Genomic DNA, 72,089 nt, shown 5'->3' on the forward strand with positions numbered 1-72,089 from the left:
TTTGACATCAGTGAAGCAAATGTTCTTCAATGTAGAAGTAATTATATTTTTGTTTATGTAAGACTTTCATCTTTGAATGTAATAAAGTTTTAAATAAGTTTGTCTTACAATTGGTACAATTGATAATAAAATCCAAAGGAAACTAATATATTGGACTACTTCCAATTGTCTATATATATAATATGTAACAAGTTTTATTATTAAAAAATCACAGTATAGTATTGTTACTCATTCACTGTGAATTCTTTCATTATATATTATGAAGACAGTAACGCATTTCTACTGCTTTTATTTATGTTTTAAGACTAGACTATATTAATTTCGAGAATCTAACGGATTTATATAATATTCTCCATACTGCAATAGTTACTTCTTTAGTTTTAATCTCATTGATACTCGTTTTTAAAGAAAAAAAAAATTAAATTTTACATAAAATTTAAGGAGAATTGGTGTAATTTATACCTCTATAAACTTTTATATACTATACTTATAAAAAATGCATTGTTTTTAAAATAATGGTTTTGTGAAAATTTGTAAATGTAATATTCGGAAATAGCATAAGTATTTTTATCAAACGTTTGTGAATAAGACACAAAATTATAGTCATGATCGCTTTTTCCTCAGTCATTCAATAAGTCCATAATATCTAAATTCAACTTCACTAGCCTACTATTAAAAAAAAAGGTACTGTTTGGCTATTATATGTTAGCTGGCACGCCACATAGTGCAAATGGGTGAGGAGATTTGTGGCTCCGTAGACAGTCGTTACGAAGTCACACAGTATGTAAGGAAACTCCAGTTGGACATTTTCAAATGTATAAATTTAAATTCGAATTCCAGTGGATAAGTTATGTAAATAAATCGGTTTAAAATGTTATGAATAACAGGACATGTCTAGAAACAAAGAGCCGGACAAGAGTTACTCCAGCAATCGTTAAAATTTTTGAATTAAAGTGAGCAATACCATTTTTTCATTTGCGTAAGAAGTACGATGATGTAATAATTTTTGGTTGCTGTCGCCGACAGTGTTTACATTACTCGTGTCGTACCGGCTTGTTTATATTTCCATATGTTATAGTTCCATATATCTCCCATAATGTGGAAGTGAATGAACACCCGCGTCCAAAGCCTGATTGGATTGCAGATTAGATTGATTCAATTGTTCAAATTGCAAAAATACAAAGACATGTCTTATGAGCTTACATCTTAACCACAAACTCTCATAAAAATACCATCACAAAACATCGATATACATAATACAGTAAAACCTCGTTAATACGAATTCCACATGACCGAAAATCGAAAAAATTCGAATTACGAAATATGAAATGTATGGGGGGAAAATTTTGAAGTTTTTTTTTTTTTGATTTTCATTTATTGCGTTTACGGTCATAGATGTGCCTACCAAAATTCCGATACAATTCTTTCTAATTAAAATCTGTGCAAATACCTTGAAGTTACCAAGTAATGTAGATAGGTATTTACCACCATGTGTTGAGCTTGAATTTGTTAACACAATTATTAGGCATTGGTTCTCTAGTAAAACTGTAAAAATCCAATAAAAAATCATCGATTCAATACCTACAGTCCTGAAACATGTGAGTTATTGTTGTGTTGATGGGTCATAAAATGTCAGGATTATTTTTATTACCTTATAAGATAAGCAATTTATGTTTTAAAAAAAGTCTGTCACAATTTTCAATGACTGGCTCATGAAATAGTGTACTTTATTTCGATTTATTGAAAATTTTCATATGCCAGGACTCTGAAATCATTTCGAATTATGAAATTCAAATTAAAGGTATGGTTTTATATGAAAATAATGTTCAAGGGACTTTTTTTTCGCGAAAATTTTGATTTACAGCAAATTTCGAATTATCAGTGTTATTATTAACGAGGTTTTACTGTATTGAAGGCAGAATAATGCATCACTCGGATATATAAAATGAAAAATACCTTTGGTATCTTTAACAATTATTACAGACACAATATGATAGGTTTATGGATCTTTTTGAATCTTATTTTTTATACGGTTGAAACAAAACATGAAACAGTTTAATGTAATAGGGATTGTGCGAGTTTAAGTCTATTTGTTATTTTTGCGTCATTCTTCACCGACGGCAACATTCTCCTTCAACTCCCAGCACTGCTCCCAGAACTGACTCAACCGCTGTTCCTGGTTTCCGCAGAACTGTTTGAAGTCACGCAGGAAACGCAGCTGGAACATTTCGTCTCCCGTAGCAGGAGTGTTTGACGATCTAAACTTCTTTGATACCATGTGATTCCATGACCAAAGGAATCCCATCTGTAAGCAGACAATGAAAATCATAGGAAAATGAAATATTATTTCACTGACTATAAATACTCACACAATTAAAAACCTTCTCTACTAGACAAAGCCTAAATATATTTATGAAAACAAAGTTGATAAAAACGGCTCGGGTCTACCGTTTAAATTAGCTGCAATTTACTTCATATTGCGGATTCATCTGCAGCAAACTTCACTATTTTTGCGTGTATAGTGCGAAATATATTATGGTGCATGTCGCAGACTATCACGTGACGTCAAAGCGAGCTGCCGCTACGGGAAAAAAAGTGTGTAATGTTGTTTTTCTTGGTGTTTAAAATGTTATCAGCCTGATGCTCCCATCCCGTAGCACATTTTGAACTTTTAAACGAACATTGTCATTAGGCAAAATCTGCCAAAATCACTAAAACAACAATGAAATCACCTCACGTTGAACCGCACTGCATCGACATCTGCATGAAATTTTGACATGCGGGTATAAACAAGCCACCATGTTTCAATTCCAATAAACAAAATATTAATTTTGCTTTACCAAAATAAAAACATTCGAGAAATGCCATCGAGTGTTTTAATAGTAAAATTTCATAATAATCCCTCTTATTATGGTCAAACTGTTTGGGTTTACGTACTATTTGCTTTACTGTAGCTATGTTTGTTAGATCATAAACAATGAATATTTTAAAATAATTAAGTAATTATGACACATGTCTTCATTTTTAAAGAATTAACAGGTTTGACAGTTACCCTTCGGCTAGTGTCGTAATCATCTTTGTTTTTCCCGCTATGTCGAGTTATGTATGCTTCGTGAGGGCTCGGTGCAACCTCTGAGTGTACTGGGTATCTACAACAGATAATAAATAAAAGTCAGAAAAGACACCATGTTTCAAGCTCAGATAACAAATATGTATAAATAGATGTTTCATTAGTCAGCTAGCTTTGGCCCCAGCTCGTTTTAACGTCTATATACACACGGCCTGTATTATGGAAATTTCTGCACAATTCTTAATTTGACCCTACAGACACAGTTTTTCAAACTGTCATCCTCCCTGCATATTTCTAATAAATTTCTCCTTTACATAATATATATAATTTTATTATGTGCATAATGTGTAATTTCAGTTTTTAATTTTTCAGGTATATATGGATTTTCCTTTTGTATTTCAATTTATGTCAGAAACAATAGCAAAAGACTTGCATTGATGCAATACGATTATGGATAGTGGTAAAGATTCTTTAGAGTTAAGATATGCTATAACACAATACAATTAGTTGTCACAGTCATCCAGCGAACACAACCTATCTATCCAATTTTAAATGTTAATAAAACTTTTACCATATTCAATTACCTCGTCGGGTTAATATGTTTGGTAACAGGGCCAACTCTCACGGTCCTCGGCGGTGGGGGAGTGGTGAGATGAGAATAAACATGTTGCCGGTGATGTGCACGTAGAGATGTTCACCTACTCCGCCTGTATGAGATGTGCTCTTCACGGTGTATTTTATAAAGCCGAACCGACCCACGATCGCTTCTTGGAACAGGAACACAGGAACAGCCTCTCAGGCCATGACTCTTCGGGGAAACCTGAAATGAAAATAAAATTTTCAGATTTACCAATTGTAACATTTTATGCAAGAAGGCCGTAGACGAAATGTATAATTATACAAATAACATGAAATGTCAGATTCAGCTTGAAATTAAATACAGTACTTTCTACACATTTGTCTGATGCAATGATTTCCCCATGACATCAGGTGGTTTGGAGTGGCAAATAACCATTTGTCACGAAATAAGTATTAACCAATAACTCTCTGCCAATACAGGACATGACGCAAATTCCTACACTATGACCGACTCGGGGATAAAAAAATCCGATTTATTTACGAGATTTTCAGTTTTTTGTCACCTTCAAAGAGCGCAGTCTTATTTCTGAGAAGAGGTTCTCATTTTGAGTGGAACGTAGACGGGTCCTCTCAGCGGATCCGACTTGAGGGTGAAAGGCAAAGCAAGCGGATCCGCGGGGATGGGGACCATGTGGAGACCGCACGCAAATGCTTTTCTCATCCATCCGTATATCTGGAAAGACAAATATTATTATGTTTTCATGAATTTTGACAAATATTAAAAAGTACATTTTATGTATTATTAATTATTTAATTTATTTAAAGCTACAGAGTTATTCAGAGAGTAATATTGCCTCAAAAGTCTGTAATTTAATATTAATAACATGTACTAAAATTTTGTTTATAACAGAGTGAAGATTGCAGTTGTTATATTTTGATGCAATATACATATCAAGAATATTAATTTATTTTATAATATGAATCTACTTCATTTTTATTGGCACTTAAATTACAGGCGCAGATAGAATTTTTTTTTACTGTCAGTTGAAAATTCAGAAGCTTCCAAACTTGTTTGATTGATGCATGCAATCTTGCCAACTGCAGGATAATACATGTTTACCCATACATTTTCTTACTGTCAACAGTAAATCCATGCACGTGTAAACGGGGTATAATGTAAGTAACCTTATTGTGTCTATTGTTAATAGCCATGTTGGATTGTACATAATAATTATTATGTAATCATTAGGTGCTTCTAAATACTGATAAAAATATTTCAAATAGTTTCATCTGATTTCAAATCGAAATCATTTAAAAACACAAAATTGGTAAAACAATTTTGTTTTGTGACATAGAGATGTGGGATAAAAATGTTACATTATTATAGATTATAAAATTTAGGCGGAATTAGCAATATTGTTCTCTGACATACCTACGATCAAATTCTACAACCATGTAATGTAATTATTAATCTACGATGTATGGTGCAGCCACCGCATAGCTATGAGGAAATGTCACGTTTATGCGAACCTATTATCACTCTGCCCACTGTTGGGGTCCAATCATCAATTTGCGCCAACGGTGGCCATGGAATGAAGACAAAACCAGAACAATATGTAAAAATATGAAATAATGGCCCACTAGCTTTATTACGGGCCAGATGCAAAGATATAACTAATATAAGAGGCGCCGTCACCAAAGAGTGGCAGACTCCAGAAACGCATGTGGCGTCTGACAAAACAGTCAAGCATATTGCAAACATAATTCAAGCAAATCATTGTAGTTCATTTATTCATGATTGAAACAAAATGAATCTGAATTTTGATTTAAATTCATAAAAAATAATACAACACTATATTTGCCTCGAAATCCGTACACAATACACCTGACTATTCTGACAGCTGTCATTTTGTTTTTCAATTCCGGCACTGATTAATGCATTAGCACTCACTGAATGGCGAATTTCGGCCACCTAACACTATGCAGCAATTAAGTATGACTAAGCATATGGCCCAATGTTTGTTTAGGTCTAGCATAATCTAACCCAGTGGTCGGAAAACTACTCATATATAAATAAGACTCTTTTTAACGAACAACGAATGTAAAAATACAACAAAAAACATGCCTCATTTTACTGTTGTATTTTGTGAAGTCAAAATACAAAAATCGAGGATCAATTACTGGATACAATCTTCTAATAATGTTAATATTATAATCTTTATCGTGAGTCAAGTAATCGTTAAACGATTCACAAAATAATGGTGACTACATAAAAAGGTTAACCTTTGCATTAGTTTTACGGAATGCTAGTTTGTTGTGTATAGTTAATTATCTGTAAAAATATATTGATGGCTCTCAAAAAAAACCAATTCGTCTGTCCCAAAAGTAGTTTGCCGACCCATTGGCATAGTATATTTTATCAGATGAATGAAATATGTCAGTTTGCCTACCTTATTAATTGAATCATAATTGAAGGTTATTTTTAACACTAGGTACATCACTGTAAAGGAGAAGTTTAGACCAATATACGTAACATCGTTGTCATAGTCATAGGCAATGAAAATTCAATAAATAAAACAATTTTCTTCATTCTTTATTCATGTCTGTTCCTCGCTTGCCAGACTTGTTGTATCTTCCTGGGTCTGTGTAAGTTATTATTGGCCTTCCAGGATGACAGAATCATTCACAAGTTCCGAGGCATTTGTAGCATATCGCTGAGCCAGCATCTTCACCTGCATGATTTGCTTTTTTACCTCCTCATTAATGACATGTAGTATCAGCCACAAACACCTGTTCTCGTATTTCAACATACGGTATCTCCGAGTCTTTAGCAAAGATGCTACAGCCGCTACATTTGGTTCTGACTGAGGCACACTCACATATCGTCGCTTAAGAAACAACACCGCGGAAGTCAATTAATTAAAATTTTCAGGGGCAAACAAAAACCGTCTCAAAAAATTGAAAATTGATACCTTTTAACTTATTTTTTTTTGTGTTTAGTTAAAAAAAAACATTTTTTTAACTAAACACAAAAAAAAAAAGTTAAAAGGTATCAATTTTCAATTTTTTGAGACGGTTTTTGTTTGCCCCTGAAAATTTTAATTAATTGACTTCCGCGGTGTTGTTTCAAGCGACGATATGATGCGTCTAATTCCAAAAAGTCCACATTTGGTCAATATCGAGAAAAAAATACGCACGTATTCTTTGTATAATTTTACACAATATGTATTGATCTATAAATTCCAAAACGCGACATAACCCTACGAAAAAAAATATATTAAGTCTCAATTTATTACAAAAAGCGCCAAATCTGTGTTTCATATTATTTAAAGCTTGGTTGATTTCGCGCGTGTTTAAGTCAACCAATAAGGGAACGTTTAATATTGAATAGGGCGTCTCCCATGCTGTAGCATCTGGTAAACTCATGACAGTACCACGGAAATATGTGCCGTATGCGGAGTAAATTAAAAAGTAAGGTACAAATAGCGCTACGTCCAATTTTATTTTGCCTATATTTATTACATTTAAGAGTTTATCGGCTGAAACAAATTGCCATTTGGTTCTAATTTTGACATAGAATACAACGAAAAATGTAATCTCACGTTAAAACAAATAATTGAAGCTTGAAACATAAAAACGTTGTTTCCCGAAAATATTCAATTGTGGCCTCATATACCTGAGTACCATAAGTATGTTTTATTTATCGAATTTTCATTGTCAGGTTCTAGTAGGTAACAACTATTTCAGTTAAAAAACAAGTTATTATAAGTAATTGCTTATAAAGATAAAGGCTAGCATGTATGTGTTGAATAGACATAGACTTAGGTCGGCTACACATGCTCATGTATACTTGAGCGATATACTTGTGCTTTTTTTTTTTTTTTGCACAAGTATACAAGAACGTATGTAGCTGGCTTTATATTCGATTAACTTGAAGTAATCGAGTCGAATACAATAAGATTTATGTTATGCACACGTCATATAACACATAATTTTATTAAATTTTGCTCAAGGTTACAATGCCAATGGGTTAAATAGTAATAATTTCTCAATAATATTTATATTAATCACATAATTCAGGGGACCAAAAGGTAATAGATCTAAATACCCATGTCTAGCTTTCAATGAAGGAATTATGATTCTTAATATGGGATAAAATAATGACATAATTCTTAACGACACTGAATTGAAATAGATGGATATCACTTAAAACCTATTTATATTTTAATATGTATTGTTATATTTGTAATAATCCATACAGTCATCCTCTAAACTCGGTCAATATGTTTGGCCAATGAGGGACAAACATTGTGTAACATTTTCTATAATGCATGTGTAATATATCCATTTTGTCGTCTTATCTTAATTAAATCACCTGACATGTTACAAAATGTTTTATTTAATTATAGAAACATTTATAATATCGTAGGGTTGGTGCCAAAGGTTGGTTGGTAAAGTCGACATTTTAGATATTTTGAGTTCATGATCAATTTATGTGTATTCAGCTAAATATTCATATCTTTTTGGATCTGATCCGGACCATGGGAACGTATATTTTCAAGTAGTCATATTATTGATAAAAGTTTTCAACTGCTGATTTTTCAATATGTGGTCAGGGAAAAGTTTGTAAGTCGAAATTTACCAATATATTCAGTCAATAAATCTTTAACGAATATTTGTACAGCAAAAGATTTGTAAGAACAATTACGGTATTCTTACATGAAGCTCGGTATCAAAATATAACATTCCGATTTAAAAATATTATGCCAAAGGTTTGTAACTATACTTATAAAGTGTTTTATGTAATAAATGCTATTTTTCAATGCAGTTTGCCTTCTCTGGAAGACATAAATTACTAATTTCACTATAGTGGATAAATTGAAGCATTATAACACGGTTGATGTAACTTTTCTGAATTAACTACACTGAAAACAATGATAAGACTTAGGACGATTTTCTTCCTTGATTCCAATAAGAATGCACAGTAAACTATACAAATATGTAAAACTTATCTGCCGAAGGTTGGTAAGTATGACCATTTTTTAATAAATAAATTTTTGTGTATAATTCTTAATTAATAATGTAGACTGTTTATCCAATGTATTAAAAAATCCTTACTTTAAATCAGACTTAGACTATGACTGATTTTATAAAAGATGTCTAACCTTTTTACTGCCGGTAGGTGTATTTATGGTGGTACCTTGAACGCCGCCAATTTTATTGCAAAAATAAAAAAATAAAATCAATTTACGTTCCATGTGGTAAAAACGAATTCTGTTTCAATTCTGAGTATTTGACGACATTCCCAATATAATATATTCACAACACACAACATGTGTGTTCAACATATTTGTATGTTTAAAATAATTGATTTACCCCCTGTTTCCCGTTTAAAGCGGGACGCCCAAAGACGTCATTTTTGTATGAGCGGTATTCCGTTCACGGAAAAGTTCGCATCTTAAGACGTCATTGGCAGCTACCCGGTTAACTTTAAAATGGCCATAACTCCATAACATGTTTTTGAGACTTACAAACTTTTGGCAGTAACCCCCACATTATGACATAGATTTACAACATTTTGTCAACCAAATTTACATGGACATATCAGATTTGTACTTTAAATGATAAGTGATAAAAATTAAAAAGTAAAGTATTTTTAATTATAATTCATATTCTGTTATATTCGGAGAATTAAATTTTGTTACGAAAAACATTTAAAAAATAGACACTCAATTTTGTTAATGGTAGGCAATGAATGGCGATTCAACGGCACATTTTTAAATTGTAATTATTTATTGTTAATTGTATTACATGTTAGTGAACAAAACGAACGCCCACAACAATCACAACTGATAAAAATACTCATTAATTGGTATGGTGTATGGTCGATTTTATTTTTATTTACACCTCAATATAGGTGCAGAATCCATATTATCATGATGATGGTTATTTGAACTACACTATGAATGAACAGGTCAATCAATCGAACAGGATATAATGCAGTCCTGGCTATATTTTAACGGCTGACCGCTAAGGGGAGATAGTGGCTCTGATGTAATGTGATGATTTGTGACAAAGGTACAGGGCAGGAGTTGTAGAAAATGTGACGTCACAAAACTAACGAAATATATTGGTACTATTCTAAATATTCTATGAAAACGTCATTATACTGAAATTGATCAGACATAATTTATACGAGGGGGGGTAAAAGATTTTTTTTAATGAAGTGTGATGACGGGACGTGGTCATTTAAGGATGACCGATGATGATAAGGAGGACACCAACTGCTGGTAAAACTTTGAGCTTGAATATGTAAAATCTTAACAGGAAAAAATATCGACCCATGTAACTTTACTATGGGGGTGTTCGAATTAAGTTGGTATTAATTGATTCAATTACATCGAAATTCCATCTAAATAATATATTATAATGCTATGAATTTATGAATCAAACAATGTTTTCATTATTATAACAGAAGATAACACACTTTAAAGTATTCATTTTCATGAAGAACTTGAATCGATATGTTTCCTGTGTAAATCTGTTGGCACATAATGCAGACCAATTAAGGACCTGGAGAGAAAAAAGACCCAAGTAAAATAGGAGCAATCTGCAGTGAGTGGTTTTAGAATTTACGATTTCTTCATTACCATGGCTCGAAAAATCATTTCAATCCAACATGGTGCTGCTAGTGATGAAAAACGCATTTTTCTTAAAACTATGGTTTAGCATTTACTCCTTTCTCCTTCCCAACTCCTCAATTATTATCAACGTCAATATACATGACAAATCGTTCTGTAATAATTATAGTGTTGCCTCCAGAGAAATCGTTATTAAATCGACAAAGAGAAAGCTTCATAACGATATTTTGACTATTAATACTATGTACGAGGGTGGGTCAATAATTCCTTAGAAAAAAGCATTAAAACAGGTTTTATTTTTGTATTTTTTTTTTATTTCTCAACATAATTTCCTTGGAGCTCAATACACTTGGTTAGACGTTTCTCAATTTTTTTTAAACCGTCAGAAAAATAAGTTTTCGGAAGGTCCTCAAAATAAGCATTTGTCCGATCGATGACTTCTTCATTTGAAAAAAAACGTTGTCCACTTAGCCATTTTTTTAAGTTTGGGAAAAGGAAAAAGTCACTGGGGGCTAAATCTGGCGAATACGGTGGGTGGTCGACCAATTCGAACTTCAATTCTTCAATTTTAGCCATTGATCGTAAACATGTGTGAACACGGGCATTGTCCTGATGAAAGAGGATTTTTTTCCTGTTTAAATGAGGCCGTTTTTCTTCAATTTTGTTTTTTAGCTGGTCCAATAAAGATGCATAATAATCCCCTGTTATTGTTTTTCCTTTTTCCAAATAGTCAACGAAAATAATTTCACGTGCATCCCAAAATACAGTAGCCATAACCTTACCAGCTGATTTTACGGTTTTCGCCTTCTTTGGACATGGTTTGCCTTCGCAATCCACTGCTTTGACTGTTCTTTCGTCTCGGGAGTATAGTGGTGTATCCATGTTTCATCTACAGTCACAAAGCGACGAAAAAATTCATCCGGATTGCGTTGCATGAGCGACAACAGGGCTTTAGAGGCCACCACCCTATTGCGTTTATTGTCGACTGTGAGCAAACGCGGCACCCATCTTGCAGAAATATTTTTCATGCCCAATTTGTCATGTAAAATAGAAATGACGCTACCTTTTGAGATCCCTGTAACCTCAATTATCTCACTCAACTTTAATCTTCGGTCACTTAACACCATATCGTGGATTTTATTGATCATTTCTGGTGTAGTCACCTCTACAGGACGTCCTGAGCGTGGTTCATCCTTTGTTGATGTACGACCACGTTTAAATTCATTTAACCAGTTATAAATAGTTGCAAGTGAAGGAGCAGATATGCCGTGAACTAAATCCAACTCATTTTTTATTTCCTTTGCTGTTAACCCTTTTATATTAAAATGTTTAATAACAACTCTAAACTCAATTTTCTCCATTTTCCATTTTTCCATTTTCCACAAGCGAATTTTTTTTTTAAATGTACGAGAAACACACAACAACCCGACCAATCTGATTGAAACTTCGCAGCATACTGAATCGGTAGTGCCGCTGCATGAAAACAAACCGCTTGCAGTACTAGTCGCGCCACCTGTCGGCTTTTCTAAGGACTTATTGACCCACCCTCGTAGTATGATAGACAGTTAATGACAATTAAATAAATAAAGTAGAATAAATGGGTCATGAGAAATAGATGAGCCAATATTTTATGACTTTAAAACATCGTAGTAAAACATGATTGAGCATATCAACAATATACATTCATGGGATAGTGCACAGACGTTGTATGTCCAGTTTTGAAAAAATCAATTTTCTAAAATTCGAATCTATTGAAATCCTCAAATACATATAATACAATTGTACGTACAATATTCTTACAGTACATAAAGGTGTGATGGAGACGAGAGTTTCTTGTTTGATAACTCGATTTATTTAGGGAATAAAACTGGACATACCTACTATTGATATCTGCACACTAACAAATCGACATAGTCACAACATTAAAATAATTTACATGATGAAAACGGAAATATTAGAAGTTGCTATAAACACAAGTTTGAATGAGTTTTATGGGATTTTGTCTCCATTTTGACCGAATGAATGAATGTAATAAAGCCGTTTTACCAATGCAGCTGTGTACCTAAAAAAATCTTTATCCTCCGAGGCTAATAAGATATATATAAAATATCCGCAACTATGCAATACAGCATTATTGGCCATCTGTCCAAGAGCAGGAGAATGGGTCAATTTTAGTTCATTGTACAATTATTGTGGTAGATATATACAAGATTAACATTAATATTTAATAAAAAAAGAAGAAATATGTCAACCATTCTTTAACAATGTAAGTACATACTGTTTATTTATGTTTATTCAAGCACCATTTAATCCTTTTGAATGCTAAATGCTATATTTATTTTTTTAGTCCGATGTCCGATCCTGATAAGATCATATGGGCCTCCACAGAGTGGACAGATTGACAGATTTTGTTTTTTTACAAGAAATGGATGTCAGCCACTTGCTCAACCTATTAGGTCCATACCCTGACACACACAAATTGAAAAACAATATGTGTACTTGCCAGACCCAGGATTTGAACCTGGGACCCACGGCTTTATAGTCCAACGCTTAAGCCGCTAATAATCAAATATTCTTTTTTTCAACGCAGTTCAAGATAATCATTTTTAACAATTTTGAAGACACAAGTTGGTCAACTGTTATTGTTAAATAAACTCAAATATTGCTCAACATAAAACTAAGATAATTAAAATTGTTCTTGTGACCATATATAATTATTCTTATTAACAAGTTAAAAAAAACTGTGTTGCCATGTATAACAATTAAATATATCGACCTGTTGTGAGAGCCGGGGTCCATTCTTGTTCGCCAGTCGCTCCCCATAGCAGAGCAATGTTGTTGTTATTGCCGAGACTTCCCACACCGTTGTTTTGAATAGGGTAAGCGGCAGTGGTGAAGGGTGGAGGTAGGTTGTTAAGATCCGCCATAAACAGTACACATTAAACTTTTTCAGACAGGCATATTTGTTTTCATTGAAATAAGACTACAATTTACAGATAGTGTTGGTCAGTTTTTAAAATTCAATTAAACCCTGAGAAACCAAGCCATAATAGATAATAGTCAAAAAATACATATCTATCCATAAAATATATAAAAATATGCAATTAAATCATACATTACTTTGAATATTTTATAATATAGTTTTATTTATTATAGCTTGGTTTAGCCAGGTCTTAATGAATTAATAAAAATAACCAACAATATGTGTAATATGTATTTTTAATCCAACGAAAACAAATAACTATGAATGAAAAAGTGTGCACAAATTTGTCGTATTGCCCAAATTAGACCAAAACTATTATGGTTTCGTTTAGGCAGGGTTTAATTGATTTTTAAAAACTAACCAACACTATCTGTAAATTGTAGTCTTAGTTCAATAAAAACAAATACATATGACTAAAAAAGTTTAGTGTGCACTATTTATAGCGAATCTTAACAGCCTACCTCCACCCTTCGCCACTGGTAAGCGGAGACGCTGGGTACTGGAGACGAAGACATCACGGGATGACTGGATCCCATCACTGATCTCTTTCGGGTTGCAGTAGTAGCTGGGAACAAAGTAATTTGTGAATATCAAGTATATGAGTCACGAAGTGATCCATTTGTGCAAACGTACAGACTGTAAAAATACACGATGTCATGTGATTTTTTGATTTTTCATCCACTAAATAGATTCATATTGTGGTTATTTTTAGACATAGTTGTAATAATTATTGTAGATGACATAAGTTGAGGTAACGTAATTTGTTTTAAAAGTTACTAATTATTATAAGCAGATACATACTTTCGGCCTGGAAAGAATGGTGCGCGGAAGGCGGTGTGTGCGGGAGGGGGAAAGGGGGGAATGCTGGCTCTGGTGAAGGTGTTGGTAGATGTGGCCATATCAGAGTCGTCTTCTCCGATGCTCCCGTTGCCTGACGGCCGCGCCTGGTAATGATGTTGCTGGATCAACACTCCAGTTGGACCTGCACGTTAATGTATTCTATTAATTCTTGGATATAAATCTAATTTTTTTTTTTTTTTTTGTATAATTTTGGCGGGTTTATAGAAGTTATTTTTTATTAAATATAATGTGAATTTTTTTTTTACTAAATTCTGAATTTGGCACATAATCATTTCCATTATTACCACCATAAATGCAAAAACAATAGGGCCTGTACACGTGCGTGGATTTACTGGCACCGATAGTGTGTAAATTAAACTTTGCGATAATAACTGTTTACACGTAATAGTGCTGACTATCACACCAATCTCATTCTTCAAGTGTAAGCGCGACGCGTTGTCATCGTATGGTGCTATTTGATAGGTTGTGAAAATTGATATAAGTCAAAAATGCTCTGCGCAGTGTAGTTGGTTTTTTTTTCTGGCAGGCTCGCCATGTCATTCTACAATACGTGTTTACACATACATTTTCATGTTATGGCCGCGATAATATGTATTATCAGCAGTAAATCCATGCATATGTAACGGGGTATTAAGCCGAGACGTTAAAAAATAATTTTTATATAGTTTTTTTTTGTAATGATATTACTGGTAATGGTTACCAAAGAAAATATTAAAAGAATACACGGAGGTAAATAAAGCACTGTATGTGTTGATCACCTTTGGGGAAAATATGGGTCCATCTCCGTCGGTTACTGGTGAGTTTGACGGTGACGTGCAAAGGATCGAAGGGATTGATGAGGGCTCGGCCTGCGCGTACCACAGCCGCGCTGCCACCACTGTCAGGACGCTCTCCGCCGGGGGACTGGGCTTCTGATGCACCTGTGGGGCTGCCGCCTTCACCACCTTCACCACGCGAACCCCGATGTTTCACTATAGTAAACAACAACAATTCAAGTGGACCATTAAATATACAAATAGAAATGATAAAACTATTTCAATTACCTGTCGAAATATAATATTATGTAATATGTTTTTCAACCACATGTTTATTGAACATACATAATTTGAAAACACCTCAGATATTTATATCTAAAATCTTTGAAAAAAAATATGATGCTCAGCGGAACTTGAATCCGCATTCACTGGATTTGCATCAATGTGCTTTGAACCATGTGCGTCCTTTCTATTTCTAATTATGATGAAATTAACTTAATATAGTATAGCGCTCAACAAACTGTATTAATTTTTGGCAATCGACTTTTGTGACCCAGTATTAAAATTCAGAATAAAGCCATATTTGGTGCTTTGGTTCAATTTTTATGTCATTTTAAATTTTATAGTAAAATATGTTTGGTAAACTTTTCATTAAAACTCTTTTATGGTTAATAATATATTTTATGTGATTATAAGATATTAATTTCTATGATGTGTAAAAAAGTGGATCATATCGGCATGTACATTAATTATTGTATAGTCTAAAAAACTTGTACATAGCTCGCAAAGATATCCCAAATTTTTAATTTCTGTCTTTCACCCTTTAATAAAGATTGATTATTGTACCAACCTCTTTCACATGATTATAAAAAAGAGAAGAACGAGAATACATCACAAATACAGCCTCGATGCAGATTGGATTTCTTTCTTTCAAGATCTTTCAATCATTCATGTAAGAAATGATTATATTCAAACCTGATCCCGATAGTTTATCTGGAATATTGTGGTGAATGTCCGGATCGGACATCATTCTTCTTCTGTTGATAGTGCACGGTGGACTCTTCTCACAGTGAATGCCTTCCAGTCCGGCCACCGATGTTTTTTTAGTGCGGCACACGCGCTGAACACTACAAAATATATATATATATAATACCGATATTTCAGATTAACTATTCAAATTTAGGCAATGGTAGTTTGAGATTAAGACTGAAAACAACAGCAGTTTCCAAAATACAACATGGCTACGCAGTTTGTACAATGTGTACAGAATTTTAAGACAAGGCATGCATACGGAGATTGACAACCAGTTGTACAACCAAATTGTACAATTGTCTGTTTAAGGCAGATTTTTATAGCCACCCACAAGGATAAGTATTCTTTTTAAATATATTATTATTTTTAACACTATAACAAGCTATGAGTTCCAATGCTCTGGGAAAACACCCAGGTTTTGAGGAAACCACATAATTATATTTGGACATTTATAAAATGTAATATTACTATCCGTATACATCGCAGCCAACTCATGTTATAAGACCGTCAGAAACCAGTTTCAGCCTAATTACAAGGTCAATTTAGAGGGTATTACTATCCATATGCGGCGCGGATTCTATAATAATTTCTTTCACTATTTACACTTCGCTGGAAGGTATTATTTTTTTGCTCGTATGAGCCATATGCCAATACTGATAAATATGAGATATTTTGAAAAGAGTGAACATGATTGATTCACAGCCGAGTGTTATTCCAATGTCAAGAGTTATTTTTAATTAACGTACATAGAGATGGACATTAGATAAAGAATAAACCAATTTTTATAAGTTTTTTTTTAATGAAAAGGGTACAAACCATGTCTCATGAGCTGGCGGTAATTGAAAGACTTGGGCATCATAAGCATCATAGTGGAATAGGGAATTGTGGATGTATTCATCTTCTTTGACTAGTTTCCATTTCTTATCTGATTCATATACCTGAAATGTCATCATTATAATAATGTATAAACATATTTTTACAATTAATGATGACCACTTGCACGGATTCGATCGAATAAAAAAAATATGAACTGCCAAAAATATGGATCTATGTTCATCAGAAGAAGTTTAAAATCAAGTTGATTGATCAGGTTAAAAGAAGATCTTGACACAATTTTGGTAATGAAATTGCAAAGATAGTTGACTAAATTTGAAAACATCCTCAGTTACGTCGGTATTAGAAATTACTATCCGCATGAAGGACACTTGCATCGGTAACTTAATGGTTAGATAATTCGCCTGACAATCGATGGATGTGATTTGGAATCCCCTTCGGTCCAAGATTTTTTCTAGGATTTGCCTAAAATGCGTGTATCTGATGCTTTTCCAGGGTTTGTTTAATGTACAAATGCACGAAACCATCAATTGCGCAATATATGCTTACAAGCAAACTAGTATATTTATATCGACTGTAAAAAGGAAAAGGGGCGTAAACCACACAAAACAAATTTTACAGGAGGAACAAAAAACATTTTTTCAATGATTTTCTGTCAAAATCAAAATAAACAAATATACATAGACTTCAAGTTCATAATGATTAATAATTTAGTGTATTATTTTCCCAATCTGACATTAATTATGTAAGTTATTAGAGAAAAACCGATAAAAATGATGGTAACATCCTTTTTCCTTACCAAAAATTATCAAATTCTTGAGAATTAGACAGCCTACACCCTTTTTCCTTACCAATTTCAAATGTCGCATTCATAAAATACATTGGACTTATGCAGCAAATAGTCTTTTTCCTCACTTATTTTAAATGGAATTCTTATGGATGTATTTTCTTTATAGTGTTTATTTATTATTTTTTCATGGTTTAATTATATTAAGATTAAAATGAGAACAATCATAATTTATTATTTTCAAAAAAAAATGACACATAATACATTAAATTTACAACATAAAAGGACACAATAATGAAGTATAAAATATATTTTTTTTAATTACCTATTATTAAGTATAGTGAAAGAGGCAAACATAATAATTTTACAAGACAACACATAATAATTAATACTACAAACATGAAATTTACAATATAGATACAACAAAAATACATTTTAATAATAATTTATAAGAACAATCAATTAGTTTTATTTTCAATAAAACAATGAATTAAATAAATGATGAAAGATGTTAAAATAAGAATATAGTGAGACTTCTTTATTACAAGATGTAGAGTATATTAAATATACGTTAATTAAAAACAAACTACAGTAAAGTTTCATCAAGCAAATGGGAAATATTAATAATCATTAAAATAGAGTAATAAAAAATAAAATACAATTGTTTAGAAACACATGTACAATTATTCTGTATCAGCTGTAGAAAGGCTGTATAAATTATCCTCCTCGTCTGTCTCCAACAAAACGTCCGGTACATCTTCCGACATACTCATGGCTTTGTATTCGGCATGGTACCTACTAGGAATCACAGAATTCCTGCACAATTCCATTAAATCCTTCGATTTTGCAGGATTTATTGAAAGTGATTTCAAATATAGGGCTTGGGACAGGGCATTGGCCTTGTCGGCAGTCTCGCCGAGTTTTGACTTCAAAATTATATTGCTCCTCTGTTTCAAGAAATGAATTACTAAATCTGATTACCCCCGACCCCTTTGAGAAAAAGACTCGACGGATGTCTCGAATCATATTTTTTTTCCCATTGCTTGATTTTGCATTTGCAGGAAACACATATTCCTGGGTGGGTCTCCAGTTTTTAAATGATTTATAATCTAAGACATTTACATGGAATGGCCCCGGATTATTTCTGGCATTTGTCAGAATGGTAGGCCATTCTGACGGTGCCCAAATAATCTTTTTGCGATAATTAGATTCAATGCATGCGTGCATAGAATCTACGGGCATATATGTATGACCTGGCAACAAAAAATTTAAGCTTAACTCTTTTACATTTTTACTTATATTTACAAAAAAGTATAGCATAGATATTACTTGTCTATTTTTGTTTTGACCTGGGCAGCTGTCACAATAAAGTGCCACAGTTGATTTACCGCCATTATTGTCTATTTCCTGTAAATAATCATAAACTATAGAACATACTTCATTTGATCCTCGGTTCCCATCAATTTACCCCATAAATTGCAATGTCCCTTACGTGTAACACTTTCGTAGAGGGTTAGGTTGTACATGGCATATTTTCTCGAATAATAGAGAAGCATGCTCTCACCATGTGGGGTGTTGAGGACTTTCTGAAGGTCAAAAGATGTACACACAAATGTTGTATCATCTTTTCCTCGAGCTTGATCTCTATCAAAAATATTTTTTGTCAGCTCTTTTTCTTTGAAGTGTTTTAAAAATTGTTGGTCATATTTTTCTGGTGCCAACTCCTTATATTTCTCACAAGTCATACATTTGTCTTTTTTTGGCGCATGAATTCCGATATTAAATTTGCTCAAAAAAATATTTTTAAACACCCTTTCCTTTACAATACTACGATTCTCAGTCTGTTCGTGGGCTTGGTATATTCGGTATATGTTCGATAAGTTCTTGCAATCAGACGTCAAATATTTTTTTTGTGTATTCGCACGGTTGTAATGGGACGGAACTGCCGGCAACATTTCGATAAATTGCATCACTCGCGATGTCTGACTAGTGGAAGTTTTGTTGACAGGGACTCTGTTGCCTCGTTTGTCTTTCCGAGGTGTATTAATGTCAGTTTTATTTAAAAATGTGTAGCGCAACAATTTTTGCGATATGTCAAACGTCTTTATAATAAATTGTTGACAGACTTGATGTATTGTACCATCATTTTTTGGCAAAGTATAAGCAAATGTTGAGTTTCTGTGCTTAACGTTAGGGCCAGTTTTTACATACCTGCGTTTAACTTCTTTTTGTGTAATGCAAGTAATTAAAAAAAAACGCTTCTGCGACTCGTCAAGCTTCCAGTATAGGTCGAACACTTCATGACGCTCTGCTTCGCTGAAATTGCTGCAACATTTGTTGACGCATCTCATGTTTTGACATGCCACCGGTTTCACTCCTTTATTTGGCACGATACTATTTTCATTGTTGTAATGTGTGTAACCCAGGCCTTTAGACTTCTTTTCTCTCCTGAGATTTTTAATATTTTCCTTCGGAGGTTTTCTCAAAGCATCCTTTCCAACGATATCCTCCGATATTGCTGCATTTGAATCTATAACAAATGAGACAATTCATAATTATAAATACTAAAATATCATGAGTTTACTAAATTATGTCAGCTATCTTTAGATCATTCTGACCATGAGTTCATGGCCCAAACAGCTGTCAATAACTCAAAAAAGAAGTTCATTTTAGATCACAAACAATTGTAAAGTATACCTTCGTTTGGTGGTGTTCCTGGTGCTGGTAATATGATAATGGACCGGCTGGTTGAAGGACCATCTGGATAAAAAGGCATAACGGAAATTGGACAGCCATCCGCATCAGTAAATTCCATGGTATTTATGTCTCCATCATGGATACTATGCAGGGGAATGGTGTCACACTGCATGTACGAGTAGTCATTTCGATCTGTGAAAAAGTACACACATTAAGACTAGTGCCAATGATTATAATAATAACTAGCATATATTATAGATTCAAGCTCATCTTAGTTCTTTACAATAATATAACAAATTACCAATATTTGCTGATGTATTTGGTTCTTGACAAGCATTTGTCATTTCCATCAGTGGCTCCCTGACACACGTGGCTTCGCCATCTATAAAAATGAAAACAAAATGCATTTTACTCGAGATTTATGTTATTACTATAAATAATACGGTGCATAGTTATAATATTTGTCCATTACAATGATTTTAATCGTAAATATAAGCGTACTTAGGACCAAGAAATGTGTTTGACACGTCAGATAATCTATAAACTGCATGGCGGTGTTTGCAGTACATATAGCAAATATTTTATTATATAATTATATAGATAGACATATAGATTCAAGCTCATCTTAGTTCTTTACAATAATATAACAAATTACCAATATTTGCTGATGTATTTGCTTCTTGACTATCACTTGTCATCTCCATCAGTGGCTCCCAGACACACGTAGCTTCGGCATCTATAAAAATGAAAAAAAAATGCATTTTACTCGGGATTTATGTTATCACTATAAATAATACGGTATATAGTTATAATATTTGTCCATTACAATGATTTTAATCATAAATATAAGCATATTTAGGACCAATTTCAGTTTAGAAATGTGTTTGACACATCACATAACCTATAAGCCGCAGTGCGGTGTTGCAAATATTTAAATAATTTTCTGGTCTAATACGAACAAGAGATCATTAACCAATGATTAAGACACAATATAAGTTGTAACAGAATGTTTTATAACAATATACAGAGAATTAATGATGACGCTTCACTTGTGCGGCGTAAATATTTCAAGGCGTAATTATAAGGACTTCCGTTATTCTTTGTGTTGTTTATTTCATCCACGTTGACACCACACATTTTAAGAATATATTTACTTCTTTCTGTTGCCATTTTCACTTAATTGATATATTTAAAATGAATTTTAACGGAGAGAGTGTCGAAATACGTGCTGGCTGTCAAACGAGCGGGCGAGAACTGTAGGTGGCTTAATCTTTATCTATGGTTCATACCTGAGTCGGCCGGCCGTCAGCGTTCAGTAAAACTTCCATTATTCTCATACATTTACGGATTAAGTTGCTTAACGCCCTTTTCCTTACCATAAAAGATTGCTTCAAAGACTTATAATGTCATTGATGTGGTTTGAGCCCCTTTTCCTGGACGTAAAATTCACAAGCCCTTCATTTCCAAAAATTAAAAACTAAATTTTGATAATAATTCGTCATTGGCAGCTTAAATCCTTTGGGCACACAATGTATTGAGTCGTATACTTTGCTATTAACAAATAAAACCTACTTTGCAAAAACTGAGGGTTGCGCCCCTTTTCCTTTCCAAAGTCGATATTAAGTAAAATATACACATATTATATTTTCATGTGCAAAGGAAAAAGGACATATTAATTTTAAATCACTACTTTTAAGAGCCAAAAAAGATTATGTTTTATTTTAGATCACATTGTATCTGAACTGTATGAAATTTACTAATTCAGAAGGGTTGATTTGACCCCTTCCTTTTGTCATACATGCATTATTTTTTTTAAAGCTCATTTTTCAGATTGTAAGTATTATCTCCCTTTTCCTTTACACATATTAAATTTATATAAATAGTATCTTACCTTTGCAATGGTTCCTGTGTTATTCTCGGAGGTAATTTAATCCTGGGTATAAAATTAGAATAGGCCACCTTCTTATTGGTCGAATAGAATGACAGATTAATCCAATGCGGCATGGAGTCATCGTCTACAGATCTGATAGTGGTGTATTTATTGTTAAACTTCAGCAACGGCACGGCGTGCAAGGGCTGTTCTCCGACGCATACCAGATCGCTACCCACACCGTTGTCGATGATCCGCTGTTTAGTGACGTTGGTGAGCTCTCTGTCCACTTCAAATACGCCTACTCCTGGTGTGATTACGACACTCAACTGTCCGGTTCTTTCAAAACTTCCGTCCAGATAATGCTTTTCGAATACTAAAAATACAGAAAATTTTATTACAAGACAATCCATGATGAACACTTGCATTAGATGGTAGCGAGTCATGACACCTTACAAAGACGATCTATGTACTAAGCTTTGAGAAAAGATGTTTGTAGTGGATGTTGGGTGTGCCTATGTTAAGGTATGGCTATGTTAGAAACAAAAGAATGGATCATGTAGCCTATGCTACATCTAAGTTGAAGACATTGAACTGGCACGGTCAAATCCTATGAATGTCTCAAGATAGTGTCAACCTGGCCTGCCTTTTCTTTAAAGCAAACAGAGATTGCCATGTCCTCGAAGACTGCTATATACCATCCACAGGGTGCATACAGCTGAGCTGTAGGATGCTCAATAACTTGGTGAGTGACAAGAATTCATAGAGGCTCTGTATAGTGACTTATTATATGCTCTACAATATAATAAGTCACTATACATCTACTATATTATGCTCTACCTAAGAAGAAATAAAATCAATATAACATACCATTCAAACTCATATTCAAAACTTCCAAGAAATTTCCTTGTGCAGCAGTAGAATTGGTGGCCGATGGAATATCGATGTTAGATCTCTCATGATATTGTAAAACTATTTTTTGATAGTCGGTGAAGAGTCTCCTTAGCTGCAGAAGAATATTCGACCAGTCTTTGTAACGCTCATTTTGGACGGCAACCCTAGACAAAAAAATAAACAAATATTATTCTGTTGACTTAATCGGTTCTCTAGGCATTGTTTCCGCAGTAACCTAGTGTACATAACTTTACAACAATTATTATGTAATTTATAATGAATTGATCTTGATTGGATTTGCGTTGTTACTTGTTAAAACCATTGTTGATTGTGAATCTCGCACGAAATGTAATCATATTTCACATTTTAATCAATGAGTGGGTTTGCATAGCTTCTATTCCAGTTTCTCAATTTTTAACGTGTGTCAAAAGATTTTCTTAAGTTGTTTACCTGTAAAAGTCTTCATAGAAACGTCCCCTGTAGTCCATTTGCAAACACTCCCTCATGTGCAGCGGGAATTCATCTAAGCTTTTTGCTTTGTAGAAGGTTCTAGAAAACAGCACAATCGTGACTTCATGATTACTGCCGTGTTTCTGGAAAATAATTAAATCTACAGTATCAGACAAAATTCAAATTACATAAAAATTTCACTGCTAATTTATTACTAATACAAAAAGTATCTGCATGTATGTTCCGTTATAACTCAAAAACCACTGAGCAATATTGATGAAACTAGAACAGTTTATGAATTACATTGTTAGTACTAATATTTTAATACAGTTTATTTCAATATCTCAAGTTCCGAAGTTAAAAGATAAAAACTTCTCGGAAAACAGCAGTGGAGAGGTGAGATAAGGTGTGGGTATAGAGTCGCACACCTACGTTCAACTGTTATCGAATAACACACTTGTGTCAGATAACAGTGGTGGAATAGATAGATGCAGGTAGAAGGGATCGCGCCTAGATCGAACCATTGTCCATCTCATTGATTTGAAACGAATGGAATTGAATCAGTTTTTTTCTTCATTCCGTATATCTACCAGTATTTCATGCAGACAAATTTGCAAGCTTTCGCTAGTTTAACGTAAAGAAATAGTTTTGATATTTTATAAACTCTATAAATTTAACCATTTACAAAACATAACTTTGAATTTAAGAGATTCATCGTTATGGTTAAATGGCTTGAGATAGATCTAGAGAGCTAGAGCTAGAGCGGCAGGGTCTGGCTACGGCTTTTGTACACATCCAAAAAATGTGATGAAGGTATTATTAAATTTGTAAAGGTCACAACTTGTACGGTCTTGCTATGACCGACATCAGCTCAATTTAGGATCATGGTATCCGCTGGACACACAAAACTACATACTCCAAACTTCACAGATACGGATTAGTCTGGTGTTTCAGTTAATTATCGGTTGAAATAAATAAATAACACCTCACCTTCCACTTGGCGAAAAGGTCTGCCAAAAAGCCGTTCACCACCTTCTCGAAGTAAAGACCTCCGTGGATATCGAAGTCCCACATCTCCGACGACATCTGAATGAAGAGGTACACCATGGAGGTGGATGATCGGAAGACCACTTTGGTATCGTCGTTGATGACTCCACACGCCACCCGGTCTCCCTGGGACCACATCTCATAAACCTGGCATGGGATTGATCCTCCACAGTACTCTATCTTCTTGTTCAGGTACACACAGGTATTGGTCTAAAAGAGATGTTATTTCAGCATCATTATTGGCCGATGCTTATGACAATAATTAACAACAGGCTATTACGATTGAACATTGCTATTTTTGTAATAATATCTTGGATGTGAATAATTGTCTGACTTGTCATCGATTTCTCATGCTTTAATGGTCCATTAAATTCAAGCAATCCTCATAAAAACTATGTGATAAAACAGCTCCTAGTAGCAAAAGTCCCTCGGTGAATGAATTACTCCATGGTATAATAATATTATACTCTATGGCAAATGTGTAAATTTATATAGTGTATGGTTCATATTTCAGTTGTCTATGCAAGTTTTAAAGCATTGTTAATAACTATGAAAATGTCTATCGCGTGTATCTGTGTAAATATAATATAACTGCACCAAAATTATGATAATTGCCAACACAGCATCGCCTTATGACAGGGGCCAGTTCACGCTACTACCGTTGCTGCTATGTAGATCGCACTCCAATGTGCAGACGATTGACGTCAAGGTGGTATGGAGTAATAAATATAGATGGGCGATAAATTCAATCCTAATTGAAAGATTTGTACTTTTCTATTTGAGTAATTTTTTTTATAACATGGGTTTCGTAGAAAACGTTAACCAATTATAATTTCAATTGAAATCTCGTCAAGTACCATTTATTTGATAGTAATAATTTAGTTAATTGTATTAAATTTCTAAATTCAATTCTGTTTATACCAGAGCTTCGCAACAAAATATATTTTATGCCATTAAACTTAATACCGGTCTGAAGCATACTTTCGTGTAAAGTGACCGCAGTCTACGGTAGCTTCAACAAAATTCAGAAATCAAAGTGGTTTTTCAACCGCCACATTTCTGAACGACCCAAGTACTGATCTTTGAAAGTGAACTCGATAGAGTCGAGAGCGACATCGCTGGGATTGACGATATTCACGTAGACTGAGCAGCTGAAAGAATGTCGCGATAGTTTGGTCTACGCTGGTCGTGTCTGCAAAAAGTTTTTCTGAATGTTTAATTATAATATATAATCAAAATCAACTAAGAAATAAATTTTAACTATCCCGAAAACAAAAATAATAAACATTATACATAGTGAACAGATGTCGCAATAATACCGCATACAGTAGATTTGTAAAGATAGCCAAAAAATTAGTTTCTATACATATTATCTCTCTTGTATAGGTAAATCGTTCTACAGTGTCACCATGGACAATTCGCAGGTGTATTGGTATCATTTACTATAATGCCTGTTTCAATGATAGCAATCAATACCGATATAATTGCGAATCACGTTTCTTGTTCCCACGGTGACACTGTATTTCAACAAATGGATATTCTTGTATCAAAATTCTGTTTAGCCAAATTTCAATATACATATTTCCAGTATAAAAACAGTATATTATATTACAATGTACTACACATCGACATTATTAAACAAATCTATAATTAGTGTCATGATATACGAAATAATTTATAAATGAAATCTATCTTAAAAGAGCTATGCATTATAATTATATTTTAATTAACATCCACTATGCAATGCATCCTAAAGTAGAGTCAACAAAATTGAAGAATGAAACCATGACATTATGTTTAATCGTTAGCAATACAAATCTGTGTGCCCGGGGTTACATTAAAGACTTGAATCAAAACTTCGGTATCAAGCCGATAAGAGTATCATGGTAGCATGCCATCCATGCACCCTTTGTTAATCGGTCGTATCGTTTTAAATCTAAGTTATGATTGTGAGATGTGCACCTCTGCTTGTGCCGTGCAAGTCTTCTTTGAACTTCTCTACTCTTCTTTGAAGTAGAAGGCGGGAGAATCCATTTTCCGGATGATATATCTCTACAACATCGCCAACTTTTATCCCTGGGTAGTCTTGAGGGTTTACAATCAGATCCTCGGCTGAAAGAAACAGAATAAGAAAGATCATAGTTATTTTATTGACGAATAAATCAGGGAGAAAATTAAATAGTTCTTAGCTGAATCTAAAAACTGAATCTTGGCCTGCTGTTGCAGCGGTGGAGATACGACAAAAATTCAACTCTAATTTGTTTAGTACAAATTGCAGATGGTGTTTAGTTTTTAAAATTTTGCCTAGACCAAACTATAAGATAAAAAACAATTATTTTATCTATAAAATGCCTAAAATTATGTATGATTTATGTACTTAGTAAGATAACAAAACATGATATTTTTGGTAAACTGAGTTATGTATACCTTCAGACTCGTCTCAGTGGGATCTACAAGATATCAATATATGGAATGTCTGGGTATTATAGGTTTGGAGAAATAAGCTGTCAATATGTGATAAAGCCCACCCATTGTTTGAATTTCTTTCCAAGCTTAAAATTTCTCTCCTGAACAATTTAGAAAAACAGACATACAGTACTCTCTCAGTAATCCGCCGCTCGATTATCCGACAACTACTATAATCCGCTGTTATTTTTACTAGTTAAATCATAAAATCAAGCTCTATAATTCGCCGGTATTCGTATGTTAAATTCACTAGTCCGCCGCGTGCCTATATCAGCTGTCCGCCGTCGACGAGGCATAGAACAACCTACCGGGACGAGCAATAGTTTAATCGTGAAAAAAGCTGTGTTCCTCTATGAAACAAGATGATAAAAACTGGGAACCGGAAGACTCAGTTCCATTAGAAGAATTGATTCAGAGCTAACACGAATTGTTTTAGAAGAATGGATAGCAGAAAGTTCTGAGGAGTATGCGCCACTTCCAATTGAAGACGAGCTCATCAATACATCAAGAGGCTTGGATTCTGAGGATGAAGACAATAATTGTCAACCGACCGCAGCTCATAGTCAAATCAGAAGATGCACCATCTGGGACTAACGCGTTACCATTAAATGGGCAGAGGAAAATAATGCTACCGTCAACGCATTCATGACACAATCTTCCAACAATATTCAGAAAAAAAACAAACGACACTGAACAAGTGATTTGATTAATGATAATTAATATGTACCTATAATTTAATACATTAATGATTTTGATCATAAAAAAAGTTGCTAGTACAAATTTCTCAATAAAAACTATTTTTAGGAAATATCTGTCTTAATTTTTACAATATTTTGTATTTATGCACTATAATCCGCCGTTTTCACTAATTGGACACTCGTCTGGTTTTGGTCTGGATTGTGTTTTGCCATCTTACTACAGAATTATATATATAATTTTAGTTAAGCAGAATTTTAAAAACTAAACAACACTATCCGCAATTTGTATTTTTAGTTCAAAGAAAGTTTAGCTTGCACTATTTTTGTCAGATCTCCAAAGCCTACTTCCACTCTTCGCCATTGGCCGAAGATATTATAAAGCACGCTTTATGTCATAATACCAGTAGATCGTCTCGCCACTCTATTATTTTATAATATATCAGTGCGTGGAGTGGCAGTAAAGACAATAGGCAAAAAAGTGTTTTCATTTACGTAAACTTTACGCTAGTATGCATACCTCTCACTTCTTTTGATAGCAACCAAATTTTGAAATAATCTGTTGGGTAAGTATATTTCAACCTGGCACGTAGTGCATTCGGGTGCCTGAATAGTATCTTCAAAGGTGACCATACATTGTGTCTTAACCGTAAAATGTTATGCTACTAATGTGTGCCACCAGTGCTCACATATACATGTGAACCATGGACGCTTAATGTAAGAACAATCCAAAAATGACGAGTAGCACAATCTGGCAAGGAAAGGTGCATGCTGTGCATAACCCAAATAGACCATAAAGAGAACAATGGATACGGAGGCAGACAATAGTGTGCAACGCTGAGCAGGTGAAATGGCAACGCGCTGGACATGTTGCTCGGTGAGTGGACAACCACCGGACAAATGCTGTCATATAGTGGTTGGTATTCAACAGGGCTAAAAAACCACAAAAAAGCCCTAAAACCCGCTAGATAGACAAACTCATAAATTTCGGTGGTAACCATCAATCTAGGCTGGTGAAACCTCAATAAGTATCTGCTAACATTGATGGGTTACAATTTGAATAACTATATGTATTGTATTATTAATAAACATGTGTATACTTACTGCTGAAGCTTTTATTGTGCACAATCAACTTGAAAGGCTTCATGCTGAATTATTGTGCACGATAACGTCGTTTGCCGTAAATAACAACACAATTTGTATTTGTGGTTTTATCGTCTTTCGCGATTAAATCGCACGATTTAATACTACAAGTTTTATAGAATCTATCAATGTCATCAATCATTTCTGACTATCTCCATGAGTGATGACTGATGAGTGATATAAAGCAAGCAAAACACAATATTTTTATGTGACAGAAAACACGCAGTGGAATAATTAAATTCAGCTGTCATGTTTTTGAAGGTCAAGATTGATGTGAAGCTGGATTCATATAAACAGTTTAACCAATCGCAATAATCAAAAACATTCAGTAATACTTAATTCATATCGACCATATATCGACCTTGGCAAGGAAAAAGGGTGTAGGGTGTAATCCACACAAATCATATTTCACAGGGGCACAAAAATATTTTTGTTATTGTTTTCGGTCAAAGTTAAAATAGGTACAAAATAGGCATAAACTTGAAGTGCATAATTATTAATTTGGTTTTTATATACCTAATATATTATTAATTATTCTTCTTCTTATTGTGCCATCCCCTAGCGGAGGTCGGCCAACATCGAGGCGATCTTATCTTTGTCGTCTGCTACCCGGAACAGTTCGGTGGAGTTGAACTCGTACCAATCACGGAGGTTCTTAAGCCACGAAATGCGGCGCCGTCCTCTGCTACGCTACCCATTGATCTATCCTTGAATGATGAGTTGGGGAATGCTGTATTTTTGTCCTCTCATAATGTGGCCGAGGTATTATAGTTTCCTGGTTTTATACTATGTACAACTTCTCGGTCCTTCCCCATTCGATTGAGAACTTCAACATTTGTCACCCGGTCAGTACAAGGAATTTTGAAGATGCGTCTATACAGCCACATCTCGAAAGCTTCAAGTCTCCGTGACATCTCTTGGTTTAGCGTCCATACTTCTATACCATAGAAAAGAATTGAGAGAACATAACAACGTACCATACGCAGTCTCAGACCTAGGTTAAGATCTCGATTGCTAAGGAGGCGTCTCATTTTGAGAAAGGCGCTCCTTGCGATCTCAATTCTAGTTTTTATTTCCTGAGACTGGTCCCATTTCTTATTGACCCATGTATCTAAATATTTATAATGGGTCACACGTTCGATTGGTTCGCTGTTAATGACAAAATTTGTGTTGGTGTCTGGTGTCGCTGTTTTTGATACTAGTAATGGTTTTGTTTTCTTGAGGTTCATTTTTATACCATAAGAATTGCTGACCTCATTAACCTTTTCTACCAGTTGATGTAAACTCTTTAAACTATCAGCAATCAGCACAGTATCATCGGCATATCGTATATTGTTAATATATTTGCCATTAACCATAATACCCACCGATTCACCTTGTAAGGCTTCCTTGAAAATAGCTTCCAAGTACATGTTAAATAGCAAAGGTGACAATATACACCCCTGTCTTACACCGCGACGAATTTTTACCTCTCCACTGATTTCGTTTTCAATCTTAATATTTGCCGTTTGATTCCAATATAAGTTAGCTATCAGTTGAATGTCTCTTGCATCAATGCTTTTCTCCTGTAAAAGTTCGAGAAGTTTAGGATGCCTAACAGTATCGAATGCTTTCTCGTAATCGATGAAATACATATAAACATCAACATTAACATCTAGGCATATTTGAACTAGAACATTCAAGCTGAAAAGTGCTTCGCGAGTGCTCAAACCACTTCTAAAGCCAAATTGTGTATCATCCATGTCTTCTTCGCATTTTCGAAAAATCCTATTATGGATGATTTTTAATAAAACTTTTAACATGTGGCTCATCAAACTTATTGTTCTAAACTCGCTGCACTCCTTTGCATTCGCCTTTTTTGGTAGAGTGATGAATGTCGATTTAAACCAATCATCGAGAATTATGCCCGTTTCGTAAAATTTATTAAACAAATCATCGAGAATTTCTAATTGATCTTCTTCTAATAATTTTATCATTTCATTGTAAATATGATCAAGGCCGACAGCTTTACCATTTTTAGAATTTCGTATTGCGTTTATTATTTCTGCCCTATTTATGCATGGGGCTTGTTCACATTCATTAAAAGTATAGCCAATAGGTCCCCTATCATCATCAAACAGATTTTCAATATATGTCTTCCAACGAGTCAGCTTCTTTTCTATATCTAATATAATACGCCCATCTTCGTCTTTCAAGATAGTTGATGAGGTTCCTTTCGTAATTCCCAATGTTTCCTTTATCTTTTTGTGCATATTAAAGGAATCGTATTTTCGTTGGAGATTTTCATTTTCTTTGCATTGGTCGGACATCCATTCTTCTTTAGCTGTACGAATTTTACTTTTTATGGTATTATAAATTCTTCTATATTGAGTTTCATTTTTATTTTTCCATTTTCCATTAAAGACAGAATCTCATCTGTCATCCATTTTTGCTTCTTAGCTGTTCTTTTATATTCTAATTGATTATTAGATATGGAGGAGAACACATCTTTTATCCTGTCCCACTTGTCCGTTATGTCATAGGACTGAGTGAATGAAGTTTTTATTTGTTCTATTTCTGTGTTCAGTGCACTTTTTACTTGTTGTTTGACTTCGGGATCCTTCAGTTTCAGTTAATGTCAACACGTTGGGTAGCTACAACAGGATTGTGGTCAGATGAGATTCAATTTCAATTTCAATTTTCAATTTATTTATTTTTACATATTGTGGACATTACAAATTATAAGTTTAAGACGTTCACAACATGACATAAAAAAGAGATAGATAATATGTTATTAAACAAATATGTACATACAAAAATATTAATTATATAGGTACATGGAAATACACCGGATGAGTTAAGCAGACCCTATTTTAAAAATTTATAAAATAACGTCCACCTATACTCATCCTCACGTAGGTGGAATATATCAACACCCGAAGCAATTTCGTTGAACATAGTTATCGCCCTCCCAATTGGCATTACCAGTGGCAGGTTGGTTCTGCACCTTGGGAGAATAAACAACTGATGTTCTCTATTTCTAAGATAGTTATCAGGGACACACAGGTCAACACTGCCCAGAATGGCAGAGTTCTCATTTATACCTCGTATAAGTCGAAAAAAATACATAGCTAAATAAAGATTTCTTCTAAATTGCAAACTGCAGTATGTAAGCATGCGTAAGAGAAAGTCAGTTGGATAAAGCCACGGATAGTATCCGTACAACCTCAAATAAAGGAGTCTCAAGAATTTCTTCTGAACCCTCTCCACCATAAGGCCATACTTCAACTGATGCGGTGCCCAAACAATAGACCCACTCTCAAGTCTGCTTCGAACTAAAGAATTAAATAAAAGTTTTAATACCGTAACATCCGAAAAGACCCGGGAAGTACGCATGACGAAGCCCAACATTTTAAGCGCCTTGTTACAAATGGTAACTATATGGCTAATAAATGTCAGTTTACTCTCAAACGTAATGCCAAGATCCCTTACAGATGATATTCGTGACAGAACTCTGCCATGCATCGAGTATTGGAAAAACAACACTTTTGAGGCTCTGGTAAACGACAAAAGATTGCATTTATCAATATTGAATTCTAGTTTGTTACGCCTGCCCCAATCTAATATATTATTATCTATATCAAGTTGGAGCTGACGACAATCGTCCAAGGTGACAACTTCCAAAAAGAGTTTCAAGTCATCAGCGAACAACAAAAACATAGCATTTTTTATTACCAATGCTATGTCATTTATAAAAATCGTGAACAGCAACGTCCCTAAGTTTGAGCCCTGAGGGACACCAGAAAAGAGATGTCAGTACCTGGATAAGTTTTAGTAGATGTTACGCTATTTCTGTAACGATTGCGAATTAATATATATAGTCTATTTGATTTCTTACAATGTTATTGCCATCATCTTGTGGGGATTTCCATGTATACAATCGCCTTGCTGGAAGTTTGAATAATGTGTTACAAACAACCATACTCTCTTCCTGGCGAAATTGTAGTAATCTTTCTCCTCGATCATTTCTTTGTCCTAGATCAAATTCTCCTACTAACTCTCCACTTTTACCTTTACCAATCTTTGCGTTGAAATCTTCTATAATTAGGGTAACTTCATTATCTTTCGTCGATTTTAGAATTTCATTTATCTGTTGATAGAATTCTTCTATAACATCGTCATCTTTGTCGGCAGTTGGAGCGTACACCTGTATTATATTAACATTACCCATCCATGATTTGAATTATAATAGCATTACTCTGTCAGAGTAGGGAACAAAACTATTGACCGATCTGTTAATTTTATCGGTCACTATGATACCCACTCCATTTCGATGGTGGTTATCATCATTTCCCGAGTAATACAAGGTGCCGTTGGCAGTTTTAAATCTGCCGTTTCCCTTCCACTTCACTTTGCTGATACCAAGGATATCTAATTTTAACCGATTCATTTCCATTATAAAGTTTTGCAATTTTCCACTTTTAAACATAGATCGCACATTCCAGATCGCAATCTTCATAGCCGGCCCGGGGATTCTTAGCACCCTCTGACCATTTAAGGCCTGCCGGGGACTGAGGGCCATGCAATTTGATTTTCCAGCCATGATGATTACTAGGGATATGGTTAATGTGGTAGTTTCCCGTTGCTTGTGTCAAAGCCATTAAAGCCGTTGCGACCATGCCTTCAGTTATCTAAATGTAAGCTGTACCGAAGTCCATCCTCTCCACCTTACATCAGTACTGGTAATTGCTGCTGTCCAATACCAGGGATATTTATTGACTTCCCAGTCTAGATCCGTTGTGTTCTGCGATACCAGGGCCACCTCTAGGAATGTGGTGCTGGCAACACGCACAGACGGTCTCGGTAAGTTAGAGGCTAATGATCTGTTTTAGATCTATATTACGCATCCACTTGCCTTGTAGAACAGCGAGGACCAGTGTCTGGTTTACGTAGAACAAAGGTACTACCTCTGCAGTCCAACTTAACCCCTAAGAGCTAAGCTAAGTTAACCTCTTATTGAGTTAATTTAAAAAAAAAAACCAACAAAAATGATGGTTATATCTTTTTCCCACGTCAGCTCCTTCCTTTTTTTTTAAGTTATTAGCTAAATTTATTCAGATATTTTTTTATAAAAAGGCATTTGCAGCTTACATCCTTTGTACATGTGTATTTAGTAGTGTACAACATTACTATCCAAGAGGGCTCTTGTGGTGCAGTTCGTAAGGCGCTGGTTAGATTCCCAGTGAGGACAATATAATGTTTTTCTCAAAGCCTGGGTGTTTGTGATTGTTCAAAATTACTAACAACCACCTTGTACAAAAAAAGCAAGGACATGGTTATTAATAACTACAAAAAAAAAACATTATCCAATAAAACCTATTTTGAATAAAATGAGGGTACTTACGGCCTTTTTCTTTTCTAAGGTCGATATTATAATATTTTATTTTAAACAAAGAGATTGAACTACTATGAATGCATTGTCTTCGATATCGGCTTTCTAGCTTTGACAGGTCATCGTTTCACGGAATTATTGATATGAGGCGTCTAATTCCAAAAAGCGATAAGTCCACATTTGGTCAAAATCGAGAAAAAATACGCACGTATTCTTGGTATAATTGATCTATAAATTCCAAAACGTGACAGCCCTACGAAAAAAAATATTTTAAATCTCGATTTATTACAAAAAACGCCAAGTCCGTGTTTCATATTATTTAAAGCTTGGTTGATTTCGCGCGTGTTTAAGTCCACCAATAAGGGAACGTTAAATATTGAAAAGGGCGTCTCACATGCTGTAGCATCTGGTAAACTTATAACAGTGCCACGGAAATATATGCCTTATGCGGGATAAATAAAAAAGTGAAGTACGAGTAGCGCTAAGTCCAATTTTATTTTTCCTATATTTATTACATTTAAGAGTTTATCGACTGAAACAAATTGCCATTTGGTTCTAATTTCGACATAGAATACATCGGGAAAAAAAATTCTCACGTTAAAACAAATAATTGAAGCCAGAAACATAAAATTGTTGTTTCCCGATGATATCGAATTGTGGACTTGTCACTTTTTGTAATTAGACGTCTCATATCCTAAACTCTTATTTTTATACCAACCCAGCCATATATCATTGTACAATGGAAATTATTATGATTAGCTCGGTTTGACCTAATTAGGTACTATGTTATGCTAAGCTTTATAAATGTGGTGGTTCCCTTAAATTATAATTCATGAAATTGTTTGTCGAGTTTTAATTTGTTCTTAGATATCATTTCCTATATAAATATAACTCTCAGGATTTATTTGAGGTAGGAATGACTAATTGATAAAATAATATGCCAAAATCTATCGAGAGACAAAAACTACACAATTATTTATAGCGACAATTTAACATGACGTATTTGTTTCCTTATAACAAATTAAAAATAACGTGACAAAATGCCATTAATCTTTTAAAGAAACTTACCTATGGCACACAGCTACATATTAGTGTATTTATAATATGTGAGACTTTCAAAGAGATTTTTGTGCTTCCACTGTGTTCTTCCTTCTTCTTTTCTCTCGAGTATGGCCTCTGCAACGAGCCTAAAACACCGAGGAAAGGACACATGGCGGAAGTCCAAAAATCTATTACGATAATTATTAGTGTATTGCTATACTTTATTTTCCTATATCTGTAAATAATTACACATTTCTAATAATTCCATTATAAGGGGAAAGGGTAATCAAAATCAATCTGGATAAGAACAAAATAATCTTTGTTTCATTTCATTTTATTCACAAACTATATTCTTTCTGTCCACACAAACACATGTTGTTCAAAAGATGATATATTGTTAAATTACATTATTATTTCATGTTAGATACACATTTTATTTTAAAACATCCGCTTAATTGTCATAGAATGTCCTTATGTCCAAAAAAATATTTAACTTTCAGATAATAAAGGAAAATTGTCAATGTTATCTATATTTGAACTAGTTTGGATTTTGTAGCTGATGATTTTTCCTAAATGTTTTCCTAAAAAATAATGACGTAAAAAAATTATTAAGTATTAATTGATAATAATCATCTCATTGCCGGTATTTGTAAAATCAGTCACCAGATTGCTTATACAAGGGGACATCCATCCATAATGAAAGAATATGATTATACTTAATGATATTTTCCAAAAGACAAAATAAGTGTAGGCCAACCATGGCCCCCACATCCTGAAACGGGCCCCCTGGCTAGAATCTTCGGCGGGCCCCCGTACTTATCGCTAAGGTTAAAGGCAATGTGACGCTATAGGTACACGCATTTTCCAAATGGTATTCAACGTAAAATTAAGGGTACCTATTAAGTGTAATTTTAGCATTTTTTTGTATTTTTGAAAGCATCTACCTACTTACTAGGATTATAGAGTTGTCGAATATCGACACAACCATCAAAAATTGCATCGCATAACCAAATATTTTAAAATGTTAATATTCTTGATAACAATTCCGCAGGCGACTTTTTTCACAATTAAAGCAAATATTTAATTCAAATTTATATCACTAATCTGGTCGACCCGCCAATCCGGGCCCCTCCTAAGCCCGGGCCCCCAGGCCAGAGCCCTGTCAACTCCCCCTTATGGAAGCCATGAGGCCAACCACTTGCAAGATAGAAAAAAAATGTTGGGGTAGACCTGTTAAAAGCTGGAACTAGTGCTTTGGAAACAGCCATAGTACTACAGAACCAAAAATCAGTCTAGTCAATATTTCAGTCTGATGACAGAGCAATCTCAAGAGAGATATCATAATAAAAAACATTATTGAAGAATACCTTAATCCAGCTGCTCTGCGGCGAAATTCGGTATAGATTTTTACCATGGCGTCAATGTGTGCAATCCAAGTCTCAAATTTTTCCTCCAATTCTAGTGGTTCAAATTCGTCTCTAAAAAAAGATCATGGTGATATAAGAAAACTACACTAGAAAATTCATATGGACAGACTTCCATAACAATAAAATTACTAGTAGCCCTGAGAATCAGGATTTTGAGTAGACGTGTGAGTTTTATCGTTTACGATAATCTCTGCCATAGATAGAATGCATGGACCCATCGGTCAAAATATAGAAGTCGCATTTTATTATTATTTTTATATCTTGGAACCACTGAATACCTGCAGATTCGAGTCATAATATTAATAATAAGGATAATCAGATTTCAACCTAGCGGCACGGCGTTCGAGTCGGTCAATTGACTTCCCTAGAGCGTCTCTCCATGCATCCATTTCAGCAAAACTTCCTTCAACAGGTGGTGGTGGAAGATCATACCTAAAGAATAAAAGTAAGTAAGTAGTCAGAGTAAACAGAAAAATCTACCGTATATTACACTATTAATATTGAAAAGAGATATACCAATTGTAATTGTCTGATTCGCCGGCCATCGTGGTATGTGAGATTTTGTTTTTTTTGACCGTTAAAAAGTGTTGCTATAAGCAAAATTTTACGTATATTATCTATATGGCTATAATGCCTCCTCTCTCCTCACCACGACTAATAATAAATTATTACTAGCTGAGCCAGCTGGCTCTCGCCAGTCTGTCTCGCTAGGTCTTGCAGACAGCTTTTCATCATAGTGACTTGGTGTTGGATTTTAATATAATAATTGTAAAGTGTGTATAGACGGCGCCATAGTTTTCCCTTCGGGATGGATTTTCTTTCACGTCAGACAATTGAAAATTTATCTGATTTGTCAGTTTTACGATATGCATGTCGTCACTGCAAATACAAATTTGGAGTCATGTGCGTAGTCTATTCTGGAGTCTGGCCTTCTCAATATCATCTGACACCATTTCAGGCTGCTAAGCTTAGCAAAACAGCTGGCAATCGCCGATTGCCACCACTGTCATTTTAATTTTAATACAATATATGTGTAGGTATGTGCATTTAAATATGATAAATAGTTATACATCTCAATCGTGATTATCATAAATAGCGATCCAATATAAAGCGAATATTAATCTCTTTCGGGTCCCATTTACATAATAGAAAAAGGTTAGCAGCATAAAAAATAAATTTAAACATTATTTTGTTTCATTGTCTATAAAAAATAAATGCTTGGAGCCACAGAATAATATTTTAAAAATCATATTTTGTTTTAAAAATTAACCTTAAACAATATAGTTTCCCGGTGCGGGACATTCATATCGAGACAAATGTTGATAAATAATGAAGTAATACATATTATATCTGATAAAAATAGGAATTTATAAGACCTAAAGATGTGGAATCAGCTTAAAAAGGCCTTCATCCAGCAGTGGATTGATACAGGTTGATGACGATAATGACGATATAAATGGGTAGGTATATAAAATCACAAATTTAAAAAAATATTGCAGTTTATATGACCAAGAAGAGTAGAATTAGGTTGGGATAACCTTCATCCAGCAGTGGATTAATCTTGGTTGATGATGATAATGACGATATTATGAATGGGAAAATATAATATCAGCAATTTTGATAAATATAGTAATTCATATGACCGACAGAAATTCAAACAACTTAGAGAGGCCTTCATCCACCGGTGGATTGATTCAGGTGTTCATAATGATAATGGAAATATAAATAGATATAATATATTATCACCGATTTTGATAAATACAGCAATTCAAATGACAGAAAGGAGTAGAATCAGGCATGGGAGGCCTTTATCCAGCAATAGATGGGTTCAGGTCAATGATGATAAGGACGATAGAAATAGGTATAATATAGTAGTAGAATCAGGTTACGGAACTCTTCATCCAGCAGTGAATTGATCCTGGTTGATGATGATGACGATATGAATATGTAGATAAATATAATATCACCGATTTTGATAAATACAGAAATTCATATCACAGAAAGGAGTAGAATCAGGCTAAGGAGGTCTTTAAGTAGTGGATTGGTTTAGGTCGATGATGATGATGATGACGATACGAATATGTAAATAAATATAATATCACTGATTTTGATAAATACAGAAATTCATATGACAGAAAAGAGTAGAATCAGGCTAGCGAGGTTTTTATTAAGCAGTGGATTGTTTCAGGTCGATGATGATGATGATGATAATGATGATAATGACGATATGAATATGTAAATAAATATAATATCACCGATTTTGATAAATACAGCAATTCATATGACAGAAAAAAGTAGAATCAAGCTAGGGAGGTCTTTATTAAGCAGTGGATTGGTTTAGGTCTATGATGATGATGATGACGATATGAATATGTAGATAAATATAATATCACCGATTTTGATAAATAGAGCAATGCATATGACAGAAAGGAGTAGAATCAGGCTAAGGAGGTCTTTAAGTAGTGGATTGGTTCAGGTCAATGGTGATGCTGATGACGATATGAATATGTAAATAAATATAATATCACCGATTTTGATAAATACAGAAATTCATATGACAGAAAGGAGTAGAATCTGGCTAAAGAGGTCTTTATTAAGCAGTGGATTGGTTCAGGTCGATGATGATAATGATGATGACGATATGAATATGTAGATAAATATAATATCACCGATTTTGATAAATACAGCAATTCATATGACAGAAAGGAGTAGAACCGGGCTAGAGAGGCCATTATCCAGCAGTGGATTGGTTCAGGTCGATGATGATGATGATGATGACGATATGAATATGTAGATAAATATAATATCACCGATTTTGTTAAATACAAAAATTCATATGACAGACAGGAGGAGAATCAGGCTAAGGGGGTCTTTAATAAGCAGTGGATTGGTGCAGGTATATGATAATGATGATGATGATGATGACGATATGAATGTGTAGATACATATAATATCACAGATTTTGATAAATACATACATTCATATGACAAAAGGAGTAGAATCAGGCTAGGGAGGTCTTTATTAAGCAGTGGATGGATCCTGGTTGATGATGATGATGACGATATGAATATGTTTTTAAATATAATATCACCGATTTTGATAAATACAGCAATTCAGATGACAGAAAGGAGTAGAACCGGGCTAGGGAGACCATTATCCAGCAGTGGATTGGTTCAGGTCGATGATATAAGAATGATAGAAATAGGTATAATATCACAAATTCGTTAAACCGATAGTAGTAGAATCAGGTTGCGGAACCCTTCATCCAGTAGTGGATTGATCCTAGTTGATGATGATGATGATGATTATGATGACGATATGAATATGTAGATAAATAATATTAGAAATTCAATACTGTCAAGAATACAATCAACGTAGAGAGGCCTTCATCCAGCAGTGGATTTATTGAGGCTCGTGATAATAATAGCATTATATATAGATAGGTAGATAATAATATTATATCACTGATTTTGATAAATATAACAATTCATGTGTAAGTAAGGAGTAGAATAAGGCTGAGGAGGCCTTAATCCAGCAGTGTATACGTCAAGATTGATGATGATAGGGACGAAAAAAATAGGTAGATATTATACAATATCACACATTTTGATAACTATAACAATTCGTATTAATTTCTTTCATTGTTTGCAATGGCAACTTTTTTAGTATGGAAATTAGTAGCCTAGGTAATTATTCAATAACAAAAATAGTGGGTGAACAGCCCCAAATAAGTATTTAAAAAAATCAAATTTGGAATATCACGTTATCTATGATATGACGGACAGTGGCGGACACACCTGTCAGATTTTTATTTACGTAGTGAATTGTAGCAAGATTATGGTTTTTTCACCGAAAAAAAGTGCGCCAATGCCTACATTACGATATTTGAATAAAAATAATCGAATTTGTTTGTCAAATAAAGGATTAGTAGGTCTTAAGCGACGAAGACGTCATTCTGCTGTACGTTAAATGAAATATGGCGTATCGTATACGGTATGTAAGAAAATATCGGATATAAACGTCAAGTACCTGTAAAATCATTAAAAATTTGTGAAATGTGGTCAATTCAAACGGTAGATGAATCGGTAGCGCACATTTTGAAGTGAAGATGTAAAAATAACAATAAAATGTCGCTTAAATGAGCTGTTAGTGAATTTTACAAAATCTCTTAGGATAATAATAATGAAAGACTAGCTGAGCCAGCTGGCTCTCGCCAGTCTGTCTCGCTAGGTATTGCAGACAGCTTTTCGTCATAGTGACTTGGTGTTGGATTTTAATATAATGATAATGGAAATATAAATAGACATAATATAATATCACCGATTTTGATAAATACAGCAATTCAAATGACAGAAAGGAGTAGAATTAGGCATGGGAGGCCTTTATCCAGCAGTAGATGGGTTCAGGTCAATGATGATAAGGACGATAGAAATAGGTATAATATAGTAGTAGAATCAGGTTGCGGAACCCTGAATTGATCCTGGTTGATGATGATGACGATATGAATATGTAGATAAATGTAATATCACCGATTTTGATAAACACAGAAATTCATATCACAGAAAGGAGTAGAATCAGGCTAAGGAGGTCTTTATTAAGCAGTGGATTGGTTCAGGTCGATGATGATGATGATGAAGATATGAATATGTAAATAAATATAATATCACCGATTTTGATAAATACAGAAATTCATATGACAAAAAGGAGTAGAATCAGGCTAGCGAGGTCTTTATTAAGCAGTGGATTGGTTCAGGTCGATGATGATGATGATGATAATAATGACGATATGAATATGTAGGTAAATATAATATCACCGATTTTGATAAATACAGAAATTCATATGACAGAAAGGAGTAGAATCAAGCTAGGGAGGTCTTTATTAAGCAGTGGATTGGTTCAGATCGATGATGATGATGATGATGAGATGAATATGTAGATAAATATAATATCACCGATTTTGATAAATACAGAAATTCATATGACAGAAAGGAGTAGAATCAGGCTAGGGAGGTCTTTATTAAGCAGTGGATTGGTTCAGGTCGATGATGATGATAATGATAATGACGATATGAATATGTAGATAAATATAATATCACCGATTTTGATAAAAACAGAAATTCATATGACAGAAAGGAGTAGAATCAGGCTACGGAGGTCTTTATTAAGCAGTGGATTAATCCTGGTTGATGATGATGATGATGCTGATGATGATATGAATATGCAGATAAATATAATATCACCGATTTTTATAAATACAGGGATTCATATGACAGAACGGAGTAAAATCAGGCTAGGGAGGTCTTTATTAAGCAGTGTATTGGTTCAGGTCGATGTGATGATGATGATGATGATGACGATATGAATATGTAGATAAATATAATATAACCGATTTTGATAAATACATAAATTCATATGAAAAAAAGGAGTAGAATCAGTCTATGGAGGTCTTTATTAAGTAGAGGATTGATCCTGGTTGATGATGATGATGATGATGATGATGACAATATGAATATGTAGATAAATATAGTATCACCGATTTTGATAAAAACAGTAAATTCATATGACAGAAAGGAGTAGATTCGGGCTAGGGAGGCCATTATCCAACAGTGGATTGGTTCAAGTCGATGATGATAAGATGTATAGAAATATGTATAATATCACAAATTCGTTGAACTAATAGTAGTAGAATCAGGTTGCGGAATCTTCATCCAGCAGTGGATTGATCCTGGTTGATGATGATGATGATTATGATGACGATATGAATATGTAGATAAATAACATTAGAAATTCAATACTGTCAAGAATACAATCAACGTAGAGAGGCCTTCATCTAGCAGTGGATTTATTGAGGCTCGTGATAATAATGGCATTATATAAAGATAGGTAGATAATAATATAATATCACTGATTTTGATAAATATAACAATTCATGTGTAAGTAAGGAGTCGAATAGGGCTGAGGAGGCTTTCATCCAGCAGTGGATAGGTCAAGATTGATGATGATAGGGACGATAAAAATAGGTAGATATTAAACAATATGACTCATTTAGATAATTTTAACAATTCGTATTAATTTCTTTCATTGTTTGCAATGGCAACTTTGTTAGTTTAATATGACTATATTGTGATCTATGGAAATTAGTAGCCTAGGTAATTCTTCTTCTTTCGACCATGTCCGATCCTAATAGGATCATATGGGCCTCCACAGGGTGGAGGTTTGTATTAACAGATTTTATTTTTACGAGAAATGGATGTCAGCCACTTGCTCAACCTATTAGGTCCATACTCTGACTCATACACAAATTGAAAAACAATATGTGTACTTGCCAGACCCAGGATTCGAACCTGGGACCCTCGACTCTATAGGCCGGCATTTAAGCCACGCGGCCATCGTGGGCCTAGGTAATTATTCAATAAAAAAATAGTGCGTAACAGCCACAAAGAAGTATTTAAAAAATCAAATTTGGAATATCATGTTATCTATGAAATGGCGGACAGTGGCGTACGTCGCTGTCAAAAGATATTATACGTAGTGACTTGTACCAAGATTATGGTTTTTTCACCGGGAAAAAGTGCGCCAATGCCTACATTACAATATTTGAATAAAAATAATGGAATAAGATATTCAATTAAAGGATTAGAAGGTCTTAAGCGACGAAGACGTCATTCTGCTGTGCGTGAAATGAAATATGGCGAATCGTATACGGTATATGAGAAAATATCGGATATAAACGTCACGTACCTGTAAAATCATTGAAAATTTCTGAAATGTGGTCAATTCAATCGGTAGCGCACATTTTGAAGTGAAGATGTAATAATAACAATAAAATGTCGCTTAAATGGGCTGTTGATGCGTTTTCCAAAATCTCTTAGGATAATCATATATAGGAGATGAATAACTAGCTGAGCCAGCTGGCTCTCGCCAGTCCGTCTCGCTAGGTCTTGCAGACAGCTTGGTGTCCTAATGTATGGTATTGGATTTTAATAATATTGTGAAGTATGCAGAGACGGCGCCATTTGACATTTCGCTGATTTTTCACTTTTACAATTTGCAATTCGTTACTTTCGATATAATTTTGGCGTCATATGCAGAGTCTATTCTGGATTCACCATCCCAGGCTGCTAGACCTAGCAGAATAGCAGGCAATTTGATTGCGATTCAATAATATATCATTAATATTAATCTCACGTGTATCGCCTTGAGGTAATAAATAGAAGGAGATTAGCCATGTAAAAAATAAATCTTAACTTTTAAATTATTTTGTTTCATTGTTTAAAAAAAAGCTTGCAGCTATAGAATAATATTTAAAAAATCAAATTTTGAATTAACATCTTATATAATGTTTCCCGATGCGGGACGTTCATATCGAAACAAATGTTGATAAAAGAAGAAACTCATAGATTTGAGAGGAAGTAATTGGGTTGGAAAGGACTTCGTCTATCAGTGTATTGATCCAAACTGATTATGATAATGGCATTATAAATAAGTAGGTAGACATGTATGTATATGTTAAGCCTAATGTGTGAAATTGCGTATTACCTACATGAAATCGGCAAAATTTTGCCTATTCCATGAAAAATGCAAACCCGTTGCCTTATTCACGAAATATGCAAAATATCTGTCGAGTGCGTGAATTCGGCAGTAATTTTTCTGCCTAGTTCATGCATAGGGCAAATTAGATAGTGGCGCTCCGGTGGTGTTTTTTCCAACTAAGCCAAATGTGGCAAATGCTCATGCATTGGTCAATATAGATAATGGCGCTTCAGTGGTGTTTTTTGCAATTGATCAAACCAACCAGATGTCAAATGTCATTGATTATATAAAAATATACCAATCAATAACTACAATGACGCTCATTTCTAATTACTATGCCTAAAAAAATCTAGAACTATAATATGATAACGGGAGAATTTTATTAAAAGGTATTTTCGCGATTTGATTTGTGCTTGGGTATCAGGCAATGGTCGATTTTTGTTTGTGATAGTATGATTAAATTTGATAGTTTGTTGACAATTGTTAGGTTAAAATGAACATTCAGAATTACAAAACTTAACCTAACTTAATAATAATAATATTATATTATGTACAATTATAACTAATAAAACCATCCATATTAAATTTACTTTTTCTACTGTCATGTTGACAGTTTAAAAATTCCATATCCTACAGATAATTTGCCTAATTCATGACTAAGGCAACGGGCTTGCATTTTTCATGAATTTGGCAAAATTTTTCATGAAATACGCAAGTTCATGAATTCGGTTCAGCTCAATTCATAGAACAAAAAAATAGTGGAATCAGCTTAGAGAGGCCTTCATCCAGCAGTGTATTGATCCGGTCTAATTATGATATTGATGAGATGAATATATTATTATTATATAAAAATATTTGATAAGTGCAGTATAATATATGAAAGTGGAATGGAATTAGTTCTGAGACGGTTTCATCGAGTGGTAGTACGTCGCTATAGGATTTGTTTCCCGAATATCCATTTTTGTCGAAATCGACATTTTAATGCAGTTCAATTTCTTTTATCGAACTCTACCGAAATCATTTATAAAAACAATATATTTTTTATCTAGGAACAGAGATATTTTTTTTAAAAAACCCGAATACGCCATGTTAAGTTACAATTACTCCGTGGTGTTCTCCCAAATGTCCAACTATTCGTACCTTAAATCCATGTTAATTTCGGTCGAAATATATCTCTGCCTGTGTTTATTTCCCGAATATGACTTTAGCCAATCAAACCGCGCTCACGCCGTGCATCTCGCTCCCACATTCACGCTGTCTAGCTCTAAAACAATCACGCCCACTTTCATATTTTTCGGCCGTCCGGAGACTTCTTTCAAATTTCGTCTTATTGATATTGTTTTTAACGTTACTATTGTTTTAATAGTGAATTCATCAAATTTGAAGAGATCATTCATAGCTGATACATCATCAGTTCGCCCTGAACTTACAGTAGAGTTGTGGAAGTGAGTATTTTAACCTAAACCTGCATTTTGTTTTTATAAATGACACAAAATCACAACGGTTATATGAATTCTACAGTATGACCCGGCAACTACTATGACGTAAAAAATAATTATTATTTCAAATTATTATTAATCAAACATTGTTTGCCTTTATTTTACTTTTAATCTAGGTATTTCCATGAAAATAAAGGCGATGCTATTATTTATTTTTGAATGCGCTGATAGTTAATTTAATTTTATATGTATGTTAGTAACTATTTATTTGGTGGTTATTATATACTTAGGATATTGGTACCTACCTAATATTAGCAGCCAATGGTAATTAATTTATACGTGCTATTATTTTGTGTTGTAATTCCTTACAATAGTAAATATATAATATTTATTTGGTGGTTTGTAATAAGTTTAATTGTCAATTATAGAAATATATAGATATAATAACATACAGATATATATAAATAATTTTTTTTTTTTTTGGAAAAAGTATTAATATAAATTTGTTAGCAAGTACGAGTAAGTACCATCATAAAATATTGGAGAAATGACCGTGACGTCGGTTAGTAATTGAAGTCGTAGATGCCTTATAATATATTTTCTCAGAAGTGATTTAAAAAAATTATATAAGTATGTTCAATTATTAGAATGGTACATTCTTAAATCTTGTGAATTATTCGTTCAATAAAAAAATAGTTAATTACTTAAAAACTATTTTATTACTTAATCCGAAAAAAACCGAAAAAGCGATTGCCGCATGTTATTATTACATACGAACTTGGGTAATTACGATCATTAAGTATTTAAATAGTAGAGGTAATTATTAACAATTATCGTGTAAATAAATATAACATTTGAGGCGCGTACTTTTTGACCACTCAGTAATCTGTGGGCCGTGCAGCAATACGCTACGGTCTTAAATCCCGAACGTCCATGTTTTGTCCCGAATATCCATTATTCTGAGAGCGCTCAAATTTTCCCGAATATCCACAGTGAGAACTTGTAAATAAAACGCGTTTTCTGTGCCTTTAATGATTTATACCAGTATATTATTCTTGGAATCTATTCTTAGATAATGTTGCAATCATACAGTATAGAAAGAATGATTGATACATCTACTGATATTAAAATATACGACAATGAAATTTGTTTTTCGTCTCCTGTAAAATTGACATTTGGTCTATTCGGGAAACAAATCCTATAGCGACGAGTAGTAGATCCTGGTTCAATATGATGATAATAAGGATATAAATGGGTAGGTACATCAATTTTGATAGATATAGCAATTCATGTGACCAAGAGGATTATTGGAATAACCTTCACCCAGCAGTGGAATCCTAATAAGCATAGTGACACATATTAATTCTTATATTTATAGTGATCACATGAATGCAAATAATGAATAATATGACGTAGGTACTTCGTAGTGTAACTTTGGGATGAAATGATCATAATTGACTTTTTATTTGTCTATAAAGCATGCATTTTTCTTTGGAATAACCTTCACCCTGCAGTAGAATCCTAATAAGCATAGTGACACATATTAATTATTTTTCTATATAGTAACCACATGAATGCAAATAGTGGATAATAATATGACGTAGGTAGGTACTTCATAATGCGATTATGGGATGAAATAATCATAATTGACTTTTTTATTTTTCTATAAGGAATGCATTTTTCTTATATTGTGTAATAAAACATTTAATTCAAAATTGTATAATTATTACTCTTAATAAAATAATAAAACCGTTGTGTATTAATTACCTATAGTAAACGTCATTTTTAATTTACCTACCTACGTTGTCTTTAAATATGACAGCTAAAATAAGAAAAAATCGTCTATGGTTCAAAATCAAATGCATGCATACCGAAAACCGAAAATGATGATCCGTCAAATACTTTTTTAGGATAATTTGATTAATCAAGGTAGTTTATGTGTAGTTTTAAGGGCTCCACACACCAAAGCGAATATTCGCAGCGAATTATTCGCCAATCAAGCTCGTATTGGCTTACGGAACAGAGCACGCTTGCGCGACCGCCTTGCGTCTTGAGTGCGAATTTGCAGCGAATATTCGCTGCGATTTTCGGGAACTCTGTCGACAGCGAATTTATTCGCGGCGGACAGATTTCGCCAAGGGAATTAGTAAAATCAAAATGGTCGAGTTGGTCCGGAAATATCCAATCCTTTATGATCTCTCTGACAGTGACTACAAAACATAAAAAAGAAAGATAAGATATGGGATGAAATTGTTGAAAATGGTATGAAGGTCGTCATAATAATATTATGTAGGTATCTTTGTCTAACCAAAGTATGTAAAGTTTTTTGACAGGATGAATACGCTATTATAAATAATTAACTTTAATCTAAGGTCCCGATATTTAAAAAATACATATTATTAATTTGCGTCATGCACAGCCAGAACAGAAACTTTATAACTTTGATTGTTAGTGCACTGACAGTTCTAACTTATTGCGATCGTTTGACGTTTTGGTTTCGACTTTCGAGCAGTCATATCAATAATGTTATAATTAGGTATCAGTTACAATACTTCAATCATATTCGGTATCGGTCACGTAAATACCCATTTTATATTCGTCGATAATATTTTTTTAGGTTAGGTAGGTAGTCTTTAAGATTATTTTTTTGCATCTAACATTATGCAGCATTGCATTTCTATTGTGGCTCAAGATATAATATACATATAGGTAGATAAGTAGATACTCCATGTCGTCATGGTGGTATTTTGTAAGGTTTTAGACCAAAAACCTTACACATCCTACTTACTATTGGGCTACCTACAGTACGACGTACCTAAGTTGTGTTTGTTTTTTGATCTCAAAAGACCTCAATCACAAAAACGATATGTACCTACATACCTACTATATATTTCCTTCATTATGTATAGGTATATTGAGCTAATAAATTGGTTTTGCCCAGTTCCGACCGCGAACCAAGATAATATCTACATGTTCCATGTACCTACCTAACATAACCAATGTTTTCGGTTTAACATTAATTTGTATACCTTCACACATTTTAAACTTAATTGAGATGTTCTTAAACTTCTGTTCATGTAATATTATGTAGGTAGGTATATCTTGGTCTGCATTAGGCAATAAGATTAATAATTTTATGAGCATGTAAATATAAAGGTCAGCTACCTCCTCTAAGTACATATCGTCGTTGCGCCTGCAAAATCCGACAAACATTTTTTTGCGTTTTTACATTTTTACGCTATGTGATAGAATGAGACGCGACGGACGGGCCTGTAAAACCCGTTTTCTAATATCAACGCTAGTTTAGAAAAATGCAAAATAAGCTATGTATTTTCACTTAAAAATGGCTTGCAAAATACGCTATGAATATTCCGGTCACATATCGCATTTTAAAGTAAAAAAAGTTACTATTTATTGCGCCTGTCAATGACACATGACGGAGTTTGCACTGACCTTTGCTTCAGAATGCGCCTTTTACTACCAGCGCTAGTGCACATAGCGGATTATTTACGTTTGTCGACAAATAATATTTAAGCAATAAAAAAGTGTAAAATCACATTACATTACACATATTTTGTGTTTACTTAAAGAAGAGTGTTAATTTTAAAAGCCCTGTAAGTAGGTAGGTTATACAACTTTACTGTTTATTATAATCTAGTGTAATTTTCTTGATGTGCTATAATAAATTTGTTTAATTATTTATCCATCCTACTCTGGATATTTTTATTTCCCCTTCACTCGATAATTATTACTTATTTATAAGTAAAATTTTGGCTGGGAAGATAAAGGTTTGTTCGATACAGACTATTGGCTTGGTTAAAGATGTTTTACGCATATAATTAATATCATTTAATTATGTAATTATCATTTTTTAGCCGGGGCAAAATCCGCTATGTCTAAAATACCCGTTAATTTAAATCCGCTATGTGCTGCCTCAACCACAAAACGGATTTAAAGACCCAAATAAAACAAGCTATGTGCCTTTTACCCACAAAAAAAAATTATTACGACTAAAGTGTTAAATATTGTATTCTAAAATATCATTTATACTGAATCCGAAGTAATTATCTAATTTTCAGTTTATTTGCTTTGTAAAAAACGTGAGGCATTGTTGAGTAAATCAGTTTTTTCCTTCTCCTGAAAAGTTGTGTTTTATTACAGAGGTAGCGGATTTTGCAAGCGCGACGACGATATATTACCATCATGGATACCTACCTGAATAATGTTGGAGATATACTAATGCTTTGTGATGAATTTTATTTTAGCAAAGATCTTCAACCTTTCAACGTACAAAGCACCAGAAGAAATTAAATTAATTAAACATCAGTCGGGGTCATTCCACTGTTAGATGAAAGCCTCTTCTAGCTCCTTCCACTATTTTCGGTCTCTAGTTCTTCGCTGCTACATACTTTTATTGTACTTCACGTGAACAAAGAGATCAACTAAGTGAAGTGTCAATCAACAAAAGTGGCGTTTGTGCACAATGTTAGTTGATATATAAGTGTGATAATATAATATACAAGGATGAATAAGGCGTGGGCGAGGGCCAAGGTCCATTTTATGATTCCTCTATTGATGTACCTATTTTTATTAAGAAAAATGTTTGCCGTAGAATGGGGTGAATATTGAATAGACCCTTTTTCAAATTTCTATTTTTCTGCTACACATTATTCGGACAAACATGAATGACTTAAAACCTGTTTCTATGGACATAATCATACTCTAAAATATTTTTCAACTACCATTTATTATCAAACAGCCAATTTTGTGTGATGCTCTTTCTACCCAGCGTTGGGGTGATTATAGAGATGGCGGGTGGATAGAATCGAATAATGGTAATTTCTTAATGGTAAAAATGTAATTAAGTACCTACTGTACATTACAAATTTATGTAGGTACATTTAAGTATGTAAATCAAAAATATAAATGTAAATGTGATACAACACAGTATCATGTAAGTATTTAAAAAAACATATACTTACATAAACATCTATTTATCCAAGAATTATTTGATACTTGAATCTGTATTTTATATACCATATTCGATGGATGTATGTGGTGTAGATATTTTGTAAAATATTTGGTACATATTTATTATTTAACTAAGCGTATTTAATTTGCTACATGACCTGTAGCTCTTTTATAATCACAAATTATTAGTTGAATGTTCCGAAAATGAGTTTATGTGCCGAAACAGCTGTCAAGGTAAATGACTCAGTTAAAGTAGTTTTAAGTAGTAAGTAGTAGTAGTAAAGTTTAAAATAATTAAATAAACATTTTTCAACTACCCTTAAGGTATTAAGAAACAGCCAATTTTGTGTGATTTCTCTTCCTAAGCGCTGGGGTGAATATAGACATGGCGAATGAATAGAATCAAAACAACTTTTGATACACCCCTGTTACAGGCGGGCTTCTCCCGGTGTAAAATAATCATTTAGTAGCTACAAGTCGAAACGTAACCCTGACCTCTAGAAACGGCTTCGTCAAACATCTAATCTGATTCCTTGCTCAACCACGTAAGTATTTTTTTATTCATAAGTAAAGGCCTTCGTCCGGTGTGTGAAAATCATATACTGGGCGGAGGTGTAATTAAGATAAATTTAATTTGATTTAAAAAGTATAAATGATGATGGATGAAAGAGATAATTTTAAGACTAAATATAAGTATTCAAATATAATAAATTTTGCCGCGCATTGTGCGTGAAATCCTCGCGCGCCGGCGCCAGGGTCAGGCTCGTGATTCGCCGAATCAAAGATAATGCGATCAGATTTGGCCAATCACTAGTCCCTTTTACTAGTTGGCGTGGGTCTGAGGAATTTAAAAAGAGAAAAAAAGTTAGTAAGCGTCCCTTTTCCAATAGGAAAGGACCTGCGACTATAATCGTAAAAACCTAGATATAAATTTGTGAAACTAAAAATCATAAGAAAATATAAGACCACGTCACGAACACGAAAGACCGAGTTTTATTTCCACTCTAACCGTTTATATCTTTTTTTTCTTGTGAATCCGGGGTTCGATGGACACCTGAGCTAGCCGCAGGAACCCCGGGTATCTCACTTTCTTAGTGGTAAAAATGTAATTACTGTAAAATTATAATTATAAATTTACGTACATTTTAGTATAGAATTTAATAAATCAATCTATACATTTTACAAGTGCAAAAACATAACAAAAACAAAAGTAGGTATATATATAAAAAGTTAGGTACCCACAAAATAAACTTTATCATATTAGGAATAATTGTGTATTGTATGTTGGATAATAATTAGTGAAGTTGTGTTAAACGATGCGATTTAGCCACCATATTTCAACATCACCCATACAGATTACTGCACCAAACCTTTCTCGGATGTCAGTACCTTCGGCACAAACGGTTCAAGTCCTGCTCAGTGTCATATTTTAGTATTAATTATAGTAAAGATATTTTCTAGTAGGTCGATATATATCTGAGGTATTTTCAAATAGTGTACATTAGTGAATTCATTTTGTTTTTAATTTTTATAACAGTAATTCTAGTAATTAACAGGAGTATCCAAAATACTACGGTTATTAGTTTATTTCGGAATAAATAATTGGTTATGACCATAAATAACACAACAGGTAGGTAAAAAAAACAAAATATCTATTTACATAATATTGAAATATATTTGCCATAGATAGAAATGTACATGTTATACCATGTTATATATATATATATCATGTAAGTATATAAAAATAAATATACATAGACAAATTATAAAATATGATATAATTATAAGGTAGGAATAATTGTTAAATCACAATGTGATGGGGATGCTTTTGAAAATTCTTCTGGCAGACAAAGACTAATAATTCTTCCTAGGTATATAAAATTTATTCTGCTGTAATTTTTTTTCATATTTGTCCATTTTATTACAATATCTTATAATATAAATCTTATTATATAAATATTTTCTTGTATTCTGTGCAAAAATAATTAATAAAACTTTCTTAACCTACACAAGTATTTTTTATTGAATGATCCTGCAAAAATATTGAATAGTTAGTTATGTATATTGAATAGTTAGTTAGTTATAGTTATGTGACATATTTTGTTTTGGTGTAAGCCATAACGAAATATACATAAATTATATTACATCAATTATATCAGACACAATTTTAGACACTATTAATTATTGTTAAATTAATTGTTTTACTGCTAGGTACCTAGTATGAATCTATTTTAATATTGATTCCAAATTATTGTCAGTTTTAAATAGACATTATGTGCACAAACTATTAATCATATTGAGTACCTATGGAAATATGATATATTATGTTGAATTTATTAGATATAGGTATGCCATATGAGAATGATATTCAATATGTAGTGACAGTAAGTTTTATTAAAGGCACTGCAATGCAGCATAACAGCACAGGATTAATCTCAATTTAACTTAAGATTTAAGGAGCTTTTTGGCTATACCTGTAATTATTTTAGTATTCATTCATTAAAATAGTTTACAAACTTTTCTCGAGTAGAAAATGCTAATCTCGCTGCACGTCTTGGATCGTTGTTTAAATTAGTAAAAGCTCTAAGCTCAGGCTCCGGTGGCTCTAAAAATTCAAAAAACCGATCATTGCAATTTTTTGTTTGCACAAAATTATGTAAAACACATGTCGTTTTCAAATAAGAATTGTGGTGGATACTTTTGTTTCTATTGGTCTATAAAATATTCGCCATTTCTGAGCCAATATGCCAAAGGCATTTTCAACTACTCTTCTTGCACCGCAGAGTTTTAAATTGTAATTTTCTTTCAAAGGATCTGTCCTCGATTGCCTATATGGGAAGGGTCTCATTATATATGTTTTCAGACCGAAAGTTTCATCTCCGATTAAGGCCTATGGGTTCATTCGTAAGAATCAAATTTGACGTAAGCGCCTCAACAATTAGCCATAAGCTTCAGCGCATATCAAAGTAAAAAAACCTCATATTATTGATATGCTGAATTTGTGAAGTGACACCTTTTCTTGAACCTATCATATTGTAGGTTCAAATTCAGTCCAAATATTTTTCAAAAAAAAATCTAATACTTATGTATGTTTCTGAGGTGTTTCAAATTGGTATATTATTTATATATATCGGTGTGTATGAATACAAAAGTTATTCATTTTTTCATGAGCTAACATTACAAATTATAAGTTTAAAACATTCACAAGATGGCATAAAAGATGTCTGTTATTATTGCGTTTTTATTGAATTATAAAAACATGACTCATAAAAGAAAGCAATTCAATGAATATTTGTCGAGGCACAATTTTTTTTAAATTTAGTACGCAACAATCAAGATTTAAGAAACCATTATTATAATAACGTGTATTTGACGGCAGTACGTTTTGGTAGCCGCGGAGGATTTCGGAACATTAGTGTATAGAAAATTAATAATTGGTTCTTTAATTAGTGTACAGGCTTAACGGTATGTAATGTATTAGAATAACTATTATAAATTATTATTTTTTAAATTTTTTTTCTTCTCTATTGATAGCATCTAATATAATTATTATATTGAGGGTTTCTTATATCCATCAACCGTGTTAGTCTAGGATCAACGAGTTCAGGCAATATACAATTCATATAAATCTTGTCAGTTGTGATGTAAAGAGTAATATTGTTTTTATTATTCAATGAACTAGGTTCTTACCTCATTATATTTTTTACTTGTGTTAAATAATTACTAATAAATGCCTAAGGTGATTCCATTCAATTCAACTCGGCATTAAATATATTAAATTCTAATGGATTTAAGTTTTGTACTATTTCATTTGAGTCGTTTTATGCGATCCTGGTTTCGCCTTTCGACATCGTCAGGCACTAATTCACGAAAGCAGCTAATTCTCACTTAACAATAAATTAATACAATAAAGTAAGGTAAAAACTTTATCACCTACCTATTAAGTCACAAAGATCACTATGAAAAATTTAACAAACAATTAATTATGAATAGTTGAATTGTGGCAGTATGAAAAAAAAGATTTTACCACAAACCATCTGAAAAATACATATATCATAAAACATATACGTGATTTTGTGCCCCAAAAGACTTTTTTTATTATTATTTTAACGATTAATAAAATTGTGACACATGTTTCAGTGGCCATTACGATGACAGCATTCGAAAACGTATTTTACTTTAAATTTTCGGTACTGTTCGGTTAAAGCGGATACAGCGGAAAACGCATTTTGATAATGCCAATAAACATACTCCTGGATACGTACGTCCCTTTGAAAATAACAAAACATGGCCACCCAGGTACATAAAAACTGTATTAAGTACATGCAAAGTTTTTCAAATCGCTTAAAGCCTAACCAAGTAGGTACATATTTGTCAAAACAATTAAAGTCCACCTATATTTTATCTAAACTGCTCAAGACCAAAATATTTTTTTTTTATAAATGGGTCACCGAACGAATACCTTCAGTACTTCCTTGTAGCCATCGTGGTTGTTAGATTCAATTATCTTACAATATCTCACATGCTGCAACCATTTCAATTACAAGATAATAAATAATATAATAAATATAATAAAACTACATTTTTTTCAGTTTGACATTCAGTGGTACTATATGATGTTTGATATTTTAGTCAACACAAATTATAGCACCTGGCATGCGTCCTGTGTTCGGAATAGAACGATACAAATAATTGCGACTTGCCAATTTGATTGTTACTGCAAAGAGAGTAGAGGTCATTTTTCCATGAGTCAAATAATATTGCTTCGGACTAAATTTTGGGAAAAAAAAAGACGTCCTTACCCGTTGAAATTCCAGATCGTACTAACCATGTACTAACGTTAGAAATAAGAAATTAGAAAAACTGTATGGATTAATCGATCAAATGGTCTCTTTTTGTTAATTTTGCAAAATAATTATATTTCTAAATTGTCTGAAAACAGGAAAAATACATGAAAATGTACGACGTGTTTTGGTAATATAGCGTCACTAATTGTACCGAATTTATGGGGTTTTATTTATTTTTTTATTATAAATTATTATTTATAGTATTACGGAAATGTTATATTATAATAAAAAAATATTTTTATTGTGCAGTATATATTATTTTGTGAGAAAAAATCATTCAAAATTGGCTGATGTATACTCAAACTAAAATGGCTTTAAAATCTTTATTTTTCTGAAATTAAAAAAAGTACGTGGGTTAATCAATGAAATGTATTGTTTTACCCATTTCTCTCATATAATATATACCTGCAAAACTATTATTAAGTTCAACATTCATTGTGGCGTGACAGTCGTTTTGACCAATTTCGAAAACAGGACTTACTATTTGTCATTTATTTTAAAAAGTAAAGCGATTCGAAAAATTTTAATGACACAGAACGTTTTAGTTGAATACTATTTATTAGATTTTAAATAAATAAAGAGTTTATTGTGTATCAATTCGTTTTAAACATGCTTATCATTTCCGCGATTCCGAGAAGACAGGAAAAAACGGGTCCAATGGCCTTAAGACGTGCTCGCAAGGTTGATTCTGTCCAGGGAGATTTTTAGGTCCCGGAACATTCATTTTATTTGCTTCAAATCGTCTTCCCATGATGGAAGTCTCAAAAATTCCTCCATCGCTGTTCTTGCCAAAACCACCAATGCCGACGCATATGAATTTATAATCTGGTCCAACGATAGCCATAAGCACGATTGAAAATTTATTTAAATAGCACCAGTAGTTGGAGCCAGTTTTGCCTGGACACTTGATGGTGACGTGCTTACCGTCTACACTGCCGATACAGTTAGGAAATTGCCATAAATTCTTAAACCCTTCAGCAGATTGTTTCCAAGTTTCTGTTGTAGGTTGGGGTAAATATTCACTTTCTAATTTTCTGCATATAGCTTCACAAACTTGTGTCACGATTGCACTCACTGTTGAAAATCCAACTCGAAAACTATGGCCAATTGTGTAGAAAGTATCACCGGTCGCAAGAAATCTGTAAAATAATTATTTTTGTTTAGGTGAACAAGCCAAAAAAAGATGGAAGAATTTACGGGACACATATACAAAGGATCTCCGGTCCAGAAAAACAAAAACCGGCCAAGAAGACATATATAAGAAGAAATGGATGTGGGCCGACCAAATGTCGTCGTTCTGACCATTTCTGACGTTCGCCAAAACGTCATCCAACATATGCGAAGAACCTGACGACATACAAAGTTTTGATTGGATGGCCACATATCACGAAGATACGGAGATTGAAAAAATTGTTTTATCACAAGCAGGAACATCGATAACGTCATCAATCAGCGATCACCAGGCAACAGCCACAACACCGAAGATGTCAGCCGGTAAACATAAAAAGGATAATTCAAATCTGGAAAAAATGATACATTATCTCCAAGGGAAAAAAAGTAATAAAATAGACTCAGTGGATATGATTATGTTGGCTCATGCTGCAACAATAAAAACATTTTCCCCTAAGTTGCAGCTGAGTACAAAAAAAATAAAATAGGGCTCTTAATGATAGAACAAGAACATCTTCACCTTGAAGAACAGGAGGAGCAAGCTGAGACTGACAATTTTTCGCTTGATCCTGTGATAGCATTCAATATTTCGTCAAAATATTCGAAGGTCATACGAAAATAAATGTAGAAACGCTTTTCATCTTTGCGTAGTTGAGGCATCAAAGTGTGGTATTCTCCATACCTTCTTCTCTGTAAATTGATGTCATGAATCCATTTTCTTTTTTTCCTGAGAAGAAAAATAGTAGGTAAATTAGTCGAAAATGGTTTATGAATTGGATGAAAATAAATAAAACACGTAATGGTGTGAATAGTCAAACCTGACATTATCATCCTCTTCCAAGCATAGTAATAAAAACGCTTCTTCGTCGTCCGTTGTTGAGTACATTTTGTTTGTTTGTCAAGACTTGTCACTTTGACATAAGTATTTAGTCTATGGCTGCATCCAATGCTGCCATCATGTTTTCAGATAATTAAAATACACTTTATGCGAAGTGGGTAAAAGTTGTAGCAATTCTGAAAGCGCTATAGTATACGTGTATTTTTTATATTTAATTCATAAAAATTATAGAATAATTGGCGTAAAATATTAATAATATTTACAATTTTAAATCTGGCGCGTAAATAAAATTATTTAGTCTATGACTGCGTCGCTGACGCTTTGGTGTGGGGCCAAACACGAAATTCGCATCAAATCCAAGCGGTAGCGACGGCGATAGTGAGGGCGTTGCGAATTCGCTGCGAATATTCGCTTTGGTATGGGGAGGCTTTTCTTTGATCATGATGATAATCGTTGAACACCAATGTAGCCTTATTATTATTATTATTATTATTAAACTGGCGCTAGGGGCCGTTCAGGTCCATGGCCGACTGCACAACGTTTTTCCAGGCATCTCTGTCCAGCGCTCTCTCTTCCCAGTTGACTATCCCCAGCCTTTCCGCATCCCTTTGAATGTTGTCCGCCCATCTCCGTCGAGGGCGGCCAAGAGGTCGAGTGCCAGCTGGTGTGCCTTTGTAAATCCTATAGAGAGTTCTAGATCGTTCAGATCGTACAACGTGGCCCGCCCATCTGAGCCTTCTTGACCTCAGAATATTAGTGATTCTAGGTTGGTATCGGTCGAAGAGCTCAGCGTTTGTGCGGATGCGCCACCGGTGGTTCTCATTGACGGGTCCAAGTATTCTCCGGAGGATTCTGTTTTCAAACACTTGGAGCGCCTTTTCTTGTTTTTCTGTTAAACCCCACGTTTCACATCCATACATGACGATTGGCTTGATGACCACGTTATACACCCGGAATTTCGTTTTGATGGACAGCATTTTGGACCTGAACAGACGACTCAGCGCGAAGTACGCTGCATTTCCACTTCTCAGTCGGTCAGAGAGCTCTAGGGACATTTCATTTTTAGAGGTAATGTTGGAGCCCAAGTACTTGAAGAGAGAGGTTCTCTCGAACGAGGAGTTTCTTATTCCAATGTTTCCAGAGGGTTCAATGCCTCTTGTCATTTTCAAATACTTGGTCTTTCCCACATTTACTCGTAGGTTCAACCTTTTCGCTGTGTCCTCCAGAGGAGTGAAAATATCTCTGACTTCTTCTTCAGATTCTCCGAGCACCACCAAATCATCTGCGTAGCCCAATATTTTATGGGACCCATTCAGGGTAACTCCACCTTCTGCTTTCAGAGCTTCTCTAACGGCTTTCTCTCGATAAACTCATCGAAATTCGAGGGTATTCTGACAGAACGCATTATTTCAGTTTTTGGTGTTTTTCTGTTTTAAATGCCAAAATGTATACAATTTTACGCTCTACGTCCTGGTAAAACGCACAAAGGCATAGAATATAATGGTGAAAAATAGAAACATTGTTAAATCATATTGTTTTTTTTATTCTGATAGTAAACATGATAATGACCTAATGCATTCTGCGAATACAAAATACAGGGGCCCTATGTTAGAACTTGCGAGTGCCAGCCCGGTCGACATGACGTCATATGACATCATTGTGACGTACTACCGGAGTGATAACAGCTTTCGAGAAAATAACGCTACTCAGACAGTGGCGCTTTCATTGTCACCATACACATATAGGTGTTTCATCGTAATAATATCTATGGGCGCTGGGCGGCATGCCTCGAGCGTGTATTGGCTGACGTCACAATACGTCATGTCGTCTCACACGAGTCGATAGTTAGGAAATCGCGGTGCAGGACTTATAAAATGTCGTATACCTATTGTGTTTGCCATAAAGACTAGTCTTTATAGGTAATGTAGATTTTTTTTAAATGATAAAAAAATCTACGTGGGAGAACGCTTTGAAAAAAAAATTAAAGTCCTTTTTGCGATTATCGCAGAACTTGCTTTAAGTAATGAGTTAATGCTTTCTGTCAGTATACCCTCGGAATATTGTGAAGAGGCAAGGCAATGACGTAAGTACCTACATTGTATGATTTGTGACAGCCAGGATTTTTCGGATTAAATATGGACAAAAATATATTTATAGGAAACATTAAAAAATATAGATATAGACTTTTTCAATTTCAATTCAGTCTCTGAATCACTTTATTTAGCTAAACAACAAGTAGTGGGGGGCTTGTCATCATCGAGTGTTTATATTAGCTATCGCAACATTTAGACACGTTTGCATTATAATGTGAATGCTTTGGTTTCGATACAAGTCTACCATGTTTATTCTCGAAATAAGAAATTAATTATTGTATGTCGTAAGTGATTAATAAAACAATACCGTATATGTATTTAAAAAAATCAATATTCTGAGCTTATCTTGATAATTAATATCCGTAGATTTAATAATTCATACAATTGACTGTTTGAATGAATCTAAAATTGTGTTGGAATAGCCAGTGGCGGCTCTAGCATCTTTTAGTAAGTGGGGTCAGATGGCGTGAAATATCTAATAAGTACCTACCTAATCAATATTAATCAAAGCGTAAAAAACATATCTTTTGTAGCTATTACTTCATCTTCCTTCAGCCTCCTGCGTTCGAAATAATCTTATTGCTACAAGAAAAAAAAATAGTCTTTTCAAGGATACACTTGCCATCAACCATGTTTTTTAGTAAACTTTTCGGAGTTAAATGCTTTTTTTGTTTTAATTAGTTCATACACAATAACTAAATCTGTTGGTGACTGGTTGGTGAGGTCCTAATCGTTTCACTTCTAGTTTGTCTTCAAACAATGTCAATGTACTGAACTTATATTTCAATAAATGAACCACCTCATTCCTAATATTATTTACACCTTCACATTACATTTCATACCTAATATTATTTAGCAAAATTATTTTACTAACGTGAAATTCAACTATCCACAACTAGTACATTACAATAATTAATATTTAGGTAATACAAATTAATATTGATTTAATTAACTGAAATAGCACATACCTACCCTTTGTTATTATCATTCAAGATAATATTATAAATTATTATAGTATGTATTAACAAATATATTTTAAAACTTAAGGAGATACATAACATATTTGATCACTTACTGGCAAACTCACTAATAAACTAAACCGGTGGGTCATGGGATATGAATTTACAGCCGACTGACAAGATAACTTTATAATATATTATCAACTCACACTTATGCAAGACCAGGTATTTACTACAGTGTCCCCGGTCCAGCATCGGTACATGTGGGTAAATTGTACAAAGCGGCCTTCAGACGTACGCATTGTTCAGCTTTATGAATTTTGAGAATCATAACTGGCAATCGCATATACCTAGACCTAGCATCTCATAATATAAACATTGCTTTGATTTTAAAGGGGCCACCGAATTTCGACCCCAGAAGTATTGTTGTATTGCAGTGACGTCCCTAGACAGATTGCCGCCCCTAGACAGCGCCAAAATGCCGCCCCATTTTTTTATCATCCTTTCATGACTCCAAGAAATGTGTTGTATGAAAACAAAATATATACCACTAAATCTAATTTAAATGACATCTCTGCTTCAATAGACAATATTGCGAGTCCACTGTTTCAGATACATTTAAAATACACCCGATAACTTCCAAAACTCGCGAGTAATAGGTATAGTGCAAAAATATTTGGATACATTTTAAATTACCTATGTGATTACCTATCTATAATTCAAATAAAATTTGAAAATTTGCACGTGTTATTGCTACTCATTATGGACGTGACGTCCAAGGACAACGGAAGTAAACTAGACATCGCGAACCCGACAAAGTCCTGTTAAGCCTTTTATGTTAATTAATTAATAAATTTTGGATCTAACCAGTGAGCTGATTTTTTAATGGAAAGATATTTTCGTCATTACTAAGATTAGGTAGGTAGTTGTTTTCTATATATTATAACTAATGATTCTCCCTTCGAGAAACTGCCGCCCCTAAGCGACGCTCAATCTGCCTACCCCCACGGGACGTCACTGTTGTATTGTACTATGTAGGTAGAGCCAAAACTCACATAGAGCATTAGGGATGGGCCAAGAAACAAGAATCAAGGATGGGCAAACAGTACAAATCGCTGGTTTAAAGGTAAAACTCATTATGTTACATTTTGATGTTCTGAGATAATGAGGTTTGAACATATTTTTTGCAATTAAAAATCCTATTATATATATCCTACTATATTAACAATTTTTCTTCTTTTTGTATAAAATGTATAAAAAATCAGAGAATACATTGAAGGTAATCAGATTCTGTAAGAAAATTAGGAACATTTAAAAAAAAGAGTTTTTGCATATAATGAGTTTTTCCACACACATGTTTGTTAGTAAAGTGATAGTATGTCAATACTTTGGCAAGGGCTTCGCAATGTTTTTTATTGTTTTGGATTCTTTTTGAGTAGGTACTTACTAAATTTAATAATAATAAAAGAATAAAAATTATTTACTTTAACCAAAATAGGAATTAGTAACAATTCAAATTGAAAACAATTAAACGTACACTGAGGTTAATAATAATTATTTCACAATAATAATACACTGGTGATGATAATAAGGACAAAACAATAATTATAATAAAATTAAGTACGATAAGCAGCAACAAAAAATATTCTTTATTCCTCAACAATGTCTTCCAAAACGTCTGGCTCTGATAATGTGTCGCGATCAATATAGATGGTAAATTTTCATACCAATATCTTAGATCTTCCGGAATGTCACCGTTTTTACACAACTTCATAAGATCTTTTTTTTTTCAAATTAGATATTGGTAATATGGATTGATATGCACCTACTAATTGTGGAATAACATTACTCCGTTTCTCTTTTCCCGCTGCATAAATTTTTCTGTAAGGTCCTGTATGGTTATACCGATATTGGATAATTCCAGGTAATTTTTTCTCATAACGTAGACATTTAATTTCGAGCCACATTACTAGCTCTACATATTCATCTATGTTCTTATCGTTTATTAATTTTAAATTTCTTCGTCGTATCGGGTCTTCAATACCTACAATATTTCGCTCCAGAAGTTAGCGAAGGTAACACCATTTTCCTTGGCTTGTAAGATCAAGTCAAAGTTGCAGCTTACTAGAATTAGAACTAGCCTAGCATGAAAATAGGTGCTCCATGCTTTGCATTTCACCACACTCGCAGGTTTGATCCTCGCCCACTTCACCATGTTGTCTAGGGTGCACCCTACCATGGTTCTCAGTCTGTTTAGGGCTTTCCATGTGCGGTACCCAAGACTGGCTCCATGTGGGAGGTGCTCTGCTGGTTTTACCCAATCTTCGAAACCCTCAGAGGCTAGGTTAGCCACCCATGCGGATCATCATCATCAGGGGCGCGACAACCCGGTGTGGGTCCTGGCCTCCTCCAACAGCTCCCTCCACCTGTCCCTATCCAGTGTGGCCGCTTTCCAATGTGGTACCCCCAGAATACGGCAGTCACTGGCAGCTCCATCCAACTAGCGAATCTTTGGCCGCCCTCTTCTTCTACGGCCTATTGGATTGCTGGACATCACTCTCTTTGCCGGTTCATTGTCATTCATACGGTGCACATGATCTAGCCATCGCAGTCTCCCAATCTTCATTGATTGAACTGCGCTGCAATCTTCGTACAGCCCGTAGAGCACAGCATTATATCTTCTCCTCCAATTGGTGCCATCCCTGATCGGTCCATATATACGGCGGAGAATTTTTCTTTCAAAGATGTTCAGAGCTCGTTCATTTCGCAGAGTTAATGTTCAGGTTTCCGATGCGTAGGTGAGCACTGGCTTTACAAGTGTCTTGTAAAGAGTGCTTTTAGTTCGGCGAGATAGTAAGCGGAACTTAAAATGTCTTAAGAGACCAAAGTAGCATTTATTCGCAGACATGATTCTCTTGTTGATTTCTTCTGTAATATCATTATGTCGAGTTACAAGAGATCCAAGGTATATGAAACTGTCTACCGTATCAAACTTGTATGCACCAATATCTAACTTTGGTGCGACTTCTCGTGCTGTGACATAGACAGGCATGAATTTAGTTTTTGCCTCGTTTATTTGTAAACCCATTCTTTTGGCAGAGGCTTCTAGTGCTGTGAATGCCTTTTTCAGCGCCAATTCTGATATGGCAATGATGTCGATATCATCGGCATACAATTCAATTGAACATTGACTATAGAATGATGAGGGGACCGGGGTCTGTCCCCTAGATACCCTAAGGAAGAGCCGCCCCTGGGAATAGCGTTTGGCAGCAAGCAGACGGCGACTAGCAGCTGGTTATTTAATCGTCTTTGTTGTCTATTTTTTATTTTCACTTTCATATATTTAGGCCCGGCCTTCCTTCAACACCTTTGGACAAAACTGATTTAAATACAATCAATACGGGATATAATATTATACTGAATTTTGATGTCTTGTTTTCTTTAAACAGATTTCCAATACGAAATGACTTGCATCTGATTTAATCATAAGTGTATTTTTTCAGTTTCACTATCCGGCAGTGGTCGGCAAACTCATTATTAAAAAGAGCCAAATATCAACGGTACAACGTTCGAGACTTCTTTTGCTAGCCAAATTCCTAAAACTGAAATTATATAATATATTATATACATATTATGTAGGTACACTGTTTAATAACTTAATAAATTTTAGTTAAAGATTTAAGTCTTAATTAAACTATAGGTACTGTCACGACCTCGGACTTCGGGTCTTATACCTAGAGTACCTTTTAGGGGTGTAGAGTGGCCTGAACACGCCCTTGGCCTCGTAGTCAAATAAACTGCACCGAGCCGCACCCTTGACCACCCAGAGGGACGTTTCTTTCCAGAAATAAGTCCCACGGCCCGTGTCTTTGAGGCTGAGGACACGGTTCGTGGAAGACCAGGCCTGAATAAATAAGAAAGCATGCGAGACGACGAATGAAATTGGGCTTTTGCCACTTAAACATGTCAGTAGAATGTGTAGGCAAAACGCCAATAGATTGTAATAACTTGTATTGTGAATGAAAGAGAGGAATGTTAGGCAGTGCTAGGAGAAGAAAAAGAGTATTACGTCATAACTAAATCGTAAGATATGTAAAATTAAGATATATAAAAAAATCCGCAGTACGGACACTACGTTGTAATAACGCGTAAGTGTGCCGTACAAAATAAATGTAAACAATTTAACAGCGTTGATTCCGAAATAGAAAATAATGTTAAAAGTCGGCCGGCAACATTGTCTTTGACCGTTGGAGATATGCAACGTCGCCCAAGAAAAAAACCGTTGGGGATGAATTTCAAGATGGCTTGAGTATGACGAAAATAGTAAGATGCGGGACACGTATTTCGTACTCGGTAACATAAACTATTAAAAAAAAATCGCGTGTCGATAGTATTTCGCGGCTATTGTATATTATAAGTAACCAGCTCGGGGATATAAATATTTTGGAATCAATTGCGCTTATAAATTGTGTGTTATGAATAACCTATAATAATTCTTTAAAAAAAACATATTGTGTCCGTAAAAGAAACTATAAAACTATGTAATAATTATATGACATCGACGTAAATATACCCTGCCGTTATAAAACTAATTCCGGTGCGTTATTTTACCCAGCCCCAAATCCTAAAAAAAAACATACTAAGAATAAAAAGCGACAGTTTACCAGTTACTAAAAAAAAATTGTGATACCAGGGTTCGAATTGAACTTTGTCTGAGCTAGACCGGAACCCTGGAGTTATCAGTACCTACACTGAATAAAACTTGATTTCATACTTAACAATGATCTTATTTATTGATAGAAATTAAATTGTAAGTAAGGTATCCATAGAATTAAATCATGATAATGACTTACAAACACTCAATGTGAATAATAGCCTTGCATCTAGGTTTGTATGTTGATGTTTTTAATTTTAAGCAAGATTCCAGGTTCTCATCAATAAGACGACTTCTCAATTTGCTCTTGATTTCCTCTTTTAGAAATTTCTTTACTAACCACAAAACATCATTGTTGGAAGATTGTAATTAAATACAGAACTTGATTTTTCATGACTCATAGGTCTCTTTGTTCCTCGACTGCTTTCTTCCTCGCATCACCGACAGGATATTTAGTGCTAAATGACGCGTGTTTAGTTGTAAAGTTTCCCTCCAAATTTGACTTCGTGTTATGCGCCAATTTTTCCCGACAAATAATACAGTCGGTAGGCTATTTAAGTTTTGAATAAACGCGAAAGTCTTGGTCCGTTCAACTTTAAATTCACGGTTTTCGTCATCCGATTTTCTCTGCTTCTTCTTTGTAACCATGCCAAATAGGGCAGAGGGCATTTGTAGCAGAGCCACACTCAAGGGGCCAAAGAGCCGCATGTGGCTCGCGAGCCGTGGTTTGCCGATCACTGCACTATCGTAATATAATATTAATTATGCACTGTCTTCTAGAGACGATTTTCTTTGGCGTCATTGGCTATTAGTTTTTATACTCGTCACAATCATTTTATGGAACTACAATGTTTAGCGGGTCTTGTTCTCTGCCAAAAAAAATTTCCAACCTGAGCGATCCAGGGGCCAACGCGTTTCATTTACCTTAGTACAGGCATTTTGTAAGAGTAAAGATAAAATATATTTGGCCCAATCTGCGAGTCATAGTCGCTATAATTACGAGCTCTACGAGGTCTTTTGGGCCCGACGTCGTCAGATTTATCAAATCAAACTGACAATGCTCCTCACGTGTAATGGGTCCAAAGGGAAAACGCAGTGGTTACATGTAAATTGTACGTATTACATTTCGCCGTAGCACATTATACCGTGAGCAGTCAGAGATTCCAGTATAGCATTGCAGACAGTAGTGTTACAATTTTATTGGATTCAATAAATTAAAGAACAATAATTTAATATCCATTGGTATCAAATGTTTGATAATAACGCCGTCATTATAATCAGATATTTTTGGTATATACGACTTGATTCGAGAACCTATCAGACTTTTATGTAAAGTATACTGTATGATTGTATACTTACCTAATTTACTTAGACTAGGTCAGTGGTTCTTAACCGGTGAACCGCGGAGCACTGGTGCACCGCGAAAAAATGATAAAAGCAGAAAATTCCGCGAATTAGTGAAAACCAAAAAGTCCTTCGCGAAATTATGAAAGTCAATGAAAGATCTAATGTGATTGTGAATTTTCGTACCAAGAAGAAGAATTGGCCACCTTGTCAACGGATCGTACTTCTGAAAATTTCTGAAATAACTATGGACGAATTTTGGCTTTCTGTCCAAAACAAATATCCAGCTCTCAACACGAGGGCACTGAAAATCTTGTATCAGTTTTCAACATCATATTTGTGTGAGCTTGGTTTGTCTAACTAATCGTCGCTATAGGATTTGTTTCCCGAATATCCATTTTAGTCGAAATCGACATTTTAATGCAGTTCGATTTCTTTTACCGAACTCTACCGAAATCATTTATAAAAACAATATATTTTTATCTAGAAATAGAGATATTTAAAAAAAAAAACCCGAATAGGCCATATTAAGCAACAATTATTCCGTGCTTTTCTCCCGAACGTCCAACTATCCGTTCCTGAATATCCAAGTTAATTTGTGTCAAAATATACCGCTGGCTGAGTTTTTATTTCCCGAATATCACTTAAGCCAATCAAACCGCGCTGATCTCGTGCATCTCGCTCCCACATTCACGCTGTCTAGCTCTAAAACAATCACGCCCGCAATCATACTTTTTGGCCCTCCGGATTCATCTTTCAAAGTTCGAGCTGTTAAGTATTGTTTTTAAAGTTACCATTGTTTTAATAGTGAGTTCAACAAATTTGAAGAGATAAATCATGGCTGATACGTCACCAGTTCGCCCTGAACTTACAACAGAGTTATGGAAGTGAGTATTTTAACCTAAATAACTGTATTTTGTATCGATGAATAGCGACAAAACCCAACGGTCATATGAATTATACAGCATTTCTACAGTGTGACCCGGTAACTACCGTAACGTAAAGAATTAATTATTATTTCTTCATCAAACATGGTTTGTCTTTATTTTACTTTTAACGTAGGTACCTATTTCTGTGAAAATAAAGACGGTGATATTATTTATTTTAGAATGCGTTAATAGTTAATTTAATTTATTATTTACGTTACCTAGTAATATTTTATTTAGTTAATATTATACACTTACGATATAATATGTACTAATCTAATATTATCAGCTAATGGTTAATAATTTATACATGCTCACATAGTTCTTATTCCTTACAATAATAAATATATAATATTTATTTGGTGGTTTGTAATAAAACTAACAAGTTCGATTGAAGACCATAATGACGCATTATTTTTCTGTCAATAAGAATATCATATAAAAATGTTACAATATGGAAAGAAAATATAGAAATTGATTGTATTAAAACTTAAATTTTACTTTGGTCCTAATCTCGAATTGTTTAATGAAATTTTGACTACGTCATTTTTAGGGTTTGTATTATATGAAAACAGCTTCCTTTTATTTAATTTGCTTATTTTATTTTGTGTTTTATTTAAATTTACCTTTTTCCAGTACCTTCAGAGACTGTATAGAAGCCCCGTCACCAAACCAAACCCAAGGCGAAGAGAATGAGATGTCCATAATATGTTCCTCTTCTCAAAATTCCTGTGGCGTTAAAAGAAAAATTAATCCAACGGAGTGGACACGAAATGTCCGGAAAAATAAAAGGGAACATGGCGAAGAATACGTCGATATTATGAAGAAAACACATCCAGCAAAAATTGTGAAAAGCACATGTTTCCCAACATGTCATCTAAAATGTATGAGTAAATTTACGGAAGACGAAAGAAAAATTATCCACTCTCAATTTTATAAGTTAAGTGATGATAAAAAAACCATTATTACAGCAAATATACAACGAGGTCAATACCAACAAGAAAACGGACAAAGAAAGAAACAAGTCGGAAACGCTTCTCATATACTTATTATTTTGAACTGCTTGCCGAAAAAATTAAGGTGTGCCAAAAATTTTTTTGCAGCACTTTAGACATCTGTGATAGTAGAGTGTATTATTTTCACGAGAAGGTGCAAAATAGTGTGACAAATGTGCCTAGAACCCCGACAAAAGGGAAATATGTGAAGAGGTGTACAAGCACTACTGATTTAGATATTGTCCGGTCTCACATTCAATCGTTTCCGGCTGTTGAATCGCACTACTGTCGGAAGAGCACAACCATGAAATATCTTGAAGCATCATTGAACGTACAGAAAATGTACGACTTGTATTTTTCACAAACGGAAAACCCGGTCAAAATAAACATTTACCGTGAAGTATTTAAACGAGATTTTAGCCTGGCATTTCAACATCCAAAAAAAGATCGGTGTGATTCGTGTGAAAAATTTAAATACCTGAAAAATCCAACTGCTGACGAAATTATGGACAACGACAAACATATCCAAAGAAAAGTTGAAGGCGCTGAAGAAAGAACCAAAGACAGAGGTATTATAATTAATACCAATGTTAATAATGTTACTCTTGTTTCTGCTGTGGTAACATTTGATTTACAAAATGTTTTTAGTTTGCCCAAAGCTAATGTTTCCAATTTTTATTATAGAAGCAAAATTAATATGTATAATTTAACCGGTCATTGCAATAGTCATATATATAACGCAATTTGGCACGAAGGATATAGTGGTCGCTCAGGTAACGATATTGCAAGTGCGCTTATTAAAATATTAAAAGCTATCGCTTCGGACAATCCGGATGTCCAACATTTAATATTATGGTCGGATAGTTGCGTCCCACAAAATAAAAACTCTTTCATGAGCACCGCCATAAAAAACTTTTTATTGAATCAGGAGATAAAAACAATTAAAGTCGTAGAGCAAAAATTTTCTGAGCCAGGTCATGGAAACATTCAAGAGATCGATTCAGCACACAGTGTCATAGAAAAATCATTAAGAAACATCGAAATATATAGCCCATTGGGATTAGTTCGCCAATTTTTAAAAATTCGTAGCGTTAAAAATAAATTTGTCGTATTACAAATGATGGCAGGTGATAGTCTTGATTATGGGAATGCAGCGGTAAAACTATTGTACGCACAAATTCCGTACACAAAAATTAAACATATTCGTTATAACCTCGACCAAATTGATTTAGTAGAATATAAAATATCATTTGCCTCAGATTTCATAACAGTTAATATTTATAAGAAAGTTAACCGTACACCGTCTAACAAGGAAATAAGTTTTCCTACAATTCGAAGGATGTCCACTAATATCACGAAATTGACCGAGAAAAAAGTGAAAGATTTGATAGCAATGTTTCCATACATGCCAGACATTGATGTCACATATTATAAAGCTATTTTAGGATTAAGCGATAAAGGACTTTTTCCTAATTCGATTTAGACAAATGTTTTTAGACCTAAGATTAGCATAGATCAACGTTACCAGGCGACATTTTTAATGATCCCGTCTATTAACCAAATACTCATTCACTTATTTTTATTAATTATGTACCGATATGTCTTTGTAAAATTTTATGCTTTTTGTAAAAAATGCTAAATGTAATCCTAGTGCATAAACTAAACGTTTTAAAACATGTTTATGACTACATTTTCTATGTGACTCCACTTGACCATAGTCTTTTTTTTTGTAATTTATTATAAGTAGACTTATTTGTATAAGTGTATTGCAATATTATAATGGGTAAAAAATGATTAATTTTAAATGATTTAAAAAATTTTGATTATTGTTTATGATTCAAATCTGTCAACGAATTTATTATAGGCACAAATTGTCCAAAACCGTTTACTTGTCGAAGTAAAAACTTTTATTTCTATGGATTGAGAACCTCTGAGTCGTGCGTAAATAATTTTTATCCATTGCATGTAATTTGCACTCATGTTTATGTGACATATTTATGTGGCGACTCAAGAGTCTAGACTCGGTATCAATGACTAATTCTGGCAAATATAACAAAAGATCATTGTTTAAATGTGGGTATTTGAAACAAGGTGTTAAGTTTCATGGTTAGTTTGAACCATATTTATTTTTCTATTTATATAATTATTATAATCTAAAATGTGTACTGTTAGTTTTCTTATTTTTTGTATGAATACTTATTTGACAAAGATTGGGGTGATCAAAATAAATTATCAACTAACTGTATGAAAATCGTATGTACGAGGGTGGGTCAATAAGTCCTTAGAAAAGCCGACAGGTGGCGCGACTAGTACTGTAAGCGGTTTGTTTTCATGCAGCGGCACTACCGATTCAGTATGCTGCGAAGTTTCAATCAGATTGGTCGGGTTGTTGTGTGTTTCTCGTACATTTAAAAAAAAAAAATTGCTTGTGGAAAATGGAAAAATGGAAAATGGAGAAAATTGAGTTTAGAGCTGTTATTAAACATTTTAATATAAAAGGGTTAACAGCAAAGGAAATAAAAAATGAGTTGGATTTAGTTCACGGCATATCTGCTCCTTCACTTGCAACTATTTATAACTGGTTAAATGAATTTAAACGTGGTCGTACATCAACAAAGGATGAACCACGCTCAGGACGTCCTGTAGAGGTGACTACACCAGAAATGGTCAATAAAATCCACGATATGGTGTTAAGTGACCGAAGATTAAAGTTGAGTGAGATAATTTAGGTTACAGGGATCTCAAAAGGTAGCGTCATTTCTATTTTACATGACAAATTGGGCATGAAAAATATTTTTGCAAGATGGGTGCCGCGTTTGCTCACAGTCGACAATAAACGCAATAGGGTGGTGGCCTCTAAAGCCCTGTTGTCGCTCATGCAACGCAATCCGGATGAATTTTTTCGTCGCTTTGTGACTGTAGATGAAACATGGATACACCATTATACTCCCGAGACGAAAGAACAGTCAAAGCAGTGGATTGCGAAGGCAAACCATGTCCAAAGAAGGCGAAAACCGTAAAATCAGCTGGTAAGGTTATGGCTACTGTATTTTGGGATGCACGTAAAATTATTTTCGTTGACTATTTGGAAAAAGGAAAAACAATAACAGGGGATTATTATGCATCTTTATTGGACCAGCTAAAAAACAAAATTGAAGAAAAACGGCCTCATTTAAACAGGAAAAAAATCTTCTTTCATCAGGACAATGCCCGTGTTCACACATGTTTACGATCAATGGCTAAAATTGAAGAATTGAAGTTCGAATTGGTTGACCACCCACCGTATTCGCCAGATTTAGCCCCCAGTGACTTTTTCCTTTTCCCAAACTTAAAAAAATGGCTAAGTGGACAACGTTTTTTTTCAAATGAAGAAGTCATCGATCGGACAAATGCTTATTTTGAGGACCTTCCGAAAACTTATTTTTCTGACGGTTTAAAAAAAATTGAGAAACGTCTAACCAAGTGTATTGAGCTCCAAGGAGATTATGTTGAGAAATAAAAAAAAAATACAAAAATAAAAACTGTTTTAATGCTTTTTTCTAAGGAATTATTGACCCACCCTCGTACCTACTCTTCGGAAACTATAAACCATAGTTTGAAAAACATTAAATCATTAATAAATACAAATATTTATTTAATTATCGATACATTTTTGACGAATCCTGAAAATTCCATGT

At 33.9% G+C, this 72,089-nt stretch overlaps 1 protein-coding gene, 1 long non-coding RNA gene and 2 pseudogenes across 3 annotated transcripts; 1 reads left to right on the forward strand and 3 right to left on the reverse strand.

The window, feature by feature from the left end:
* Positions 1–1,229: 1,229 nt before the first annotated feature.
* On the reverse strand, positions 1,230–29,055 carry LOC147079252 (GATOR complex protein Iml1-like; annotated as a pseudogene). Its single transcript, XR_015071657.1, has 17 exons — positions 28,766–29,055; positions 26,463–26,612; positions 25,535–25,692; positions 24,444–24,711; positions 23,454–23,596; positions 22,980–23,167; positions 22,135–22,485; positions 16,738–16,864; positions 15,865–16,016; positions 14,893–15,105; positions 14,075–14,255; positions 13,735–13,838; positions 13,067–13,270; positions 4,213–4,382; positions 3,655–3,890; positions 3,053–3,149; positions 1,230–2,305 (listed from the first exon to the last, which is right to left on the reverse strand). The product of XR_015071657.1 is annotated as a GATOR complex protein Iml1-like (transcript).
* Positions 17,760–20,620, reverse strand: LOC147079253 (uncharacterized). The gene is made up of 3 exons (XM_085954890.1): positions 20,541–20,620; positions 20,240–20,431; positions 17,760–20,072 (listed from the first exon to the last, which is right to left on the reverse strand). The coding sequence occupies exons 1-3, from the start codon at positions 20,587–20,589 to the stop codon at positions 18,967–18,969; spliced, it is 1,347 nt and encodes a 448-aa protein (XP_085811016.1). The 5' UTR covers positions 20,590–20,620; the 3' UTR covers positions 17,760–18,966.
* Positions 29,056–35,534: 6,479 nt separating the features above from the next.
* Positions 35,535–37,223, reverse strand: LOC147079254 (uncharacterized). Its single transcript, XR_015071543.1, has 4 exons — positions 37,160–37,223; positions 36,971–37,075; positions 36,584–36,694; positions 35,535–35,797 (listed from the first exon to the last, which is right to left on the reverse strand). It is a non-coding gene; the product is annotated as an uncharacterized LOC147079254 (long non-coding RNA).
* Positions 37,224–47,772: 10,549 nt separating this feature from the next.
* Positions 47,773–57,205, forward strand: LOC147079255 (uncharacterized; annotated as a pseudogene).
* Positions 57,206–72,089: the final 14,884 nt, after the last annotated feature.

The sequence above is a fragment of the Rhyacophila brunnea genome, unplaced genomic scaffold, assembly GCF_057557595.1.
Source record: "Rhyacophila brunnea isolate RB1 unplaced genomic scaffold, BYU_Rbru_1.0 scaffold_10, whole genome shotgun sequence".
Taxonomy (NCBI): Eukaryota; Metazoa; Arthropoda; class Insecta; order Trichoptera; family Rhyacophilidae; genus Rhyacophila; species Rhyacophila brunnea.

Bases quoted from the DNA above. Each gene is read 5' to 3' on its own strand.
- LOC147079253 (XM_085954890.1), bottom strand. From the start codon at position 20,589: ATGGAAATGACAAATGCTTGTCAAGAACCAAATACATCAGCAAATATT. The intron at 20,432-20,540 runs GTAATTTGTTAT...ACTTTTTCACAG, and splicing joins AAATACATCAGCAAATATTG to ATCGAAATGACTACTCGTAC. The intron at 20,073-20,239 runs GTATACTTTACA...CATTTGTTATAG, and splicing joins AGGAACACCACCAAACGAAG to ATTCAAATGCAGCAATATCG.